Source organism: Lupinus angustifolius, chromosome LG20 (genome assembly GCF_001865875.1).
Source record: "Lupinus angustifolius cultivar Tanjil chromosome LG20, LupAngTanjil_v1.0, whole genome shotgun sequence".
Lineage (NCBI taxonomy): Eukaryota > Viridiplantae > Streptophyta > Magnoliopsida > Fabales > Fabaceae > Lupinus > Lupinus angustifolius.
Window position 1 is genome coordinate 8,670,978 of NC_032028.1, and position 72,089 is coordinate 8,743,066.

A 72,089-nucleotide genomic window follows, 5' to 3' on the forward strand; every position below is an offset into this window, starting at 1 on the left:
ATAAAATACAGTGGAAAATTTGTATCTTTGTCCTTGTCTGTATATTTTCAATCTCCTTAGCAAAGGGTGCACACTCTCAATGGAGACGAATATAGAGGAAAGATATGGCAGTGGTCATCATAGCAATAAGAAACCTGTTAATAATATTACAAAGGAAAAATAGAAAAAATAAGCCATATTAACTCATAATCTTTTTTTCACATAAATAATCTCACAACTGAAAATAAGTTAATACCTTGTGTTATGTATAGTGTATGCATTGGATGATGATAGGGACAATAAGGGAGAAGGGGGTGGAGTTGAAGGTTGATAATTGCCTGTGAACATTGTAAAGCATCAATCTCATAATCCATGTTTTAATCATCATTCAAGAAATTTGAAATTAAGAAGAAAAAATCTAAAATGTTTTGAGTAGGTATAATATCTACAACTTTGTGTTTTTGACATCTATTGTCCACAAAGTATACTTTGCTGTTATAAGATTAATGTTGTCTGAAAAGGTTGTCTAACTTCTATGTCAAAAAAATAGAGAAACAAATACAAGAAAGTTTACCACATATAAGGATATTTTGTGGTGGTGGCCTCTCTTTGGCAGGGTTAGGATCAGGGTCATAGACCCTTACATAGAGCTCTTCACCTAAATACCAGCTTTTCAAGTTCTGTGATCTCAAGTTCCAAATTCCAGGGTTATCAGGGAACACATACACTGCACTCCACCCTCCAGGGTACACTTGCACGGTAGAGCGAGCTACCGGGTTATAAAGGTTATATGTGAACCGTAATTCTGGTCTCCATTCTCCTCCCCCCAATCTAAAAAGAAACATTAGTAACACAAGTTTGTTATCTATCAACTAGAAAATTTCACATGCACAAAATATGTTGATTTTGATAATTTAGAAGTGCTATTGTACATGAATAGAGAATGACAATGGAGAAAAGAACCATTGATAGTTGAGTTCTCATACTATAAACTAGAGTTTATTAACCCTATAGTCTCATTATTTTCAGAACTCAACAACACATTTACTATGTCTTTTATAATGTAAACATGTATATATTGACAATAACTCCTATGTTTACATGTATAGAGTATAACCATGAGCCTATTTTATATTTGAAGTTAAGCATAGCATATATTGGACTAAATTCCTAGGTTGCACTTACCCAACGACAAAGAAGCTATATCCATCCAAATGCCAAGCATCAATGGTGTCTAAATTGTTCTTAAACACAATCTCCAACCACCCTTTATGCAATGCACTTGCAACAAAAACTCCATGCACGGCATTATCATTCGAAGAGTTCTTCGAATAAACATCAAGCTCATATGCTCCAGATCCATTGACATAGTAGTCAGCTAGCTTAAGTGGTGTATCTGGTGTCAAGTAAGAGACATTGTTTACTGTGTAGCGAGATTGATGATCGATCATGGCCGTTGATGCCTGTAGAATGAAAGTTTGAGATACTATCGCAGCTGCTACATTGAAAGTTCCTTGAGGATTAGGCCTTGCAGCTCCAGTGGTCAGGTTCCACCTTCAATTAAGATAAACCCTCAATGTAAATGTTTGTATATGTTCTGAATATAAGCACAAAATAAGATATAAGTTTTCACAAATGCTCAAAAACTTAATAGAGGTCTTGCTATTGTGAACATTGTACTATGTTAACTATTGTTAACATAGTAGAAACAAACAAAAACAGGAAATTAGAGAGGCACTTTTTGAGCATTCAGAGCATCATTTTGTGACATGTAATTACCTAATAGAGTTTGCTTGGTTGATTGAAAATTGAAGATCAAATGGATCTGGACCACATGGGAGAGATCCATTAGCCTGGGTTGTAGAATTATCATAATGAAGCACAGCAATGCCAACAAAACTCTTGTTATTTGTGGCATTACTCATCTTAGGAGAGGCCACTATGTAGAAATCAGCAGCAATTTGGTTTGCTGTGACAAGAACTGAGTAAGATTGGCCAACATGAACATCAAGAGACTCCAATAGTATCTGATTAACATAAGATCCTTCAGTTTCAACTAAAACCATTTGATGATTTTGAATCTCGAAATTGAAGCTCCGAGCCGTCCCTACGTTTGATATCCTAAGCAAATATGTTTTACCTGTAACACATTATCATAAAGGATTTAGTTATATTAATACACTGACAACATAAATAAGGGTCACTACAATTCTATTGTTCACTTCATACCTTGTGTAACATTGATGGTCTCATATGTTTTTGACAAAGGATTCATATATGGTCCTTTACCATTTATTAGCATCCATTGGGGGGAAACAACATCTGGTGTATCCAAAATGGACCTAATATTCTAGTTGAAATCATATAAGAGATAGTCAGAATAAGAAATCTAAGAATAAATACAAAAATAAATAACCAATCTAATAAACTGAAGATCAGAAAATGGAGCAGCATTCTAGGATACTTATCAAGCAGTATTATCAATATCCATAAAAACAGAATCAATGGTCATATAACAAGGGAAATATTTGCATAATCGAGCGCTTTCAAGCTTAGTGCATTAGGTTAATTACTTCATCAATCAATAGATACCTGGTATAGCATGAGTTTACCACAATTAACAATTTCATGAATCATGATGCATTTGGTTTATAGAAGTATTTATAATGACAAGAATGCAGTCAACTACATACTTACTTTATAGCTACTTTGATACCAGTCACCAATTAAAAGATCAAACTCTGCTTCAGGTTTTGGAAAAGGAACACTTATCACGGGGCGATTATTGACTCGAATCGGACCGAACCCTCCACCAGCTTTAAGGAAATTGATGGAAGGGAAGTAAAAGAATGTGCCAATTTGGTCTTTAGTTTGGAAAACGTAAGTCCAGTTCCTGCCAGGTTGGATAGGGCAGTTTGTCCCAGACACTCCATCTTGCCAAGAATTTAGCCTTTGTTGTATTCCATTCCTACATCAGAACAAGAATTCTATATATTTAGTCCATAACCTCATTCTTAAAACTAATGCTACACCATAATCATTAACATATACCAATTTAGAAGTTGCATTTAGCATTGGCTTTCTTATGCCTCTTCAAATAGCATAACCACTAGGCCAGCATCATTGACTTAAATTTTGATAAACAACTTGGTTAAGCATTCATCCAATAAGCTACTTTTTTGTACTACCAAGGGTATCTCCTCACCTTTCTAGGTAAGGAACTAATCCCTTTTGGGGTTCGTGGTTGTTGCCCATCGCAACAAGTATCCCTCCCAGGAATCAAACCACCTTGGGGGTCCAGTGGGGCCTTACACCACTAGACCAACGCCTTATAAAATAGCTAATATGAAAATTATAAGCTTTTTCATAAGGCCAAATAAGCTCTTCCAAATGCCTTATCTCAAGGAGAAAGTTACAAGGCTTTATCTGGCTTGAATTGGAGCTTAGAAATACAGAAAAAATAACAACTTGACATTCACAAAAGTCCTAGAGATTATTAAGAAAGATGGAAGCAGATATACCATGTAAATAGCAAGGGTTCATCCAAATCATTGTAAACATTGACATGAACATTATCATTTGTTGTTGCATTTATAAGAGGTCCTGGGAACATGCCATTGATTGTTATAACCTGCCAAACATATCAAAAAGTAACATTAAACTGCACTGCATTATGCATGACTCAAGCAAATAAAATAAAATAAAATATTGAAGAGATAAAATGGTACAATATCTTACTGGTTGATCAGCATTAACTGGTTTAACATTGAAGTCTAATGAAACGTGCCAATCAAGGAATATATCAGAACTAGTGACTATTGTGACAAAAAGTGTTAGCAACACAATTGCACATGTAACAAGTTCTAGTGAAAAATTTGAAGCCATTGAAACTAAGCTTATGTTCTGGCTATAGTATTAAGGAGTTTAAATAGCTTTGAATATCTCAATTAATAAATTTTAAGGGAGAAAAAAACAAGAGGTTCGGTTATGTTCAAGTAATACAAAGCCGGCTCAAGTTCAGGACTATTGAAAATTCTCTTGTCTATTGAAAATTCACTTACTTTGGTAATGCTTAAATTTGGATTCATATGTACGGATGAAAAATCATTCAACAATTTACTTAGATTATATAATAATTATAAGTTATTCAATTCATCCATATTTATAATTATTTCATTGATTAAAAATTATCTATGAATCCATTTTAATGAATATATTCATTGATATTTACTTGATGTAATGAATAGATTCAAATTCATTAATTACTAAAATTATTCGTTGAGTTATATTTATTAATTTTAATGAATAGATTTGGATGAATTTATTTTTTAGATTTAAATATATTGTAAATAATTTTATCAGGCTGCATATAAATTTTAATCTCTAATCTTGTTTCTTGGTTATCATCACAAATAAGATAGATTATGAAGATAAAAAAAAAGTTACCTTTCTGCATTAAAAATCTTAAAAAGTGGATAGTTATCAGCTCATTGAAAAACTAATTTTAAAATGATAAATAATTTTGTAGATAATAATTATCATCTCATTTTTATTTGTCAATATCAATTATCAATAGTAAATACACAATGAGTAAAAATATAGAAAAAAGAAACTAGGTTATTGATATAAATATTGAAGGCTCCAGTTTCACTGTCTATGTAAATATTAAGTCAATATTTTTGAGAAGGTAATATTTATATATTTGATAATATAAAATTTATATACAGTCAGTATATTATCTATCATTTATTTATATTATTTTTATTTAAGAAATAATGATAATTATAAATAAATTGTGAATAATACAGTGTATATGTATTTTTCTCTATTTTTATTATATTTAGGGATAGAAACTACGGGAGAGATAAAAACAAATGTATATGATTTCAAATATGATTTCAAAATTTTGTTCTACAGATAAGGGATTTGAAACCTAAATGCAACATGGAAATTAATCTCATTATGTACCAAGTTTCTTTGAGGACACTAAACATAAAATTGAAATTCAATCTACCATACGTTAATCATTATTATTTTTCCTTATGTTTGGAAAAAGGGGATCGTTTTTTTCTTAATAATTTTGTATTAATCATGAACAAGTGAGACCAAAATTCAAAATAAGACTATATAATGGATATTGAACACTCATATAGATACGGAAATGATATACCCAACAAACAATTATTCAAAATTAGGGGACTCCTCTCTTAAGGTTTGCCAAGTTTTTTTCTAATTGAAAAATATGTAAAAAAAGTAACTAAACAAATACAAAGATGGAGGTTCGTGAGACCTAATTCCACAATAGCTAGTGGGAATTTACAATACCAAATAATTATTTGTTTTAAATGTATTTTCACCAATTCCAATGAAACACATTATCTCTCTATCTAAACATATGGGAAATTCATATCTATCCATATATATATATATATTTCTATATTATAGATAAAGACAAAACGTGATATAACTATCATCATGAGTTAATTTTCATTTCTTGTTTTACCTTTAACCTTATTTAATTTTCTAAAACAAACCATATAATTATAGGTAACTAATACCAACCGGACAAAAAATATAGTATTGAACACAAAAAAATCATTCTAATTATCTAAAATAAAATATATAAAAATTGAATACTTAATATCATACAATCTGAATAGACACAAAGTATCTATTAACAAACTAATGATAATAATATTTATTTTAGACAGGTAAAAGAAAATATTACATATTCAAGCATGAAAGGGAGTAATTAGTGATTTAAATAGAGGATGATATGCCCTAATTAGTGATAATATGATAATAATAATATTAATAATACTTATTTTATATAAATAAAAGAAAATATTACATATTTAATAAGGCTCATAACTTTTGGTGAGTGATTGATTTCCTGAAGCACAATTTAAGGAGATTTTTTTGTACATCAAAAATAAATAAATAAACAAAAACTAAAGGATAATTCTGCGTTAAATATATAATTTAAGGGGATATTTATATATCATATATATGGAAAAAAAATTTGGGAGTAGAGACTAGAGAGAAAACTCTGTTTGATAATTTGGCCCAAAAAAAAATTAGAAAAATATAAATATTATATAATCATCCAAATTAAATGAAATTTTATTAGACCACAATGGTGTAACCTTTTTTTCATTCTTAAATGGGTCTCACTGATTATTTTATATTTATTTATTAGAGTATCTACAATGGTGTAACTTTATTTCTTTTTTATCTGGACCCCACAAATATATTTATGTTTATATTTCTTTCTCTTGTAACAATTTTTTTTCCATTTTTTAATGTTGACTTACAACGTTAAGAACGTTACTTGTTTAGTTTACCCTTGCGAAATAAGAACACAAGCGACTTATCTTCGGTGGTGAACTTGAACTTGAACATGCTTATTTTGCTAAGAAGGATTTTTTTTATTACCATCTTATGTGCTCTCTCTTATCTTATGGTTGATAATAAAGAATAAAAAAATATGTTTTATTTTAAAATGATATATTTAAGGAACCAAGATTTATGTGGATTTCCCAATAAAATTTAGGGTGAGGCTTTTAACATTCTAATTTGTCTACTTACTCTATTTTGTGACCAATTAGACTTGATTTTTATATCTTGGAAAATTGCATTCCCTTGATGCAAGTATATGGATAGACGAATTGAAGTACTAATGGTCCAACATAAACTTATCCTCTTTATCTCTTAGAGTCAATCCATAGATGAAATTATTATGGACTAATCTCATTATTATACTTACACTCACTTTATGTTTGTTAATCAATATTCTTATTTTATGGTATTAAGTATTTAATTTTTACATATTTCATTTTAAAAAATTTATTAGGTGTACTTTATATTATAATTTTTTTATTTATTATAATGTTTAATTTGGGGTTAGATATGTGATTATTATGTTGGTGGTGGTTACCTAAAATTAAAAAAAACCTCTATCTAGGAATGACAATAAGGTGGATCACGATCAAGTTGTACTCACTTAAACTCGAACCCTAAATTTAGAACCCAAATTATGCGAGATTGAAAACAATGTTATTATCTTTGAACATGTGAGAAACCCGGACACGAAACATATATATATAACGTCTAATTTTAAATATATCAATCGAGTTCACGGGTAGGGTATCAATTGTATCAAATCCAAACCCAAAAATTGAACTATGGTAAAACTCAAACTCAATCATATTAGATTTTTCTTGTTAAATTTGGTTTAAATTTGGACGAGTACTAACATGTTCGTTTTTCGTTTTCTTCCTTATAATTATCCAAACAAAACGGGGAAATTCAAATATCAATAAATCCTAAAATGTGCTATTATAACTTCCCTAAATGCAAGTCAAAGATTATTTGAAAAATTAAGTGTAAGTAAAATTATCATTTATTAAATTCTACTCTTTTTTCGTACTCTGATCCCCTTATTTAATAAGATAACAAATTACAATAAAAAAGTACATATAAATGGGATTAACTTTTAAACTTTTTTGTTGTTTGTGATTTAACCATAAAGAAGGTTATAAATAAAATAAGTAAAAAATTATGTGAAAATAAGTGTAAGTAAAGTTATCATTTATTGAACTCTACTCTTTTTTAGTAGTTTGATCCCTTATTTAATAAAATAAAAAATTACAATATAAAGTACACATAAATAATATTAAATTTTAAACTTTTGTTGTTTGTGATGTAACCTTAAAGAAGGTTGTAAAAAAATAAGTGAAATATTATTTGAAAAATAAGTGTAGGATGCATTTTTTGTTTGTTAATTAATTGACTTTAAGCTTATAGACTTGATAAAAACTATTCACAAACATCAAGCATATAAGCTTAAACCCAATAGTTAACCAAAAATGCACCCTACTCCATTGAATTGTCACACAAACACAACACATGTTTGTTGGTGTGGTGGATGAATTATAGTGTGATATCACAACCTCTCTTCTATCTTCTTCCTCAATTCTTTTGGTGAACACCGAAAATCATTAATTCTATCCACAACAAGCATCTTGGTTATCTTTCATCAACATTTGTTTTTTTTTTTTTGCATTATTCTCTTTGTCTTATTATTATTTTTTTCAAATTTAAGTAGGTCAAATTGTTTAAGCACCAAACTATCATAATCCCAATCATCAAAATTTTAGCTCACCTGCTAAAAATGATTTGTCTTTATCATATTGTATTTAATTTATAAATCATAAATAAATAGGTAAGCCCAAATGACTTAAATTAAAGTTCTTACTAATTAAAGTGAGCCTAGTGAACCAATCGGCCCAACTCACTTTGTGAGCAACCCACAATGGAGCCCATTTTGAAAACTTGACACTTAGAGAGTTCATATTATACTTATTTAGGCCTTGTTAGAATCTTGTAAGGCTCACTCTCATTTACTTATTTTATTAAAATCCTAGTAGATAATATTGTGGTTCTTAGTACCCATTCTTCAAACAAATCCTCAAACAAAGACATTAGTACAGTGATATAAAGTTTTATTGGATCTTTAGGATGATAAAAAAGTTAAAGATTTGATTCTTATGAGTGACATTTATTGGGAGGGACAAACACATACCATAAAGAAAATGTTCATTACTCAAAGGTAGGAGGATACACTTGATAGTACTAAACAATAAATCTTCCCAACACTTAACCACTATCATGCATTTTGAATCATCAATTTATGTCATTGACAAATAGAGAAACAAGTTAAAGAGAATCAAATTGGAACAAACATTGGATATAAATCTGGTTTAATTTTGAGCAGAACTCTTAACTTGTAACTTATGCAAAAAGAAAAGTATACTTCAATCTTTTTTACTTGTTACCATCACAAAAATTGCTCATAGAAGTTTATTATTTCTTAACCAAGTTACATTGGTTCTCAAATCACTCTTCCGTTCCATTACTTGGATCTCTAAAGTTGTCAAAAATCCTATAGTTCACAAACAATACTTAAAATTATTAGAACAAAGAAAAGAGAAGCATCATTTATAAACAACATTAACTAGACAAAAATTTCACGTAATAATCTCCAAGAGTCAACACAATTAGTAGAACTGTGAGATATTAAGTTTAAATGTTTGAGTCTATACGCCGATAACTATACAATTTGTCCTTCTGCCTATGTCAAAATTTTGGGATATAAAAAGTTTATAAATTTAAAGCCTTGATTTTTTTCGCGACAAACCTTTAATATATTAAAACTAAGACTGGCCCTGCATCTAACCTTAACAAGTGAGGATGAGGATCTGTTGTCCTCAAGTATGTCCCGAAGTCTATTTCTAACTAATCATAATGAAACAAAAATTGATAAAGTCATGAATATTTAATTTTTTTAACTGACATAACATAATATAATTGGTTTGTGACAGATTTTGGGACATACTTTACAACAGAATATCATTGTCCAACAAGTGAAGCTTGGAACTCACGTTTGAATTAACAATAGTTTGACATAATAATTGGTCAATTAGTTCTGATAATTTACCATTTATATGCTAATCAGAGCGAATAATTAAAACATGCTTTGCATACAAAGTTTCTTGACTTATAGCATAAGATACTTTTCACGCAGTTTAATTAGGGATGACAATGACTCTGGTTAGAGCTTTCTCGTTTCTAAACCCGTTATATTTACGGATACCCACGTAAGTTGAATGTTTTCATTGTTATTAAACATGTTTTTAATTTTAATTAAATATTTATATAATTTATAATAATTAATATATAAAAATAATTATTACATGAAGAATATGATATTTAAATGATAAATTTGTTATCATAGTCAAATACCTGTAATTTATTATAAAATAATAATAAAATATATGATATATAATCTTAAAATAATATAAAAATTTAACAAAAAATTAAATTTATAAATTTGTCATATCTAAGGAATAAGTAAATTTCTCCTAAAAGCTATTATTGGGGGTAGTGACCGATGATGTAAAGAGTAGGTGGGGATAGCAGCCCCTACAAATTTTCAAAAAAGTTATTAAAACATTCTTCTTTTACATTTTTACCTAAATAACACATTTTATTTCATAAAGTGTGTTGTTTCATTTACTATGATTGCCTAGAAAAATCCTTAATTATTAAAAATTTAAATTATAAAATGCATTTTCAATCAATTATAGCAAGTGACATATACTAACACATTTTTAAAACAAGAGATGTACTCTATTTACCTATATCCAAACGACGTCTATGTTTATATATTTATTGGAGCTCACATATTTCTTTAATTTGTAAATTATAGTGTAACTTGTATGATTATTCTAAAAATTATACATAATGGACCAAGTTGTCTTACATGTATAGATGTTATTGTTGCTTATAAAAATATGATTTCTTTGAGTTCTGAAAGATTTTACACTTAACGAAAGAGATTATATATGTATTAATAATATATTTCCTAATGATATTTATAAGTCATTTAATATTGGTAATATATGTATTTTTTATTCAAAAATTCAGTCATATGAATTTCAATATGCAAGAGAAGATTAGTTTGAGATATCATTTTCAACATTTTATTCTTGGTGTCATCACTTATTCATGTCTAAAAAACTCTCAACATATGTTGTTAGTCATATTTTGTTTTATCAAGTTATTCGTCTTTATCTTAAGTTCTTAACTATTGTGGTGCAACCAATACATAAATATCATTTCCAACAATAAAGACAACCCAACAAAGTTACATAATAAGATACGAGATGAATTTCTTACAGACAACATAGTGATTTATATTGAAAAATAAGTAGCTGACATTTTTATCTCTAATCTAAATATCCAATCATATATGCTTCTTTATGATTTTTTGTTACACAATTAATTTTAGTTATAAACGGATTAAAAATATTATTACTCCTCTAAAATTCAGATCAAGGCCTATCACTAATTGCGGGTACCGGTTATGAATATTTTTACGAATACATATATATATATATATAAAGTTTTTTTGTCATCCTTAATTCAATTTATAACAAGAAAAGTGAAAAAATAATAATAAATAGATTGAATTTGGAGGGGAAAATCAAAATGTGGAAAAAAAAGCTATACAAACGTACACTGATAAGCCTATGTATGGCCACACATCTATGTTGTACTCTATGTTTTTAGGCATTATATCAACCAATCAAGTTGCTACAATTTCGGCATCATGATCACTTTGGCATGGTTGAGTGGATTTTTCTATACTACCAAATATATTCTTTTACATTTTAGATATGAAACTAACTCCTTTCGAAGTATATGATTGTCTCTCTCGATAAATATTACTCTCGAGAATCGAACTTTTAAACTTTTAATTTTTATAAGATATGGCAAGATCTTACACCACTAACATCATTTACTTTCGTGATGTGTGATTTATTAGATAATATTTAGATTTATAGATAATTATCCTGTCTATTACTTATTTAGTTTTATTTTATTTGAATTTATTTATAACTTATTTTTATCTATGTTAGTTATTATTTTGAAATTATTATCTTACCATTTTCTATTTATATAATAAATTGTTTGAGACTAATTGAATTAAAATTTTAAGATACTAAAGTTCTATCATTAATCTTATCAATTTTCAGATTAGATTTCTAACCAAACACGTCCCATTAACACTATTGAGTTTAAAATTTATATAGTGACACTGAAAAATTTTATTCATTAATTTGTATTACTTTTATATGAGAGTGAGTAATTTTTAACAAATCAAATAATTTACCAATTGTATAAAAAACTTTTACACTATTAATATATATATATATATATATATATATTAAATTCAATCCATTTACTATTGTACATTGGAATAAAGCCACTCACAAGAAAACATAAGCCCGCGTTATGTTTGGGGAAAAAGAAATATAAGAGCAAGTTGTTTCGGAATTTTTTAAAAATATTCTCCAAAATAAAATTTAGCAGAAATATTGACGTTTCCAAATTTCAGTTTTTTTTTCTTCATTAAACGTTTTCAATAAGGCCCTTCAAATAAACATATAAGTGTTTTGCTAATCAGGGCTGCGTCAAAAAATTAAAAGTAGAATTTTCATATTGAAAATCACTACCTTTTATTACTACACTGTTTTCTAATATATATTATTCTGCTTTTGATTCTTTCACTTCACCATTTATTATCAAAATACTTTAAATACTAAAGCCTCATTCTGTAAGACATAGTATCATCGAATACAAATCCTTTATCCTCTATATCTCTTGGATCAATCAGATTTATTTAAATAATATAAAAATGTTTATTTAACTTTTTATAATTTTTATTTTATTAATGTTACTTTCTCATTAAACCGATATAAGAATTGAGACCGGTCATATCTATCTAGTCACATTCAAACACCCAAAAGGAAACAATTTATATCTCATGAAAAAGGGAATGGTTAAAAAATGTAATACACATGACAAGTATCAAATAGAAAATTAGATTCCTCTAATATATATTTAGCTTTACTTGCAATCTTGCATCAATTTTGACAATTGAATAAGAGGAATAGTTGAAATTATTATACTTAATTAATTACTAAACACTAGAATTTGGTTTATATTCATGCAGATGCATTAGACTAACATGCAAACTGCACCTTAAAGAAGGCTTACACTAAATATAAATTTAATTCTTAGCATTAAATTAAGAGTTTAAAATATGTGTACACTCAGTGTAAAGTTTTTTATACTGTCAGTCCATTATTCACCATTAATTTGTATTGCTTTTATTTGAGGGTGAATGATAATTAATAAATCAATGATAAATGATTTATTGACAGTGTAAAAAACATTTAAACTCTCAGTATATATATATATATATTAAATCTTTAAATTAATACAATTGAAATAATTAATGAGACATGGATATACGTTGTCTCAAATGATGTCTGAAATTATATACTGGACCAAAGAAAATGTCATAACAATTAAAAAAATTAAATATTCATTATTTTTTATTTTTGCTTCAATATTACTAGTCTGTGATAGGGATGACAAAACAACTCGACCCGTAGATAACCGTAGAAATACTACAATAAATACTCGCAATAATAACTTATGGGCGGAAACAAGTTTTATGATACCCACTCCGTAGGTACACACAAATTTAGAAATTAAGTTTTTAATTAAATTATATATATATATATATATATATTATAGTTTATTATTATTATTTTATGATTATATATCATATATTTTATTGTTATTTCATAATAAATTACACATATTTGAATATGATCATAAATTTATCATATAAATATTATATTATTCATGTAATAATTATTTTTACATATAAATTATTACAAATATATAAATATATAATTAAAATTAAAAATTCGTTAGGTACTAATAAATACCTGCATGGGTACTTAAAATATTGTGAGTTTGGAAACAGGAAAACACAACTTGCCTCGTTGTCATTCTTAATTTGAAACATAGTTCGGAATACTATTTGGGATAACAATTTTTTTACTCAGGAATATAATACACATTTGGTCCTAGAGTAAAAGGATGACAACAATGCTACATAGATGGGAAGAGTGCCCCAAAATGGTCCCAAACACCTCCCAACAGAAAAGGAAAAAATCTCCTGAATTAAATAGCAGGAAATTGGTAAAAGATAAAAGAACATCAATCATGTGATTTTTGTAAAAGCCCTTATTATTGTACCCATATATGTATCATTTGTCTATTCATTTACGGTAATAATGCAATAAACTAAAAGAGTCTCTAGCAAAAAACTAAAGAAAGGGATTGGTGTGTGCTTGAAAAAGCAAAGGACTTAACAATGTAGGTTGTTCCAAAGCAAAGACACTTGAGTCACTTACACATGAAGTTTTCTATTTTTAAGGGTATTTAAGTGTGAAGGTATTCATGTTTTTATTCCTAAATTCATCTTTATATAAAATACACTATTAGGAGAAATTTCTATTAAGTTGTCTAAACATGGATATTAATCTTACACTTATTCAGTGAAGAATTCTTAAGAAGTTGATTATTTGTTTACACAGTTGTTAAGTTCGAAGTACAAAAATAAAAATAAAATGTTTGGTTTGTATTTTGAATTTATTTTAGGTTGATAATTATTAAAAATGTTGATTTATTTAAAAAATATATGGTAAGATAATAATACGGATTGAAGAAAAAACTATTTTTACAATTTCTTAAAAAATATTAAATAGCACAAACAAAATAGTAATATCGAGACATGAAAAACTACATTAATCTCGTTTGAGATTTGTGGTTTTAATTACATTTCATATTCTTCTTCTACAATTATCCTGACCTCAACCTTTCCCTGTAAGTAGCAGCAAAAGCAAATATGAAGCATAATAAGTTATTAGAGAGTTAAATATATTTTCTTAAATAAAAATATATTAAGGTAAAATCAAATGGAATGATAAGGTACTTTTTGAGTTTTTGTCCAACATTGCATTCATCATTTTTAAATATCTATAATATATTTGCACTCAATTCCATCTTAATTATTATATACAAAATTTTACTAAGAAAAATGGACAAGCATGATAGATATCGTATGAGCTCAATTTCATTTACATAAGGTTTTAAGTTCAAATATTATCAACATATGAATATATGAAGAGAAATCTTTACCTCATTACATTTTTTGATGGGTAGACTACATCAATATAACCTCCATATACCAAAAATAAACATGAGCTTTGATTAGTTATTCCCAAGAACCTAATTATCAAAAAGTGATGTTTATAAGCACTCCTTAAAGTAGCAATATTAGGATTTTTTTTAACTCATATCTCATGTAAAATTAGACTTGCGTTCTAATATATTCAAGATAATTATGTATTTACAAAATACTGTTTCAATTCATCCTATTTCATCATATCTAAGATATGATATAGTTCCAAAGGATGAACTGTTCCGTTCCTATACAATTTTATTGTCCTAAAAGTATATATTAATCCATGTGTTACTTATAGGAAATGATCATGAAAATATTTAATTATTAAAATTTTAAATTAAATATATTTTCACTAACCAATCACACGAAATAACACACTTTTTGGGACAACAAATATGATTTGTGTGACCAATCACTCTAATGTATAAGGACTATTAAATTTAAGTAAGTTGAAATCTAAGGACACTTCACATTAGAGTTCTTAATTTCATGATACACATTAAACCATTAGAATTAGAATTAGATTATACATAAAGATGAGTGAAATAAACCTTAGACTATTTATCCCTAACCCAATCTAATCGTAAGCGGGCCAACTTGGCCAATCCATAGAAAACTTGCCGAGTTTAATTATTAAAAGACTTATTTAAATATGTATCTATGTAGAGATAACCAATAAAATACTGACAATATATTATATATTTAATTTTAGTTAAAATTTTGTTATAATAATAATACAAAAAATCATAAATTTATAAATACATTTATCTTAAAATATGACGTGTTTATTATATATGTATCTTTATAAAAGTTTTACTCATCAAAATGAGTTTAGACCTGAATCAAACAAATTCAAACATTATCGATAAACTCAAATTGCTAACCCTAGGAACCATGAAAAAATATTATTAAAATAAAAATAAAAGTTATACTTTGAAGAAACTTTTTCTTACCATCAATTGAAAGTTGTTTTTTTCCTGGATGGAAAACAAGTACACAGACCGACCACTTCGACAAAATCTATAAAAAAAAATGAAAATTGAAAAGAAAGAACAAAAAAAATGAGTTGGAGTAGAATTTCTTGTCATTGAAGGTATCCTTCTTTTGTTACTTGAGCCTTAATCAATGACCCAGCTTTTCCGTTTTGCTTAGGAAACTACACCACTCTAAGCCCTAATCCACCACCACCCTTTTTTCCTTCACCGCCACCATGGGCCATGAAACCCCACTGGTCTCATCTGCTAACACCCCTCCTCTGCCACTATCAGTGGCACAGCCGCCACTGCCATCAACACCAGTCTTAGTTGCATGTGCTGCTTCTGCATCACCAATTTCTCCTACTTCTCTTGCTCCTGGGTTTAGGTTTCACCCCACTGATGAAGAACTCGTTATTTATTATCTTAAGCGCAAGGTTGGAGGGAAAAGCTTCCGTTTTGATGCAATATGTGAGGTTGACGTTTACCGCAGCGAGCCTTGGGACCTTGCAGGTCATAAATTTACAAACTTTTTTGCTGTTTTCTTTTTCAAAAATTGATTTTTTTATGTTCTTGTTTCTGGGTTTTCTTTGGTTTTTGTACCTTAGCAGGGATCTATGGAAATGGGTTTTTAATGCCCAGAAGTGGGTTCTAATTTGTAGTCTGTGGTAGTTTCTTGTTACTTAGGTTTTTTTCATTTTTATTTTTATGTTAACTTTTTTTGCCTTAATTGTCGTTTAGATAAGTCAAGGTTGAAGACAAGGGATCAAGAATGGTATTTTTTCAGTGCATTGGACAAGAAATATGGGAATGGTGGCAGAATGAATAGAGCTACAAACAAAGGGTACTGGAAAGCCACTGGGAATGACCGTCCAGTTAGGCATGAACAAAGGACTGTGGGTTTGAAGAAAACTTTGGTGTTTCATAGCGGCCGGGCTCCGGATGGGAAGAGAACCAATTGGGTCATGCATGAATATAGACTTGTTGATGACGAGCTGGAGAAGGCTAGGACTGTGAACGGGTCCTCTCAGGTGAGGTTTTTAACAAATTGAGTGTGATGAGCCTAAACTGTTTGCTGCTTCATGCAGCTAACAAGGGTTCTCCTCATTGTGATGTTTATAAAATAAGGAGCTCATGTTGATGTTGATAAATTAAGGCGCTTTGTCATTTTAGTTGGTTACCAAAGCCAAATTGTGTATTCCAACTTGGATGTGGAAGTTTGTACTTTGTTCTTTTGTAAATGTCAAAAGAAAAGATTACTATGTGCTAAAATTTGGACATTGTTATTATATATCACAACATTTGTTTAATCATTTTTTATGCATTTTTCTGTTGGATGGAGAAGGATGCATTTGTTTTGTGTAGAGTGTTTCACAAGAATAACATAGGACCTCCAAATGGACAACGATATGCACCTTTCGTTGAAGAGGAGTGGGATGACGAGTCAAGTTTAGTTCCTGGGGCAGAGTCTGCTAAACCCATTTCTGTTACTCAACAACCATGTGTCAAAACAAATGACCATGTTTTATGTATTCAATGGAGAAAAGATGCCGAACAGGTTTGTCCTCTTTAAGTTTTTTGAGTGAATTTATAATTTGTCATTAATGGTTAATTATGTGGATTAACGTAGAAATAATTTATTGAAGCTTTACATTTAATCTATGCAATGATATGTTGAATACTTATGTGAAAAATAATTGGAAATGTGAAAATTAGATTATAGTTATTGACTTCAGTCAATATCAAAGAGTCCATTTGTTTTAACGTTATTCACTACCACCCGACTTTTATGCAAATGAAGATAAGACTTCCTTTTGATAAAAGTGCCTTAAATGCTTAGACACACTTACTCAAAATCTATTCCAAACAAACTGATAAATGATAACTTCTCCGAGGGATTGGGAAGCTTTCTGCACTAATTTTCCTTTGCTTTTGTGTTAAGGATGACTCTTTATCCTCCAAACTCTTTGTATTTTCTTCTATCTACTCCAAGTTTCAATGTAGTATTCCAATCTTGTATTAGGTGTAGATGTGCGTTAAAAATGTTTTCCAAACTACATTGATGCCCCCACCCCCCAAAGTTGAATCTCTTATCCTCCACTTTACTTTCCTTTTGTTTTATCTTCATGATTTTCTTCTTTTCTCCGAAAAATATTGATGTTTATCTTTATGGATTTCTTCTTTTTTCCTAAGCTCACTCTGTGGTGAAAGGCCAAGCCGATGCCTGGGCATGAACATACATGAACTACCCCCACATCCGAAGTGTGTGGAGACACCTCATGGTCTTATAATTATTTTTTAGATACTTTCTTTACATGGATAAATATAGAAATGCCATGCTACCAGGTAATTGAATCAGATTAGGCTCCGTTTGGCACACTGAATTGGAATTGTATTTTAGGATTGAATTTCTAATTCCAACAGAATTAGAATTGACTTGGAATTGTGATTCAATGTTCGGATTGCATACAGAATTAAAACGTGGAGTTGGAATTTGAAGCATAATTCCATTTCCATTATTTGGAGTAAGATCTAGAATTTGGAAATAATAATAATAGATTCTACATTAAATTTTATTTATTTATTTTAAAATGGTAAGGTTGTTGGTTTTTTGAAAATAAATATTTTGAAGTACCTTAAGTATAGCTAACAGCCAATAAATACTTGACAGCTCACCCTCGATACCCCACGAAAAGGATGGGTGCTGGTGTAATCCCCTTACTTTAGAGATGTCATGCTTTTCTTGTTCAAGAGTTTTGAGGTGATTAGTGGGCTTCTTTTCTTTTTCCTCTCTTTGAGAGAAGTTTTTCATATGTCATGGAATTGGTAGCAATAATGCACCATTTCTACATGTTGAAGTTTCGGGAGTTGCTGGAGTGTAATGTGAATATCTTGTTAACTACTACCATTTCTTCATGCTTCATGGGAATATATCCTCTTCTGTGCCAGAGATCTAGGTTTCAGGTGCCAGTGAAATGAATAATGCCAGCGCAGAGGTGGAATTTGTTGATGAAGGACTAACAGGCACAGGAAAACATGATGTAACCAAGGGTTCATATACAGATATGTGGAAAGTCCCACAAGAATAAGAGTGGTATCTCTTCCCCAAGCATCGGATAATGTTTTCATTATCGGGAGATGCTCTTCCCAAAGATCATGGTATGATTGGTATCAAGTTGTCTATCATTGAGGAAGCTCTTGACGACTTTAATGGCTACGGATGCTATAGTTCTTCCCTGTGTCTATGTAGGAAAGTAAAAGGTGGTGCCTATGCCATGACTATTGGGGCCTCCCTAAGGTGATTGATGAAAAATTAATTGCAATACACATTACACTATTTGAGAGGAGATAACAACTGAACTTTCAAAGTACGACAGAACAGCCACTGGCTTACTTCTATTGGTCTTCTCATATGGCCAAACCATCTTAGGCATTATTCTATCCTTTATTTCCTCACAAGGTGCTATTTTTTTTTCTTTCTCTTATACGTTCATTTCTAATCTTATATTTTCGTATATTCACCCCAACGTTCCCATCTTAACACTTGGCTTTTGCTCGTATTCACACTTTACCACCAATGCTCGATAGTCAGTACTGTATATAGTATTGCTTGTCTCATGGCTTTCTGGTAAAACTTTGCACCAAACTTGGGGGGCTCCTTTGATAAAAAATAGCACCTTTAGCATTTCTCCATTTCATCAAACCAGGTTTAATCCTTTGATTTAAAACTATCTGTTAATCTGGCACGTCAAGGTGATGGTATGATCTGATCTCAAGTTTTTACCTACATTGCTAGGGTGTCTTTCTGAAGTTGCATTCAGTATGCTTTCTTTTACTTCTACGTAACTGGAACCATGTGATTCCAATGCTTCTTGCACAAGTCTAGTTTATTCCTTCTCCTGACTCTCCCATTAGAACTATATCATTTGTACAAAGCAAGGGCTGTGGCACGAGATCCTGTATATGCTCAGTAAGTATGTCTAAAACCAAATGTAAAAGATAAAAGCTCAGTTTGACCCTTGTTATGATCCTATAGTTATAAGAAAATCCATTGTGACCCCACCATGTGTTTACAAACTAGTCATAACCACATAACTCATTCTCGATAGCTTGGTTACTCAAATAAAAGGAACAAGGAGTCGAGGACTCCATTCTTTTCAACAGCCTTCGACAAGACTTCTGTTTTCAAGTTCACTTCTGCACCAAAAGAGCCCAAAACCTCGCCATTTCATCCTAATGGTAAAAAAAAACATCTCTGGTAGGGCTCATCCTTCAGGGGCTAAAATACATATCTCTTTTGTCTTTGCAACTTCTCTTGTTCAATTCCTCTGTTGGCAACATGGCATCAGTGTTCCTCTTATTCCATCTCCCAGTATTTGATTGTTGAAGCCGTGAAGGTTTGGTTCATGTTCCCTGGGTTTCTTATTCTTCTTTGTTTGATTTGTTGGAGCTCTTCTTTCTTGTGGTTTTGCTCGGCACCCTTCCCATAGGGTAAATCTCTTTTCTGTAGGATTTGCCACGATTTTGTATAATTTCTGTCTGTTTGTTTCAATGAGATTGGCTGCATCTAGCTTATGCTATATTGAAGATGATGTACCGATAATGATTGGGGATTTTAATTTTGATGATGTTGAGTTATTGATTCTTTTATGGTTATCAGAATTGTCTGAAATGTGTGCCTGATTGTGATTTTTCACAATTCATGAGGTTGGCGATTCAGATCTGGTGCTGAACTGAATGAACTAGCACCAGAATTGTGTGCATCATAGGTGGCATCACGAAATCACAATTTGAGACCATTCTGTGCGCTTTGCTATAGGTTGGGTTGCACACGACGTGGTTCAGGAAAAGGCAGGTTTTCTCTGTGGGTTTTTGTTTATTGGTGAGCGAGTCGCATACAAAGATGGGTCCAGGTTGTGTGACCGGTTCAGTAAAAAATGCTTGTCTTTTTTATTTATCATGACTTAAATATTGATTTATTTTGAAGTTTCTATTTCAGTTTATTAGTTATGTTCAGTTATTTGACTACAAAATGCTAAGATCTATTCTTTCTGTGTGAATAATTTTTATTAGTATTCATGTATCTTTACAATTCATGGCTCCAAAAAACGGGTGTTTCGATTCATGATTTGAATCCTGATTAGTCATTGGCTTCAAAGTTTGCTTCATATTTCAATCCTTTGCCCTGCTAAAATTATCATTCTGTTTGATTCCTTCAGGATACTCAGTCTGTTACCAAGGCTCCATTTGATGTCAACAAGCTTCCTATAGAGACTCAAAATCTTCTTGCTGTGTGCAAGAGGGAGAGTATGGCTGAGTTCCCATCACCGGAAAAGGAGGACTCTAAGCCTACGCGAGATGAGTGTCCTTCACCCCATGCAGATAATCACAAGGCTTACTCTCAAATATACAAAAGGAGGCGGTATAACTTGAATAACCATTTGAACGCTTCTGGAGATTCAATCAGAACCAGCCAGGATCCGTGCTCATCGACAATAACTACGGCTGCTACGTTACCCCCAACGGCAACTGCCATTGCCAACCCCACAACTGTCAGCACTACACCAAAAAAACATTTCCTGTCTGCACTGGCGGAGTTTACTCTGATGGAATCTCTTGAATCGAAGGAGGTTCAACCACCAGATTTTGATCCTGATAATCTCGAGTCAACTGTACCTCCCAGCTGTGTAAAATTCATCAAACACTTGCAGAGTGAGGTGCAAAAGCTTTCTGTTGAAAGGGATGCTATGAGGTTTGAGATGATGAGTTCTCAAGCAATGATTAACATTCTTCAGTCACGGGTCGATCGTCTGAGCAAAGATAATGAAGTGTTGAAGAATATAGTCCGGAATTCTTAGGAAATTCAACAGTCCGTGCGTGCTAAAATTGTTGTTCCGTTTGTATCAGTTAAGATAATTAAGATAACCAGTGGTGCTCTATCTCCCCGATCCTGTGTTATTATTCAGAGTAGAACTGTAGTTGGTTTGTTTTGGTTGACTTTTCAATTGTATTCAACTTGTCATTGTGTACCTTAAAACTTTCAGATTTCAGTTGTCGTTTGTTCTGAAAATTGGTCATGTTAGTTCTTGCCTTTGCTTTGACCTCACATCCTTGATTCCTTGTTTAGGTAGTAGAAGTAAGATGTGAAGTGATATTTGTTAAATGTGTGCTAATAGCTGTACCCTTTTGAGTTTAAGATGCTTGGTTATCAAATTTTGAGAAAACCAGTTCATGTTTAAATTTAAGTTGGAATAATTTTTTTTAAAATTTAATCCAAAGCTTTGTGTGAAAAGCTGCTATGTTTACCACACAATCTTTAGTTTGTTAGGTTCCAGGATTGAATTATGCACCTAGTTCTTCAATGAATCTTCTCCTTTATGAGTATTACCACTATATAAAATTAGGGATGTTAGATCCCTTTATTCCTATTCCAGGGCTTCATCAAGGGGTACCTTTATCACCTGAACTTCTTGTCTTGTGCAAGAAACATACATAACCTTGTTTATATGCATGTGGTCGATAGAACAAGGATCCTATCCATTAATGGAAAAACAAATACTTGATTTTACATGTGTTTTCAATAACAAAAGTGTTATTATATTGTATATAAAATGATAAAAATGTCTTACCATATTATTGTTTCCTTTGTTATGTATAGTACTTCTCTCTCTATTAATGTATATAATCCTTACTTGCGGTCAATGTTATGTATTAGTTTTTTTTTGGAAAACAACCTTTTTTGCGTGCACGTAAACAATATTACGATTGTGTTGAAAAAACATTCATTGACTACAAATGTATTTTTACACAGAGACAAGGTTCCGAAAAGAAGTTGATTAAAAGAACCTGTATTGTTTGATTAAATATAAATTCTTTCTATAAGAGATGTAGCCCTAAGCTTTCTCACTGTTTTTGTTCACGATCTCATTCTTTTTAGGGACGCTTCCACCTCCTATGTGCAGGTTATTCTTGAAATTTTGCTTTACTTGTTTGTAGAGCTTAATAAAAATGAAACTTTTGAGGCCTAAAACAATTGGAAAATTACTAGGCAAATCCAAATTTCAAGAACTCATCCGAAAGTATAGAACGGAAAGTTGACATTTGAAATGCATATAAATGAAGTATTTGATCCTACAGTAGTGTTATTTGAACAATCTAAATTTAATTTAACAACTCTTACAACAAATCAAATCAAACTATCTTTATATTTCTATTAAAGTTTTCATAAAGTGGTTGTGGAAATAATATTAGTGGAAGGCATAAAACAGAAGTTTCAACTACTGTTAAAGTTGCATCTTTCTAAGTAATGTAATACATTTTATGAGTTCACTACAGCAATGAGACATTGAGTTGGCACTTAAGTTTGTGTAGTACAAGATAATATATGAAGTAGATATCACTTTTGCAACAGCTTACTCAAAATATTAAAGGCATCTTTATTAAATGAAATGGATGGTTTTTAAACTTCATAATTGCAAATTAAATTTTTTGCAAGCTAATTCCATAACATTTGTTCTACATTGATGAGTGTGAACTTAGTTTCAATATCTGATTCAGCATTTGGTCTAGTGCCTTGTTACATTTCTCCTGGGAGCATGGTATCAACAGGTAGATCACACACAGCTATTCCCTGATACGAGAGAGCACATACGTTAAGATGACAATGAACATCGCTAATATCGGCTGAAGGAACAACTAAGGGTATGGTTAGAAGATGTTTACCTCGCCTGTTAGGTGAGCTACACATTTCTTCTCGGCCAACAGCTCGGCTTCCGTCTGCAAAATATTATATGATAAAGTCATGAACACTACATAATGCTTGTGGTTGAGGTTCAGGAACATGTGAATTATCTGATAATAGTTAAACTGCATTATAAAGTTGTTTTAACGGTCACATTGTATGTAAGTCGGGAAGGAAGACATAAATTTATGATATGCATGAAATAGTTACCCAGTTATAGATATTGATGTGTTGAAATTATAACCACTTGAAAGTGGGATTTCAGCTTGAAAAATTATATGCAATTATGTTACTGAATAGCCAGAGGAACAGTGATGCTTTATGCTACTAAATGCTGGGCAATATAGTGCCAACAAATGCATAATATAAGTGGCAAAAAGACAATGTTGCATGATTAGTGAACATGAACTGCACTAATCGCTTCACTTAAGTGAATATTCATGGTGAAATAAAAATGACTTCACCTAAATTGACTATTGGAAGGTTTGATATTTTATAGAACAAGTAACATTCTTAGATCTATATAGCTGATCCACCTAATATAGAAAAACTTCCATTGTTGTTGTATATAAATACACGCATTTTTAACATGTCTTTTCACTGTTCAGAACTGAGAGTGGCAAAAGATAACATTCCTAACATAACATAAAAGGCGATATTTTTTTCTGAATGTGACGTGGTTCTGTTTTATAAAGTTTATGAAGCTTCACATTTACCTTGGCTATTCGCTGTCGGAGGTAGTCATCAAATATAACATCCTTAACGAGTTCATAATCACCATCACCCTAATGGATACAAAATTTGTCATGGAAGGGACAGAAGCAGTTTTAGATATTAAGTAGAATGAGTAAACACAATAGAAACACTTACTTTTGATCGACATGGCATACTGAAAACAATATCCTCAGCTATTCCATAAGGGTTCCCATTAGTATATACCTGGTATTGAAATTGCAATTAAAGAAGCAAGTAGAAGCTAGAAAATTTTAAAAAGACATTGTATGCATAAATGAAAGAGTGTGCTGTTTTTGAAGTTGTCTGTAAATATCGGTTATAAGACATTCAATAAGTTTTACAATAGTAATTATCGGATATAACAGTAGACAAGGTTGTCTAACAGTATCAACTTACACCAGTACAAAACCAATCACCCTCGGGTGTAGGAGTGACTAAAGATCGTATGGCGTCAACAATTGACACAGCAGTTGATGCAGCTGATGATCTTCCCCATTTTTGAATAAGTGCACCACCTCTCTGCCAATCAAACAAATACTTATTAGCTTTTAGAATGAGGAAACTATATATTTTTCATTCCACACATTTAACTACCACAGCACAAATTTTACCTTCTGAACAGTTTCAGTGAACTCTTCCATTAACCATTTGTGATCCTTAATCGCATCTTTGGCAGGCAAACCATCAATTTTGGCATTTAAGAAGTCCGGGACCTGTTAACAAGTTAACGCGTTATCATAAAATAGAATTTAAGAAATTCAGGTAAGGCACATCATTCTAGTATATCCTTCATTGACCTGAGTAGTTGAGTGGTTGCCCCATATTGTCACATTCGACACTCTATCGTAGAAGACGCCTGCCTTGAGCGCCAGCTTCACATTTAATTGAGACAAGCAAGTAATAGTTATTTTTCTGCTGTAGAACATTCTAAAAGAAAGTTACAGCTTACAAATTTTGCTTACCTGACATTTAGCTCTATTCTCGTCTAAGCGAGTTAAAGCATGAAAATTTCTCGCAGGAATATTGGGAGCATTTTTCAGGCATATCAATGCACTGCATTATAACACAAGTCCATTAGCATCTACAAGCAAAATATGTTATTCTTCTTTACACTTAAAAGCACCAAACTTACTTTGTGTTACAAGGGTTTCCCACAACTATAACTTTGACATTGCAAGAAGCTACAGCATTTAGTGCTTTTCCCTGTCGTACACATGATAACATATGTAAGTATAGTTAACTGAATTTAGCAGAAGGAAATAAATAGCACTTAAATTTGAATACCATTTTACCTGCTCGGCAAAGATCTGACCGTTTATGTCTAACAAGGCTGCACGCTCCATTCCAGGACCTCGAGGTTTTGCACCTATGAGCAAAGCCCATTCTGCATCTTGGAACACCTCATACGGATCAATACCAATACTAACCTCCCTCAACAAAGGAAACAGTGAGTCCTCCAATTCCATTGCAACACCTGTACATTGAATTAGAACATTCAGACTGAAAAGCATTAATTATATACTATATTAGTCAATATTGAGTATTTTGTTTCAGTTAAAAAGCATGCATGAATATAAGACTATTTTAACCTTACAAATCATATTCACATAATAGTTATAGGTATATTTCTCATCTCTCTCTCTCCGTCGTTGGTTCTCTATCCAGATTTTGAGTCACAAGGTTTGAAGGTGGAGAAGTCTGGGTTAGTTTTACATATCTTAGGTGGAAGATGTAGGCATACCTTCAAGAGCTTGGATTGACCTTTCTGATCCCAGTAGTTTCAGAGCAATCGGTTGATCTGGACCGAAAACCTCACCAGATGCAAGCTGACATGATAAATCAACTCAGACTCCAGAGTGAAATTAAATTGCATGGCAATTAAAGGTAGCAGTTCTCCCATAAAAATAAATCTTAAAGTACATAGAAGATAAAATGATTGCTTGACATAATGTAGAAAGCTTCTAGAAAAGTGAGGTAATCATTCATCAAATCTCCAATTTAGCTTTTGTGTTCAAATAGATATCTATTGCTTATAACAACAAACATACAAGAATGTGTTACTTCTAATTCATCGTCAACCTATACAGTTCAAATTTATCGACAGTAGTGGGCTTCAGTTATTTTAGGTAAGAGAAGATGGTATGAAGAGAAAAGCAGTAAATCCAAACCAAAGCGACTAATGCACGTTTAGCAATTTACTGCAGTGAATAAACCCAACTCAATACAAAGAAGCACAAGAGGCTATTTAGCTGACAAGAAAGGCTACACAGCAACATATTCAGTTACATCAACAAGATAGTAAGAAATTTTATTAAAGGCTACAATTCTACCCTTTCTTAATGAATTAAAATATCTATTCTGAGAGTATTGATATAATATGAAAGTGATGGAAACAGATAAATAGAGACAAGAAATGGATAAGTTTTAACGTGATTCATCGACATGGTTCTAATTTGAATCAAATATATATTCACCTTGAAAAGTAGATGATTGGAAATCATTCCAGCAGCACCTGAGACTGCAATGTTAATTATTTTCTTCCAGGATCTTGTCTCTTCTTCCTGCAAACACATTAGCCAAATGTACATATACCTTACATTAACAAATTTAATGTCTGCATCAAAGAACCATTACTTGAAGTTTATTAATAAACGAAATTTGTTGTACGGTACATAAGTTTATTAGATACTTGAAGTTGAAATAAACTTTAACTTAAATCTAAGTTTATAACTTGATATGATTCTCCTATACAGAGCAATGTGTCAAATTGAGAAAATCCATGGTATTACTTGTTGTAAAACAATATCACAACTACAGTTTCAAAAAATTCAAATACCTGCCTGAAGCATTATGATGAAATAGTAATGAAGGAAATCATTAATTAAATTCTGCACACAACACTAAGAAATACATTTTTGGTGTTGATAACTATTCATTGATGTTTATAAAACAAGTCAAACATATCAATATATAATTTGAACAGAATTCAGACAAGTATAGTTAAAGATTAGAGATGCAACAATCCAATGCCATCTTTACAGCCTAAATGATTTCTGAAAATCAATTTGTGTATCAACAAGCACATGATCATAAACATCAGTAATGTTACTTATAACAAAATTTTGCTACACAATACCAAAACAAACTTCACATTGAAACCCAAAAAAACATTAGTACTAGGAAAGCAACTTACTCCTAGAGTTATAGACAAAACTCACAATTTGGATTGAAGATAAACAGAAACAACACATATACATGGATTAAAAGCGTAAGAAGGGGTGAAAGGATTCACTTACTGCCTTCAAATCATAGGTAAGGCAGAAAACTCCATAGCACTCAGGCTTAGTCTTAGGATCCTGGGTTTGCACAGCTGGCACTTGTACTTGACTGAGAATGGAAAGTAACAAAAATCACTTCATAGTTCATAGTTCATAATCATACCCAATAAGCTAAATATGAATAATTTGGATAAAAAATATTGAAGTTGCTTACTTTGGTGCAACAGAACAAGAAATCCTTGCATGTTGAGTTGTACTATGAGATGGTGCAAAAGCACAGTGGAGGTGTCTGGGGAGAGTTTTTAGTAGAAATGAGAACTGAGATGAATGAAGATGAGTTTTTGTGGAGTTCAAGTTCAACTTTGTCATAGTCATGTCAGCAGAGAAAATGTCTAGGACAAGTGAAAGAAGTACAAAGAAAAAAGTAACACTTTTGAAGAACTTTCTGAAGGGTGTGGAGAGAGACTGAATAAAGGTAATGTTTGGTTTAGAAAAGTGAAGGACACATTTAAAGGGTCGAAGGGAACAAAATGATGAATTGAAATGAAAGGATTAGGCCATAGAAAAAGACACCAATATCTTATTCTCCATCTCAAGCCAATCACATGTGAATAAAATAAAAAATTTAAAAATAAAAGATAATAAAAAATTACATTCTAATTGGCTTATGATAGAAAGTGAGACATCATCTAAGACTAGTAATATATGTCTATCATCCACAATCTAATCCAGCCAAAAAGTTGGGCTATCATCAGATTCATCAGGTGAAATTTTATCTCCTAGATAAGATAATGTGCACAAAATAGTACATAGTTTTTTATATTGGGTACATAGTTTTTTATATTGGGTACATAGTTTTTTATATTGGGTACATAGTTTTTTATATTGGGTACATAGTTTTTTATATTGGGTACATAGTTTTTTATATTGGGTACATAGTTTTTTATATTGGGTACATAGTTTTTTATATTGGGTACATAGTTTTTTATATTGGGTACATAGTTTTTTATATTGGGTACATAGTTTTTTATATTGGGTACATAGTTTTTTATCTTGGGTTTTTCTATGCATGTCACACATTTCAACATATTCAAGAAAAATAAGTTTACGTTGAAAATTAATATATATTAATATACCTGAGTTTTATTATGAATGGATCAATTCAATGTAAAAGTTCATTTTAGATTAACACATATCATGATTTTACTTTATTATCTTTTATGTTATCTATTTAAGTAGATATTATTCATAGATAATTGATAGTTTTAGTTATACTCATGTAACATTATCTTTTAATAATTTATATTATAAAAAAAGAGATGCATCTAAAATTTTACAAGCAATAAAAACCGTGTTATTGATTTAGCAATTAAAAATTCTTAAAATATTAAATTATGTTGCAAAATAACATACAAACCAAACAAAAAAAATAAAAATGAGTTAATTATATTTAACTTATGTGTCTCGATAAAAAAAATGGTGCCAGACTTAGATATATAACTCAATGATCTCATCTATAGATAGCAAAATGCACAATATTTATGGGTGTGCTCGTATAATCTGCATTTTTGTGTGGATATGACATATAAATTTTGCCCGTTTTGTCTGTCAAGTCTGCGAGCATTTCCATTGGACAATGCGAGCCGCTCATAAGCATAATTTAAGGAAAAAATTAGAAAATTTCAAATAAGTTATGATGTAATGTGATTTTTAATATCTAAAAAAATTGTAATCTAATGTGATTTGTTTAACTTCATATAAAATATTAAAGTTTTTGTTAATTTTTTTACTTCAACTACTTTATTTAATTTTATTTTATTTATATATAATTTTTTTAATTATTCAACAATGCATACAAACCGCCTACAAGTCCGTTAGCCCATTTTAAAACGGGCAACACATTTAATTTTGTGCGTTAAGCCAATATAAAAAGGGCACATACAATCTCTAATCCCATCTATGAAGGGGTGTGAAAAAGGTTCAATAGGTGTACATCTACTCATCTATCATTTTTAGAGTATAATATATATGCATTGTCAGTGTAAGAATTTTATATAATCAGTGTATTATTTATCATTCATTTGACATTTTTTCAAGAGTATTAGAAATAAACGATGAATGATGTATTGATAGTGTATAAATGTATACATTTTTTCCTTTTATTTTTATAAGATGGATTTAATATTATCTCCACCTAGGACGTATTTGTGATGCATTAAGGCTTTGCTTGTGCCTCTTGGTCTCTTTTGGAATTCTTGATAGTTTCATTCGTAATCCCTCCCATTAAGTTGTTTGATTTGGAATTCTTGATAGTTTCATTGGTAATTAGTATGTAATTATTTACAACAAGTTGCTTCATACTTTGACACCTTCGAGCAAACCATACATCATAAAAGTTTTATGATTTTATAACATTTTAACACTCTAGTATAATGTTTAAAATTTAGATTTGTGATCGAGAGAAGTACCAATATGTCAAGGTTTTGAGTCTCTTAAACCGTATTACGACTACAATTATGGTCATATCAACATGTATCTGCAATTGTTCTAATTGTTAAGGTCTTTAAAATGACATTACAGTCATATATAATAATAATTATATTCCCCCTCACTCCACTTTCATATCAAACAAGTGATTTTTTTTTGTTTTCTTTCCCTTACCGTCTCATCCCCACCCGTCCTTGGAACCAAACATAAAGTTTGAGACATGGGTCAATATTCCAATTCCAATTTAGTGCATTGGAGCTCAAAGTGCTTAGGGAGTGGAAAGTTTCACCGTTCATTTACTCATATTTATTACTCAACATTCATATCACTTGACCAAACAATTCGCCTCCTCTCCCCCATCCTCATCCTACTTTGTGTCTCTATTCAATTAAAAAATTTAATTTAATTAAAAATAAATATTATAATAATATAAATTAATATTTTTACATTATTCTATGTAGTTTGTTTGGTTAAGTATATGAGAACATAATTATTTTGGGATAGATGATTTTAGATGTTTCCCATGTATTATTTTTGTTCAAAAAGAGGACAATGAAACTATAAAACTATAAATACAGTTTTTAATTTATTTCTAATTTAATCTTTAGCATACCATGTGAATGAAAGCTGGTTTGCTGATACAAGAGAAGCTAGGGGTGACTAGCTGACCATACCACTAATCTAGTTTAGCCCGACCATGATCAACCTTAATTATGGTTGAGTTTCATCTGGTCTAGGGATAAGTATGATCCAAATCAAGTCTTAAATATAGTCGGACTTCATCTAGTCTAGAGACAATCATAACTCATCCCATCGTAACTCATTTGTTATGTTATTATGTGCATGTTCAATTGCATAGATATCTCTTTGGCTCAAAGTGTTGTTAATTATCTATTTTTATCATATATACATATATGTAAGTGACTAATAATATATTTACATAAATATAATTTCACATGTTAAATTATGTATTATTCATAATAAATAATAATGAGAACACTTTAACTAAAAGGGTATGTGTTATATTTAATCGAATCTAGGATTGAATTCGAGTTCAGAAGCTGATCTGATCGCCAACTGGGGACAGATTACCCTTCCAGTCTAGGTTCGGGTTCAAAAAATAACTTAAACATTCAAGGTCAAGTAAAAGTAAAATCTTACTAGACCCATGTTCACATTTAGGACACTCAACTCATTTCAACAACAGTTTTAGGCTCCATATGCGGATGTAAACCACTTGTTATTAATAATTAAGTGTTTTTCAATCACAATAAATAATAGATAAAGTAATATTTCTTATAACAAAAGATTAGCTCATGTCTTCTTGGCAGGTCCAATAAAATCCAGAAAAACATATGTAATTTTTTTGGGAATGTTAACTAGTATATCAAGACAAGTTAAGATAGTAAAATAGGTGGTTTCATGAATTTAATATTTCTAATTTAATTTTTCTTGTTATTTTCCTGGATAAGTGTCCTAAAAGTATTGGCACCAGAAGTTTTTATCTTACTTACAACTTCCTAGTTAACAATGCGAATCCTAGTATTTGTTGAAGAAAAGGCTAGTATAAATATTTTGTGTATATTTCACACTCACTTTGCTAAAGCCTCACAACATTGCCACTGAATATTTGCTTAGCACATCTATCAATTTTGAAGAAAACAATGCCAACACAGAAAATTCGGCCATCCATTGAAGAAGAATCTAGGAAGTCTCAACCTTCATTTGATAAAAGGAGTGGCTATGATTCAAGAACAAGCATTTATCACCCTCTAGATACATTTGATACCAAGCATGAAATTTCAACAAGGCTTGACATCAACACTGCTAGTCTTGTTCTATCACAATTTCCACAAGGAGACCTTGCTGAAGCAACACTTGCATTCATTGATTCAGGTAATAATCAGAACATAAGTTATGGCGAGCTTAGCCGATCTACTTACTCCCTTGCAAAAGCTTTGTACCATTCACTTGAGATTAGGAAAGGTGATGTGGTGTTGGTGTTGTCCCCAAACTCAATCTTGTATCCTTCCATATGCTTAGCTGTGTTATCAATTGGAGCAATTTTGACCCTTGCCAGCCCCCTCAATACCGACTCTGAAATTGCGAAGAAAGTACACAATTCGGGTGCTAAACTTGCCATTGCAGCACCAGAGGAATTGCACAAATTGGTCCCAACCGGGGTGCCTACACTGCTCACAACTCATCCATCTGATGGTAAAATGCGAACGGTTGAAGAGTTGATAAAAGGCTGCTATAATTCACTAGAGTTGCCACAAGTTCATGTTCTGCAATCAGACACTGCTGCTATACTTTACTCTTCAGGGACTACAGGTGTAAGCAAAGGTATAGTTTTGACACATGCGAATCTCATTTTCGGTATTAGAATACTCTGCTGGTTTATTTATGCAATGGAATCCCAAGATGATGTTTTCTTGGCCTTCCTTCCAATGTTTCACATCTATGGACTAGTTTTCTTTGGATTAGGATTGTTGTCTATTGGTGTTACAACAATTTTGATGCAGAAATTTGATTTCCAAGCTACGCTTGTCGCGATCCAGAAGTACAAGTTACTCACCTACCAGCAGTGCCACCAGTGGTCCATGCACTTGTGAAATATGCAAGCAAAAACAGTTATGACTTGTCGAGCCTTAGAAGGGTGTCGACGGGTGCTGCAACTTTGAGGAAGGAAGTGTCATTGGAGTTTAGAAAGATGTTTCCTTGGGTTGAACTAAGGCAAGGTTATGGTCTAACAGAAAGTACTTGTATGGTGACATATTTTGTGACGGATAAAGATTCTATAGCTCATCCAGATTCAAGTGGGAAGCTTCTTCCAATATTTTGTGCAAAAATAATAGACATTGAAACAGGGAAGCTCTTGCCTCCTCAAAAGGAAGGAGAATTATGGCTGAAAAGTCCTTCCATTATGAAAGGATATCTCGGAAATTCGGAGGCAACAACAGCAACAGTTAATTCAGAAGGGTGGTTGAAGACAGGTGATCTTAGTTATATTGATGAGAATGGATTTGTTTATCTAGTTGACAGAATAAAAGAGCTAATCAAACACAATGGGTATCAGGTACTTAAAGCCAATTCACAATAGTTTCAGTTTTGTTGCTCTAGATGTTCAATTAGAATATCAGTATTATTTTAAAATTACATTTTTCTGAAGTTCTTATAATTCTAAAGTATGAAAATGAGTTTAAGAACCCAAAGACGTTTGTTCTGTTTTCTTTGATACATATGTGGTTGGTTGTGTTAGGTGGTTCATGCAAAACTAGAATCTGTGCTGCTAAGTCATCCACTTATTCTTGATGCAGGAGTTATACCTTACGTTTCCCTCTGAATATTTTTGTTAAGATTTCTCACATTGGACGGTAAAACTGTCAAACCTTTGCTTATAATACTAAGGCATCCCTCACTCCTTTCGGGTTGAGTTCGACCTAGTGAATTTAACAATTTTCATTCTCTCTACGGCTTTCTAAGCTGCTAATATATGTTGCAGGGTTGAAGATGAAGAAACTGGACAAATACTAATGGCATATGTGGTGAGAGCAGCTGGTTCTGAGCTCTCAGAGGACCAAGTCATTCAATCTGTTGCAGGCCAGGTTACTATTGGCTATAACCTCTTCTATTTCATATGTTCACCTTAATTAGTTTCTATTTAGTTTTTGACTTGCTGTTAGTTTGAAAATTCTCAGGTGGCTCCATATAAGAAAGTGAGAAGAGTTAGTTTCATTGAGACTATTCCAAGAACAGATGGTGGCAAGATATTACTCAAGGATCTTGTTTCTCTAAGCAAACATCAGATATCATAATAAGTAATTAGTTGCGCAAGCATCTTATTTCTGTTTTTATGATTTTTTTTTTAATTAGTTGTCATCTTTTTATTGGTTTGGTACACAATGAGATACAAAATCTTGGGACATGTGATCATCGTTCATATTTCCACCCTTTTTATTTTTCTTCTGTGTGGCACATCAGATATCATAATAAGTAATTTAATAAACCTCAAGAAATACAGATTTTTTGGAAAGTGAATGCATAATTGCAGTTGCTAGTTCTACAATTCTTTAGTGTAAATGGATTTGGGCTAAAAAGAAAAGAATGAACACACCAAACACAGTGAAAGCAGAATTAAACTTAGTAACTCAAAATAAATCCTTTTATAGTTTTGCAATTTTAGTATGCAAACAAATACTACCAGTATATTCAAATCCTACACAACTCAGATTGCAGGTTATCCTTTCACATGCATTAAAGACATACTCAAATGAATGGGATCAAAGAACATTGTATACAAATATATAAATAAACGGGATAAAAGTATCACACAGAAAAATAAACCTGTTCAAGTACTAAATACAAAAAGCTACGTACCCATCTCTGAAAGTCTCAGATCATCCCTTCAAAATTGGACATCTTATCCATCATGCATTTCAATTTCAACGCAGAAGATAACAATATAATCAATTGAACCAAAAGAAATCAATGCAATCTGTTGCTTATAAGAAAGTTGAAGTTCCCAAGACTCAACTCCCAAATCCATTTTAGTTGGTATTGCTCTCACCACTCCCACCAAGCCATCGCCAAACCCCACCAGAACTCTGCCGCTGAGCAGTTGCAGCATGCTCCATTTCCTGGTCCAGGGCAGACTTCTGATTACGAAGAGCCTGTACCTGATCTTCCACAGACTGCATTGATTCCAGCATGTTTTGGAGTTCTGCAATCTTAGCCTGCAAACAAACACCACCAATATACGTGAATCCTCCACAACCCCAAAACAGTAATATACCTAAAAAAAAGTAAAGTGAATTTATACCTCCAGGTTAAGGCATCTTGATCTTTCACCTACAAGTTGTCCCTGGACAGATTGGAGTTCCTGAAAATACATATTCGATGATGACAACTACAGCTGCATATTAAATTACAGTGCACCTCCACATGAAAATTGTAATATTACCTTGGTCAGCTCAGCATGAGTACTATTTACTTCGTCTATTTCACCTCTGAGCTTTGAATTTTCAGCCCCGACTTCTGCAATTGACAATTCCAATAACCGTTTTTCTTCTTTAATGGCCTCACTTTTAACTGTGACATCATCTAGACGATGGCCATTTAGAGATGGCTTGGAAATTATATCATCTACTTGTGTGAAATCCAACTTCTCAGATTTAGATAAGGCATATGCGGAAGTAACAGAAGCTGCTGCAGCAGCGGCAGCTGGTGATTGGAAAATCTTGGGACGTAAGGAGTCCCTTGCCTTGGACCTCAAAACAAAAACCTAAATTTGAAAGGGGACCATTAGCCACAGAATATCACACCAACGTTTTGATTGAAAAACTTGCACATGTAAAATTAGGAAATTTAGAATTTATAGCATAATCTGCCATCAAATATGGCATAATCTGGCATTTAGAGGAACCCAATTCAAACAATCTACGTTATACAACAACCAAGCCTTATCCCATCAGATGCTACATGGATAATTGATACCATTGAGCTCAATAAATATTACTTATTTTCAATAAAAGCAATTTACTGTCTTTCCTCTCAAGAAGCAAGCACTCAATCAGCTAAGCATAACAACGTCAGCACATTGCAAATAAGATCAATCCAAGAATAGAATCTTTGCAACGGCTAGAATAGACGAAAAGGTTATATCACATACCTCATTGCTATACCTCCCATTATAGCCACCAAAAGCTAATAAATATTTTTCTCCATCAATCAATGCTGAGCAAACACTAAGACCCTGATAAGCAATAGAGAGAGTATGCATTAACATAAGAGTTTAATATCTATGCACTATCGGTGTAAAGATTTATACATAGTGAGTACATCATCTATCATTCATTTGGATTACTTTTTTTTGAAAAGTTAATGATGATTAAATATGAATGGTGGATGATGCAATGACAGTGTATAAAACTCATATACCGTCAATGCATATATATTTTTCCTCTTAACATAACATGTCAGTTGATATATATATACATATATGGCAGGCTACTGTAATATAGATATTGGAAAGAAAGAAATGGAATCCAATATAAAATGCTCATGAAAATATTAAGAAAAATAAAAAATAGATTTTAGAGTAAATACCTCACTAGAAAGTGGATCCTTTTGCTTTACAACAGTTAACACTGACCAAACAAGCTTAGACATGCTCAAAACCAGGGTTTCGGGGCAACCTGTTTTAAAATTTCTATAATCAGTCATCCGTAGTGTTTTCATGAAATATTATATGTGCACTCGAAATTAATTTTATATTTACTGACCCCTTTCACTTTTAAACAGTTTCTTATGATTAATTTTATGGTTTTAATAGAAACAAGGAGGCTAAAATTTTGTGACAGTGGATAGTTTATGAAATTCTCTGGTGTATTTAGTTGAAGCAGAATACCCATATTCTTAATAAGAGTCCCCCCACCACCACAGATTTGCTTGAAGATGGGGTCGTTTTTATGGGTTAACGCTAGTGCTACACTCAAGCTGTCTGGAGGATGTCATTTTTCTAACATGCACATAAAGTGAACTTCCATGCATCTTGATTCTCTCTTTTTGTCACTTATATTTCTCCTAATTTTCTATTTTAAAGAATATCTTGTCTGCTGCCCTCCAGTTGTATTTTCACTCTTTCACTATTACTATTTTTTAAATAAGAAAATAATTGCACACCACTTTTGTTATCTCCGCCGCCAACAATGAACCAGCTTCCATCAACAGTGATACCAGCATGTCCAGCCCTAGGAGATACTAAATCTCCTTGAATTTGTGGTTGGGACCATTCCATCTGAATCAAATGAGACCATTAGATCATTAATGCCAACTTAGTAAACTTCAAAGAGTTAAACAAAAGCAACTACGAAGATCCATGGCCAAAAGTCAAGCAATTTCCAGGAAAAGGAAACATAAACCTGACTAGCCTGAAGTTTACAAGGATATTGAAATTGTTCTTGCCTTCTTTTCATGGATTGCAGGGTCTAGAAAAACTTAATAAAACAATAAATATTATATTTCTAATTAAACATGTTCCAATTCAAAAGCCAATGTATGTAAGGAGATGTCTCTAAATAATAGTAGCAGGCTAGCAATCAAGCATAAGACAGCATAGGAGTTCCAAATATATACAGTAGCCATCATCAATAGCCAAGTTTGCTAGTTGTCAGCTTTGTGAAGCCTCAAATGGAAGGAAACTTCAGAAAAAGATGCACAAATACTTCACATAAATTTTGTTTTAAGAAAATTGCAGCTGAAGCAAGCAAGTCTTAGCCAAGCCGAATTTATGTTGCAGGAAATCAGGTGCCAGAACAATGTGAATACTTAACCATTTATGTGCAGATGCAGAGCTACATTAGCTACACGTTCTTGATTCTTCTAAAAAGAGTATAATTACCACTTCAAACAAAATACACTAGCTTGAAAGAAACTTAAAAGACTTTCAGTCAATAATGCAAAATGCCTTTTACCTAGCCACTTGCTCGTTGAACTTTAAACTAAAATTAACCTAATTGTTTCAGGAGGCAAAGCAGTTAGCAAAACTAACTTGTTATTCAAATAATTTTAGGTCCCTAACTCCCTATACATCATTGAATGTTAGAATTACAGGGACGAGACAGGAATGTTAGAGAAAATACTTCATCAGAGTCAGTTCCTTTCATATGTTCTTATCTATGTACTAAAATAAAAATCAGACACCGAGATTTAAATAAATTTAGCACCAGTAGTTGTTGGTTCAGGTTCATATAAACAGTTAAAAGTGTTTCTTTAACAACAATCATCAAAGGACCTAGAATAACTATACCATTTAGACGAAAAAGAAGAAATTTTATGACAGAAAAAAGAAAGCCTTACTAGACATTCCTCTGCAACACAAAGTAGTAGAAAACAAAATGACATCTCTACAGGACAAACTGGTAGACAACAAAATCAGATTTTTCTTCTTTTTTAAATGGTAAAAAAAGAACTCCTGAATCTCTAAATATCATTCTAACATTCCTATGTTCTGAAAAACGATTGTCCATCCATTGGCAGTAGTCCAAAATGAACCTCAATAAAAACCTTTTTCTCATAATTGCTAATTAGAAGCAGACAGAACATGTATCATATCATTCATATGAAGATTCAGTTTTGTATATATGTATGTAATACAGAATAACTGATCACACCAAAATGGACGAACAAGCTTAATAATATTTGATTTAATTCAACATGTGAAAAAAGAAAGTTGCAATAAAATATCCACTTACTGTTTGCATGTCTAATAAATGAAGATCATTGAAGAAGACAGAATGAGAGCAACCACCGAAAATCAGAAGGTACCGCTCTCCATGTATAGCAGTTGCATGATCGTATCTAGGAGTTGGAGGTGTCTGCCTATCAAAATGCAACAAAGTAATATGGTTGTAAAACACTTTTCCAAAAGCTTGAAAGGCGTGTTCTCTGAAATTAAGATAAATTCTACCTTTATAAATAACTTTTTAAAAAATCTACTTACGTAGTCTTTATCAAATCCCAAGTCATACTTTCCAGATCAAGAACATGGACATCATTCAAAAGCTTCCTGCTCATGTCTTCTCCTCCAAACAATATCACTCTTGAACCAACCAGTGTCGCAGACTGTCCCGTACGAGCTTTCTGGAAAATAATTTAAAAAGTCAAATATGTAAACCACAATCAAAGTGACTCCCACACTGCAAATATAGACATTGAGAAGAAACTTCATACATATTGAATATCCTACTACATGCATAATCCAAAAAATAATAAGCAAGATAAAGAAGGCACAATAACAACAACCAAACATTATTCAACTTTATGCGTTTGGTATAGATTGTGTTTTTAGATTATGATTATAATCTGAGGTTATAAACTGAAAAAATAAACCAACCCATCAAACTTGAACATATTGCATTTTACTTCTTTTTCTTGGTTTATATTAGAGAAAAACTCTGAAACAGACGTTGAACCTTGAGAAATTATACGAAGTTGAGCTCATAATTGATGACTCCTACTTTTGGTATGGGTATTACAGAAAACACGCAGCTCACTCCATAACTGCCACGAGTAGGTACAACCTACAACACGGGGCTGCAGAGACTCTGCGATAAAATTGAGGAACCACGAGAAAACAGTTTGATCATGTTCCTTCCAACTGGAGAAACCAGGGTTGCCACAATTTAGGTCCCAATCGATTTCAGAGAGAAATCATGTGGGAACATCAGAAGATTGAACGAATTACAGAGCTCTGTTCGCTTTGAGAACCGCCAACATGAATTGGCTCCACGTAAGGTAGTTTTTCTCTGTCAACTTCGTCATTGGAACTGGAAGTGAGAGCGAGGGAGAAATAGCTTGAACCGGAGCACCAGAAGGCATCGATGGTGGAGAAGAAGCAGTTAAGAACAGAGAGGAAAAACGAAAAATGAACTAGAGAGAGAGAGAAAGAGAAGTTGCTAACTTGTAATCTTTGTATTTGATAATTCCAAAATTAGTTACAATTAGAAGGTTCGCACATCTATTTATAGATGCTGAGATAGCTTCTTAAACAAGCTATCAGTTATCTAGACTAACTAACTATCATTACAAGGAAACTGGAAACTAGATTAACTATCTTTAGTCATATTCTCTAATACACCACCTTGAAACTGGACTAACTCTCTTTAGTCCTATTCTCTAATTTACCAAAATCCAAATTTTTAGTAAAACCATATAAAGTTGGATATAGAAGATTTTAATCAAATAGATCTACACTCAAGGACAGAACTTCAAACTGTTACATCAATAGACACACTTACTGGAACACTTCCAGAAGTCTTAATAACTCCAAACTGGTATGTTTCAATGTCAATGTATCGAACTGCAAGAAGTCCAATGAGCATAGTGAGTTTCCCAAGTAAGATGTGTTATAGTTATGCTATCCACAAATATGAAATACATCAAGAACTTCTATGTTTTTATCCACATTATAAGAATCACTGATCAGAGACTAACCCATTAATTTATCAGAAGAATCCTTTGAGCTGCCACCAAGAAGAAGTAGTTTCTCCCCCCACCTAATCTGTGGAAATTTCAAATCTTTATCATCAACCATCCTGATGGTTACTAAAACTCATGACTCATCGATGGCAAACAGAAGAAAGTAAGATTAGACACTATTATATAACATATGTGTGTGTGCACGCACATATAAAGAGAATTGTGCATACAAATTCTTACCATACTGTGACCAGATGTGAGAGGATGAATCTGTTGTGAGCTACTGTCATCATCTTCTCCAGTATTTGCTTCTAGTCTAATAGAAGACCATGTCAAACTTCGAAGGTCAAAAACCTGCAAACACCTAAACCACATGACCAACTACAAAGAATCTAAGATTCATAAGCATGTGAGCATAAGTGCATGACCCATGCCTGAACATCAGATATGTGCCGACCATTACGACTCCCACCAGCAATGTACAGTTTTTCATCAACTACTGCTGCAGCATGCTACAATAAAAGGACAAAAAAACATGGAGTAAGTATCCATAAAGAGGACTAACTTGATGGCCATTGTGTCTTTGGAGGACTAATTAGACGTTTTATCGTATTTTTTTAAAACTAACAAGTTAGAGGGAGAGGGAGAGTTGTACCTTGTAGCGTGGAGGTGGACGCGGACCAGAAACAGGGATTGGTACCCATTCATCATATGAGAGCTCCTTATACCAATTGTTTATAGTCACATCCATTTCTCTACGGGTCTCTTCACTCTGCAGAAACAACAACAACTCTTTCAATTCAAATTCACCTTAATTCTCTGTCTCCCACTTCTTCACGTTACAAAACCTTAACTGTAATCTATGAAGCACCGACAATGCAATAACCTTTATGTATCCGTGTCCGATACGTGTCTGATTCTGATACTCTTGGACACTTCATGGATACGTACCCATAGTGTTTCGAAATTATTTGTTTGAAAAATAAATAATTTACAAATATATCATATCCAACATTTTCAAGAAAATGCGTATGTCTTATTGGTATCAGTGCTTCATACACTGTAATAATCAATAAAACCATTGGAAATGAAAAATTCTCTAGAGCAAACAACACACGCGAAATCTTGTGCTACAACTATCACATCAAATCATCATTGATTATACCAAAATTGATTCACTAGCATTACTCTAAATTCCTAATAATATGTTCGAGTTGTGAAATTTGAAATTGAGAAATGGATTCGAAAAGAAAAGATTAGAAACAAACCTGCTATTGAAATAGAGAGATGTGAGATCTGGAAACGTCGTCGTTTAGATTTGAGGGAGTTGGACGAGACGGTGGCGGATCCCCTATTCCGGCGAAGGATGAAGAGGCACCGTCACGATCTCGATGGAAAACGTCGTCGGGTGATGTGTTTGAGTCGGTGAATACAATACACAACAACAACAATAACAACAGAATAAACGTTACGTCATGAACTTAATATGAACTCCACTTTTAACTTGCAACTTCTACCTTAAGGTAAAAGCTTAGAAGAAGAAGAATATTGGTAAAAATAAAATTGAGTTTAAGTAAAAAAAAATAGGAATCAAATTTTTGGGTAAAAGATAGTATTATAAAAAAAAAATTGGTTCATCAGCATTTTTGTGTGTATCGTTATTAAAAAATTGTACCAAAAAATTTTAAATGGAAATCAAGTTGGTATTAGTTTTTTAGTCCTAATTTTTGTAGTAGATTCATAATTTTTAAGTATTAATTTAATTTTTGGATTTTTTAGGATTATATTAATACTTGCGAAAGTTTAAAGTATTCTCTAAAAAAAAATCCGATAATCAATCCAACTAGTGACATTCAATAACATGCATGGACTTTTTTAATTGGTTATGGGACAAAGTAACAAGTTGGACTTAAACAAGTTAATGAGCTAAAGTAAGTGAATTTTAAAAAAGTGAAATTCAAGCAGTTAGAGGAGAATTTAAAAAATGGATTTAATATGTAAATATTGACAGTGTAAGAGTTTTTTGCACTATTAGTAACTTATCTATGTTGATTTGTTAACTATCATTGATTTTCAAACAAAAATAATATAAATCAATGATGAATGATGTATTGATAATGTAAAAAACTTTAAACTATCAGTGTATAGATTTCAAACTCTTTAAAATAATCAATCTGAGTTAATATGAGTAAGAACATGTTTTTAGGCATAACTCATGTGTGTGCATTCATGCTAAATAAATACAGTGTGCTTGTTTTTTTGTATGATGGAAATTATAAGAGAGGAAAAAAACAACAACTAGGAAAACAAAAGAATATCCAAGCCGATGGAACTAAAATCCAGGTCTTGAACTCCTCATAAAAACGAGATCCTAACTTAGCCATGAAATCTGACATTATATCAGTTTTTTTGACAACAAATTTAGTCTCTATTGTCCAATCATGTGCTAGTCAAGACCGAATATTGTTGGTTATAGATAAAATGTGTGAAGTTCTTAGTGTAAAATTTTTATAATCATATTATTGCATTTTAAAATATCATTTTGTAATGAGTATCCTCCAAGCATTAATTACGGAATAGAGGAAAATTTGTATAAAAAATTTAAATCATTTAAGTTTCAATGACTCAAATTTATGATTTATTTTCAAGGTAAAGTAATCTTTACTTTCTTATATAATATCCTAAACATTAATAAGATGTTTATCTAATTGTATAAAATTGTAGTGGATTTTTAAATACATAAAAAAATCAAAGGTTCATCTCCTATAAACGACACTTGTTGAGAGTCCACATATTAAAAAATAGATTAATTCTTTACTTATAGAGTGAGAGAATATTCTTGATCATACCAAAAAAATATGATATCCTAAACACATTAATTAACATTCTATTTATTTGCAATAAATATAATAGAACTCAAACATTAAAATGACAGGGAAAGGAAAATGAGGAATAGGATAGGGTAATTAAACCATAAGGGTGTAGAGGGAGTAAGGGAGAGATTCTTTACAATAATGTGAAGTGTGAACCCCTTTTGGGAAGGACAAAAGGGATGCTTATGGTGTCACTTATGACTTCCTAGAAAGAGACGTATGGGAATAATACATATTTATTTGGAATAAGATCATTCATAGTCCAAATTGAGGGAAAATGATACTCTGTTTTAAGATAATTTTGTTTCCATATACTTAGTCAACTAAACTATATAGAATAATGTAAAAAATATCAACTTATGTTATTATAATATTTCTTTTTAATTAAGTTAAATTTTTTAATTGGATGAGGACATCAAGGAAAACGAGAATAAGGACATATGATTCTCGTCCAAATTGCATATTAAAACTCCTCATATCCAATAGTAACTTTTAATTTTTGATATAGAAATTTGTGGTTGGTTAAAAGGGAACTATGAATCATTTGAAAGTACAAATGATATCACCCAAAAATTTCCTTTTTCGATATTTTAGTGAGAAAATATCATTTCTTCTCAATTATGCTAAGATAGACAAAAGATAATAAAATTTGAAGTGGGTAGATTTTGTGAGCCTGAGCTTCTCCCCTTCTATAATTTTGTTTTTTCTAAATGGATAATATAATTTTAACCTTCAATATGGTATATTTTATTTTATGTGGAAAACAAATAAAGGAGTGGGATGAGAAGTATATATTCCACAAAACAAAGTCTTCCTTTGGAGAACAACATTCTACGTCCAAAGACCCATTGTAAACACAAAGCAACGAATATAAGCTAGAAATCCACACAAATATGTAGGATATTGCTCTAGCCACCCATGACTCATTCTTCATATAAGAACAACAATGGTTCCCATCATCATAATTTCATTATCTAATCTCTCTCTAATTTAAAAATAGTGTATACAGAAATTGATTGACCAAGCAAAAATAGCAAACCAACAAAACCAACCAATAATTATTCAATTGAAATTCAAAGTCACAAACAAGTTAAATAGAAAATCTCCTAAAACCTCTCTCATCCACACTTTCCACCACCTTTTCTCCCTCCTCACATTGTTCCAAAACTTCACAACATTTGCATCCCTTTTGTTCTTCCCTAAAGGGGTTCACATTCTCCTTTGCAAACAAACCAAAAAAGAGAGAGGAAGAGAAAAACATTGTAGAGAATCTTTCCCTTCCTCCCTCTACCTTATGGCTTACCCTATCCTATTCCTCATTTTCCTTTGCCTGCCACTTTCTTCAGCCAAACTAACCCTTAAATACTACAATGCAACATGTCCTGACTTTGAAAAAATTGTAAGAGAAAACGTGTTCAACAAGCAAAGTGCTGTTCCAGCCACTGCACCAGGGCTTCTCAGAATGTTTTTCCATGATTGCATCACAGATGGTTGTGATGCTTCCATCCTTATTGCATCTAGTGCATACAACCACCACACGGAGCGCGACGCTGAACTCAACGCTGCGCTCTCGGGTGATGCATTCGACATCATTTCGAGGATTAAGAATGATATGGAGCTGGCATGTCCTGGGATTGTGTCATGCTCAGACATTGTTGCACAAGCAACAAGGGATCTTGTAAAGATGGTTGGTGGGCCATACTATAATGTGAGGTTAGGGAGAAAAGATAGTAAAGTTTCTGATGCTAAAAGAGTTGATGCAAGCCTTCCAACTACAAAGATGACAATGGATCAAATAATAGAGAAATTCACAGCAAAGAAATTCAGTATTAGAGACATGGTTGCATTGACTGGTGCACACACAATAGGGTTCACACATTGTAAGGAATTTAGTGATAGGATCTACCCTACAGTTGACCCTACATTGCACCCAAAGCTAGCTGCTGGTTTGAGACAAATTTGCCAGAACTACACTGTGGACACATCAATGGCAGCATTCAATGATGTTAGGTCACCAAGCACTTTTGATAATGCATTCTTCAAGAATGTACTCAAAGGGTTAGGGCTATTAAGAACAGATTATCTTTTGAGTGTTGACCCTAGAACAAGGCCTATTGTGGAGGAGTATGCAAAAGATCAACAAGCATTTTTCAAAGATTTTGCTAAGGCCATGGAGAAGGTTTCTGTGTTGGGAGTGAAGACTGGTCATAAAGGAGAGGTGAGGAATAGGTGTGACCAATTCAACAATAATATTCATGCATGAAGAAAAAAAATAAGTTTTTGTTTTGTTTTTGATATTGTTTATTCATGGAGAAAAAAGAGTTTAAAAAGGGGTGTGATGAGAAGATGCTGTTACAGTTTCCCTGCTAAGTGCTAATATTTGTGACTTGGTGTTGCTATTAATGTGAACAAAACCATATATAAGATGATTATGTGAATGGAAAGTTCACCTGGTGAATATATAGACCTTGTTGTAGTTTAGAGATTAACATTATTCATGATCATGGTGCTTTTAAATTTTTGGCCTGATCCTCAATTATTGAATAAAATATGGGGGTTTGAAGTTCATATATTTTAATATGTCATTCTATTTTCTCCGATACGAGATATCCACTTTAGTCACGGATTGGTCTTAGAGAGTGAATAAAAAGTTCATTGTAGAGATGAATACTATATGTCAGTGGCATGAAATCCTTTGGCACTGAATCCTGGAATTAGGGAGAACTGTTATATTAGTACATGAAAACTTTCATGCTTACATGTTTTTTAATTCCTGAAAATTTATTAAGTTTTGCTTTTAGTACCTAATTTTTTTTCTTTGATTTATGTTTCAAAACTTTTATTTTAGTCTTTATACACTGCCTTTGAAGTTTGAATGGTTTCTTCCTGAATTAACAAACCAGCTTCTAAGCAATACAGAGGACCCCACCACTTTCAAAAAAGCTTAGTGTAAAGCCTAAGTTGGAAAAGCAAAGCAACCCAACAGAAAATGCTTGTTAAGAACTAAGAAAAATGTCTCCAAAAGGAATATAAACACCTAATGAGAAATTTTGAAGTCTAATATTTAGGTCACTTGAAAAATATAGGTTCAACTAAGGCAGAAAAATGCTGATTAATTCTAAAGTACTATCACAGCAAATGAATAGTTTTAAATCATATCTTAGACCAGTAATTGAAGATACAGTTGACATACAACAAAAGAATACTACATTTGGAAAAAGCCATATAAAGCCCTTTCCTATAAGACCAACCAAATTAAATAAATAAATAAAAATCTGCCCTTTCCCACTACAGTAAAAATCTCCAAACTCCAAATTTATGTAAACAAATCCCAAAATTCAGCAAATGCATAAGCAATTAACAAGCAGAGGTTCACTAAGCATCTAGCACAGCAGCAGTAGACGAGTTTAGTCGCAAACTACTCAACGACCCTCTCAGTAGCGTACGCAACCTTCTGCAATACCATCGTTTCAGCAGTGCGTATTGCTCTCTGGGACCCTGTTATGGTAACTTTCCTGTATAATCGGGAAATAGAAACATGTGTAAAACATCTGCGGTAAAAGTATTTGATGGATAACTTTTTTTAATTTTATTTTTGGGGTATGAAGGATGCAAAATCTTGAGTGAAGAAATTCCTACCTGTCAGTTGTTCCAGATATGTAATCACCTCTATCTGATATCTTTATCCTTGCCCCACTATTCTGAAAATGTAAGGTTTTTAGTCAATGTTAGTGTTAGTTTCTTATATAAGTAATCAATCACATTATAGCATTCAATACCGTTATCTATTCACGAACCTGACTAATGTCCAATATATTCCTTCCGCCACGACCAACAACCAATCCTATATGCTCATCTGCAACACCAATGGTCACTGAGTTACTCTGCTCCTCCTGGAAAACAAGATAAAAACATGTCTCAGAACAAATTGGTAAAGCAAATCACCATTGGATGAAGAATGCAGGGATTGAAACAGAAGATAGGGATCTTCTCATTTACTACAACATTATTTTAATACAAATTCACTATTGGTTATAGACAAATATCTCAGATAGCATGTTGGATTTCAGGCAATTAAGAAAAAGATTTAGCAAAAAGAAATTAAAATAAAAAATGAGTGAAATAAGGTATTAGATCCCTCAAGGCAGGGGTCCTTAAAGTCTCAAAGGACACAATTGACCCAGGAGAGAGTATGTGAGAAGGACATTTATGTCCTTAGGTCACTTTCTACTTAGGTTTATTTTATTTCCATTGAATCAAATAAATGAGATTGCATTCTCATATAGTCTTAGGAGTTTAGTTTATTTGATGTCAAAAATGTTAGTATTTAATTCATGTAATTTGGGTTGGGAATTTATTTATAATATGGTCCATATTCGGACTAAGTAGTTCACCTAGGCTCAAGGGTAAGCTAGAATAAGGCAACATGGCTAGACCTTTGTGTTTCACGTGGCTAGAGCAATGAAATTAAGGAATGATCATTTTCTTACACGGAAGAGGGCATGAAGGAACTCTATCTCTAAGGCAACAATGAGATAAGGCATGGAGAAAACAAATTATTTGAAGATAATTATAAAGATTATATCTTTCAAATCTGATCCAATTCAAATCTACAAACAAGGGATCAAGTGAAAATAGAATTATGTTGTGGAAGGCTACAAACAAGGAATGAAGTGAAGATAAGATTTGTTTAGGCCAACAAACATAATCTTATAAACCAATCAGCCACAACAAACATAATCTTCCAAAACAAACAGCCCCAACAAAGATAGATTTGAGAATTCAAATTTGGCAAGTGACTTAGTCAAATCCTATCATACAAATTCTACCAAGCAAGAAAGAGATCAACCCTTGATCAATCAATTTGGAAACCAAGCTAACTCAAACTGGTTGCATCATTTACATGATTTAAATTAGGAGCTACATTATTATGTCATATTTATTTTAGCCTTAAGTTTTAATTAGGATTTTCCATTATGTAAGTTAATTAGAACTTAGTCTTTTGTTTCAGACCAAGACATTCAAATTGCCTATTTATGTAATTGAATTGTCATTAATAAAGTTAAGTTGAATTTTGATTAAATCTGAGTTGTTTTAGTTGAGAGCACTTCTCCTAAAAACCCTAGGTTGGCCGTGGCCACCATTGATGAATTCTTATCAAGCTTCCTAACTTGTGGCGAATAACACTAGCTTATCAAGCATTCTTGCTTGTGGCGCTTCCTCCTTCTAATCTTTTCCATTTCCCTCACCAAAACAACCCCAAATTCCCCAACATTCACAAAAACTGAATTACAACTAAAAAAGCTCAAGACTTCAAGCTAAAAACGATCCTAATTTTAAGGCAGCCCCCTAGAGGTTGTCATAAATAAACAAACTTATTTTTATTATTTGACCGAAGGGAGTCAACCAATAAATCAAAGGGACTCAACGATCTACAATTGTCAGCTCATGTTTGTTGCATGCACCGCATCCAAGGGAACAATAGACACGTGTAAACACAAGCCGTTACAATGCACAGCTAACGCAAAACATGCATCACTTTCGATATCCACAAGAATAACAAAGACCAAGCCTTATCACATTGGGTGAAGCCATAACATGGATCATTGACACCATTGGGCTCTACTCTTGTCTATCAAAACCAAGTTTGCAGTAACATCATTTAGAACTAGGTCTTCTTGAATGGTTTTTAGTAAGCTTTCTTAGGTCTTTTCCAATTACCACTTTTTCAGAATGCATGTTGACCAGCCTCCTCTAGAACAGAATATGGAATTCATTATCTTTCTTCTTTTTTGTCTGAAAACTTAGTGATTTATAACATGAGAAACCATCAAATAATTTGAAGTATTGGAATAAGAAGAACCTTGCTGCTCTGGAACTTCCCTCCAGCACCATTTGCTCTGTAGTTCACTGCATTGTATGCCGGTGGTGCAACAGATGGAACCGGATATGTATATGGAGCACCCTGATAACCCGAGAAGTAAACACCTAAAATGCAAGCAAACAAATTTTTACACACAATCAAACTTACCAATAGTTATTCATCTCAAAACATTATTTATTGCTTCTTACCTATACAAGACAAAGCAAATGATTGCCATCAATTCACATTCATAAAAATAGAGTAACCTTAAGGAGGGGAATTAATCCACAAAGTGAGCATATCACAAGTATACAGTCTACTCCTTTTATAGTGATGTTAAAAGTTACAGGTTGCTGCTATATTTCAATAAATATCGCTGTTCGAGATATAAACTGGTCTTGAGCCTTGACCCAACAGGTTAAGCTCTTACATTGACTTGGTCTTTCATGGTAAAAATCCTTTTTGACTAAGTTGAAGTGATAAAGAGTTCAATTCATGTCTCATTCTTCATAATTAAATCAATTTTCATTGCAATGTTAAGCAGAGATATGCATTGTTCACTCTTCAAGACCAAAAGGCTCTTTAGTGAGGGGCATGATATGAACCTTGGGGGAAACAAATAAAAAAAAGCTCAGAGTTGTGCTTGGAGAGCCCGATGCCATAAAAACCACGCATCAGAATCCCATACATCTGACATGGAACACACGCGACATATCTTGCAAATGGATCATAACAAGGCATATTAAGGAGAAAATTAATTCATTCACTAAACGGCCTAGCCTTTGGAAGAAATTAGTCATTTATACATGATAAGTCAGTTTGAAAAGAGAATTAAATAAAATAAAAATGAAATAACAAACTTGAAATCTCTTTTCATTTCAAAACAAATGTACCTTCTGACAGTTCAATGGTCTAACTGTTGTTGAACTGTTATCAAACTAAAATCTAATTGATGTTTTTATAAATAATTATATATCAGAACATATTTGAATTAAACTAGAGTAAGTGCCCATTTAGACCCTCCAAATATGTGACATTTAGTTTGATCCTCTACTAATGCATACATCAAGTTCAAACATTCCTCCAATGATGATTTTTGGCATCAAATTAGACTTCCAAAAGGACCAATTTGATAACAGCAAACAGAATTTGTTAGGGGGGACCAAATGGATGAAATTATTGTTGAAAGATCAAGCTAATGACACCTTATATATTCCGATGACCAAATAGTTTTTTAGAAGTTTACTCAATTAAAAAAAAAAAATATATATATATATATATATATACAGTTATACAGTAATTATTATAAAATTAATAAATGTAACGTTTCCAAATTCTCGGACAGACAGTAGAAGCGGGTGTGTATTGCTTAAAATCAATACTGGTTGCCTGATTGTATCAAAGGGGGCAAAGTTTACTCGCTTTCTTTCATAGTAGCAAGGCCTTCCTGTGGTTCACCTTCACTAATAACCCAGACAGTGAAGAAGAGGTGCCTAAAGACCCGCATTGATGAGGGGCATCTAGCTGAACCAGCCACATATGAAGTGAATGATAGGAATGGGAGCCAGCCACATATGCTTGGAGAGAGGCACAGTTATTTTCACCATTGCTGGTTGATCGGACCAGACTGGGGAGGTGACTGGTTAATGGTTGAACCAGCTCGCTCGGTCTGGTTTTCATACTTCTAGAATTAAAAAATACTTATTCTTTTCCAGTTTCACATAACTTCCTTATCTATTAAGATCACTTGGTATTCTATAATCATGGTTAGTAAGTATTTCTCAAATAGATGATTAAACTAAGCTAAATTTTACATTCATATGAGCATATACACATTTAAGTTTGTTAAATATTTTAAAATAAAGTACCATGTAAAGTTGAAGAGAGAACTTTGTCTCTTACCATAATTATCCTCTAAGCATAAGTAAACAATATCTTAAGTAGAAAAGGAGATGGACCTAGCTCATTGAAAAGAAAGGTAGATATGCAAAAACCCACTAACTTAAATATACAAAAAAATCAATAAGTGGGGATTATATAGTAATCTAGTAATTTAAGTAAAGCCTCCATTTCCGTTCTCTGTGCAATGAAGTGAGAAGGCCATAATGACACATGGATCCGAACACAAAGAAAATAGTGTTACTGGATTACATGCAAGTGATGAGAGAATGGATAACAGATACTAAATGGTATTTATTTATAACACTAACCTGGATATGAAAAAGGAGAATTCATGGTCTGTGAATAATGAGGATCTTCAGCTAACTTTGAAACAATTAAATCAATTGCACGCATCTGCTCATCAAGAGTTCCTGTCACCGTCACTAGCCTATCATTCAGTCCATAGTAATTATTATCTTGAGGAGATATCTTAATGCCAGCCTGGGATTCTTCAATGAATGACCTGGCCAAAGGTAAATATACTCTTAAGTTTTTTAACCCCAACTCTGGATAATGTGATGAAAAATAAGAAGTTCACCTATAATAACATTCTATTTTTTCCCCCGAGGGGAAGCAATGGGAAATAAAAGCACAAACACCAAGGAACAGGCATTCATATAAGAAATAGCCTCTTAAAGTCTAAAAAAATTGCTAGAATAGAAACTAAGAGACAAAAAAATCAAAACTACTTTTATCAGTACATATTTCATAAACATGGCAAACAAGTAGACCTGACAACTCGACAAAGAAAAATGGTACCTAATGTTAGCGCCTCCCTTTCCGATTATCCCACCACAAGAACCATTTGGAACTATGAGTCTCGCTTTCGTTTTTGGCTCAGCATCATTGTCATCCTCGATATGAAGCTATTCACATAAGGCAAATTAATTTCAGGAGCATGTAAGACATCTTCCAGTAACTAATTAAATCGGCATCATGAAGATTACCTCACTGAGCAACTTAGAAAGAATAAGCTCTACAGCACTTAGTATTTCATTTATTGTTCCAGAGACCATGACAATCCTATCAGTAGTTCCAGGAAAGAATTCATGATTGCGTGACAACTGGATTCGTGCTCCAGACTGTGACTGAAAATCAGTGATAGTTGATCCACCCTTTCCAATAACAGAACCAGCTGCAGAGTTCGATACAAGAAATCTAACATATGTTGGCTTCTCCTCAGAATCTGAAAGAAGTAAAAGTTATGTAAAAAAAATCACAATTAAAATTTTCTTTTAACATATTTACAAATAAGAGTATAACTTTAAGATGCAGTGTGGGAAAAGTCAATTCAAATATTAAAAAATAAAAAGGAAAGAAAAATAAAGTAGAATTGACGTCTCACTAGCATTAAATCCAACACCAGAGGAACATAAATTCGTAACATCACAATGATCAAAAGAAGGCCTGATTGTGCTGTTATATTTGAAGTAAGATAATAGATTGCAAAATATTGAAATTGGTATTTTTTTCAGAAGCATTCTACAAATATAACTATCCTTATCCTAGTATTAAAAAGTGATCCTACTCTGAATACTTATCTTGCTAAGCAGGAAAGTAAAAAAGAAATTAACTTACTCACAGGAAGGTCTGAAAGTTCCTTTATTTTAACATAAGAGATTGATGGCAATTTAAAAGTTTGACTTTCACACATGCATTCTTTTTTATAAAAATTTCCACACAAGAATTATGTAACATGAATCTCTTTACCAAGCACAGACAGAGTCCACTCTTCAAAGTTTTGTCACGGTAAGCAATAATAAAATCCTAAGCGATACAGTTCCAAATCCTAATATTTCTCAAATTGATTCAAACTTCAATTCTCAAATTGATTCAAACTTCAATTCTCCAAAGTTTTGCCACGGTAAGCAATAATAAAATCCTAAGCGATACAGTTCCAAATCCTAATATTTCTCAAATTGGTTCAAACTTCAATTCTCCAAATTTTATATTATAGATTCGCTCTGGCTTATTAAAACCATAGATGCTTCCCATCAACAATGTAAAATGTAGAAGCAGACAGAAGATAGACTACATAGAGAGAAGAATAGAATCTGTAATTGTTCTCTTTCTATTCAATGAAATGAATTATTAATTTATTACAAGGGTGCCTCATATATTTATAGAAGCCGTGTCAGCTTAGCTGACTGCTATTCTAAGTAACTCTATTCTCTAATATATGTATGACATTATCATCACAAACAGTTCAAGGAAGCTACTTCTAACCGGCATGATGAGAATACTAAAAGGGAGCATACCATGTGTTTATTTTTTAAACATAAGAGAAGGGAAAAGAAACCAAGTCTTCATTCCATGTGACATGAAACAATAAACTCAGAAACCAAGAAGTCCCTTGCAAGGAATGACTTCATTATACAGAGTTAACATGATTAACAGGAGGGTCAATCATTTTAGGTCAAACTAAAATTAATAGGGTGGAAATTTTTGGGATGAGATTTATATCAAAATCTGTAACAAAAAACTCAACCCTGAAATTTCCACTACAAAGTCTTACTTATGGGAATCCAAACTGAATCTTAGAAGCTTATCCACAAAAGATAATAGCCAAACTGAATCTTAGGGTCAATCACGCATGCCGAAAGGATTAGTTCGAAAGGATTAGGTCGTTAAGGAGATTTATAACAAAAACAAATTAAAATTGTGTGAGCATAATTACTTTCAACGACATGAAACTGAAGAAAAGTATAAAACAATTACTAAACTACAAGATCAAGACACTAATTATTCAGTCAAGAAATCAAAACCAAAGGTAAAACCAAAATTGAACAAGCACAAGCATGTTTCACTATTTTTAATTAATTTAAAAAAAAATAGTACGAATCTAAAAAGAAGTAGAGGTCGGATTGAAAGAATTAGGGTAAGTAAATATCGTAACAGACATTGAGTCTTCAAAACCAACGAAATGAATAAAGAGAGAGAAAGTAGATCGGTAGAGAGAGAGAGAGAGATACCATGAGTTGGAGAAATAGGAGGAGGAGGAGGAGAAGCGTGGTTCCTGGGTTCCTCCGGTGAAGACACGTAGGACGATTCCGGCGACGCCATTCTTCTTATTATTATTTAACCGCTTATGGTTCTCTTTGGTTTATATGAGAGAGAGAGAGAGGTTTATTGAAGAATATACGGTGAAAGAGGTTTAAATGAGGAAGTGTGTTTTGTGTTGTGTTGTGTTGTGTTGTGTTGGTGGTACTAGTGCTACAAATAAAACATCATCTTTCTCTGTCTGTTCTCTGTTGCGTGTTTTTGAGGTTGAGTCATCACCAGCTGCTTCTTTCACTGCAAACAACACCACAACACAGAATATACTCTTTTTCTCTATTTTTGTTTGTTACAAATAATTAATGTTGTGCTAAAGCTTTTTTAAAAGGTAAAAGGTTTTTGACTTTTAGACCAGGAATTTGTACACTACACTTAGGTATAACAATGCCTCTGAATAGTCTACTACATAGACCCCTTCCCCTTCTCTTATCTTATTTTAGGACTCACACCTATCCCATATCCACATATATGAATGGCAAAAATATCAGATTCATGGACACCTATAAAATTAACAATAAATATTTATAATAATAATTTATGGGTGAAAATAGTTTTTATAATACTCGTCTAAAAGGTAGCAATATATTTATAAATTTAATTTGAATTAAATTTATGTGTTTATATATTATATTTTGAAAAATATTATTTTAAGATTATGTAATCTAATTTATTATTTTTATAATAAAGTGTGGTGGTTTAATTATAGTTATAAAATTATCATATAAATATCTTATTATTGATCTAATAATTATTTTTATATATTTATTATTATAAAATATATAATTAAAATTAAAATTTTGTTAAATACTCACCAATACCCATTATTCTCATGGGTACTCGAAAATAGGAACGGAAAAGCACTAATGCACCCGTTCGGCCCTATTGTCATCCATATCTATATATCATGGGTTATTTTAGACGATAAAAGAGAAGGAAAATGATAATAACAATTGCAAAACATAATAAAAGAGTATATAACTTTGAATTATTACTTAAATATGAATCTTTTTACTAAAAAAAATACAATAAAACATATCAAACGTCTAAGATCTCATTGTCCAAACCCAAATCCATTCAACACTAAGTTTCAAAATCTTTTGTCTCAACTATCTACAGATCCAAAAACACTAATCTGAATCCAACTCATTATGAGTATTACTGACGGATACTCATCAATCCAGATACTCATTGTTATTCCTAACTATACTCAATGCTCACACTTTAGTTAATTTCACATGTATATAATTTATTATTTGTAATTTAATTTTATAATAATGTATATATAATGTACCAAAAAATAATAATGTATATATGGTGAGATAAGTGGATGACAAAACAACAGATCTGTAGATACATATAAAACCCACAATGGATATCTACAATAATAGTTTATGAGTTAAAATAATTTTATCGTACTGGTCTTGTAGGTAGTAGTATATTTATAAATTTATTTTTAATTAAATTTATATATATATATATTATATTTTTAAAATTATTATTTTAAGATTATGTAATCTACTTTATTATTTTTTATAATAAATTGTGATAGTTTAATTATAATTATAAAGTTTTCATATAAATATCTTATTATTCATCTAAAAATTATTTTTATATATTTATTATTATAAAATATATAATTAAAATTAAAAACTCGTTAGGTACTCCCAATTACTCATTATTCTCATAGGTACCCGGACATAATATGGGTTTAGGAATGTGAAAGCACACCACACTCACTTAGCCTCATTGTGATCCTTATCCATATATCATGAGTTATTTTAGACAATAAAAAAGAAGAAAAATAATAATAGCAATTATAAAACATGATAAAAGAGTATATAACTTTGAATTATTACTTAAATTTTGAATCTTTTTACTAAAAAATATAATAAAACATATCAAACATCTAAGATTTTATTGTCCAAACCCAAATTCATTAAGTAATGAGTTTCAAAATCTTTTATTTCAACTACCTACATATACTCAATGCTCATTGTCATCCCAAACTATACTCAATGCTCACACTTTAGTTAATTTCACATTTGTATAATTTATTATTTGTAATTTAATTTTATAATTATGCATATATGTATATATAATGTACCAAAAAATAATAATGTATAGATGTTAAGATAAGTGCGGCCCAATCTATCTTATATAATTTGAGAATGATGCCACATTGCCACATAACTTCTTCCAAATTCCTGAACTATATTCAGACTATGAATCCAACACTCCATTCTTCTCGGTACTCATAACTAACTCTAGCTGTTACAATTCAGGCAAGACCCTTTAGGACCACTGGGCTATAATAAACTGCACCAAAAAAATATAAAAAGCATTAAATAATTTAACTCTTTAATAAGAAAAATAATAGGTAAAACGATAAGGAAGAATTATCAATATTTTGTTTATGAATATAATTTGTGATGGAGTACTATATCATTATCGCGCCCATATAAATTTTTAAAGATGATCTAACATATTCTTGGTGTGAAAAACATCTACCATATCTATGTGAGAGTACATCTTCTGTCCTAAAAAGTATATCACTCTATGTGTCACCTATTTGTTATTGGTTGAAAAATTATATTTAAGTTTAAAATTTAATAATTAAGTATTTTCTTGACTAATCACAACTAGTAACACATGTAGTAACACACTTTTAAGGACCGAAAGATATCACCCACATATGTGTTGAGATTTGGCTTAACAACTTGGTCCTAGCTTTCCGCCATTGGGTTGAATGAGAGTTTGGATTAGATACATACATATGAATATGCATAGTTCCCAATATGTTAAAAAAATATTGGGGTTTGAAAACTACCTTCTAGGGCCTAATCTATGCTCCCCATTAATTTGGGGCAGATTCATTGGAAGACTTGCAACATTTTCTTACCATTTGGGGCTATTTGTCCAACATCTTAAATGTGGGTCTTAAGTATCCTTACCCTGCCATTATAACATCTTCTTCTCTTAATGGATTTAAACTTGGCCCATTCTCAGTCTCTGTATTAGACAGCAGCATATCTCCCTGGCTTAGATCTTCACTTTTCTGACAAACCTAATATATATCACAATGTGTGACTTTCCAACTTGTTTGGTAAAAGTTAGTGTTTGTAGAATTAGTCAACTCTATTAAGGGTCTCATCATGATGATCAACATAGGCTGAATTGAGTTAGTAAATGAGTTGTGGATGATTACTATTCTCACTCTATTTGTATTTTTTGTATTACCAACAATATCTTTCACTCTATGGTCAAGACACTAATCTTTTAAGAATATGTAGTTGTCCTCCCAATTAGTATCGCTCACAAAAATTGAACATTTGACATTTAACCTAGTATAATAATAAAGGTTTAGTGAAGTATTACATCACTAGACCAATATCTTATTGGTGGTCCTTCTATTATCTAATTATTGCTAGTTCTTATATTATTATTAACTCTTCTTTTTTTGATGGAAAAATGCGGTTAAAACCGCATCAACAGAGCAAAACAAAGCCAAAAACTACAAGCCTCTCCTATAGACAGTGGAGGCAACATCAAAGGTAAAGGGAAGAACACAAAAATCAGGAATAACATCAAAAAGCCTAAAGCGTAACTTTAAAGAAAGGTCATGCTTTGCTAAAATATCCGTCACAGAGTTACCCTCCCGTAAAATGTGCCTCCACAAATACTGGCCATCAGGAAGGAGGAGACTTTTAATATTGGAGACCAGAGTAAAGACAGAGTGAGTCGGAGGACACCCCATTTCAAGGAAGTGAATGGCACAGGTCGAGTCGGACTCAATAACCACTTTCGAAAAGCCTCTACGACGTAGGATATCAAGGCCGAACAGGATACCCCACAACTCGGCATGAAGAGCAGAATAGTTTCCCAAACCCTTTGTGTAGGTGAAGATAAAGGACCCCAAATGATCTACGATGACTCCACCATAAGCAGCATGGTTACTAGCCTAAGAGAAAGCATTGTCCGCATTGAGCTTAACCTTATCGTGGTTCCCTTCCTTAGCGATATTATCACCATTTTTAAAGGCATTGACTATGCGAGGCCTTGATTTGAGTAGCAACCGTTAGAGCATTAAAATGAGTATTTTGGAAAATAGTCATGTTCCTTCTCCTCCAAAGGGAATCACAGGCGACCGCAAAGAACGTCGACCAATGACCAATATCGGTCACCCCACCTGAAATAGAGCCTGCTAGATTGGAGGTAAGCCACTGATGAATGTTATGGACCACAAAGGAATCGTGGTTGAGTACCAGATCAATCAACTTCCAAACCTCCATAGCAAAAGGGCAGTCACGAAGTACATGGAGCATAGTCTCCAGTTTGTCCAAACAAATATGACAGTAGGGAGTAGGAGCCATCTTTCTACGTAATCTGGTTTCATTTGTGAGTAGTGCATCATGAGCAGTAGAGCTGTCAAAACAGGCGGGCCCGATCGGGCCGACCTGCCAAAGCCTGAAAATTTATAGGGTTTGGGTATCATTTTAGGCACTTTTTATTAAATCCGGGCTTTTTAGCCTGGCCCGGTCGGGCTATTATAAATCCGGGCTCAGGTCGGGCTTACCCGGGGGGTTTGGGCTACCCATTTTACTTATATGTTTTTACCTTTTTTGAGACTTTTGGTTTGGTGATAAAAACTAAATGAAAATTTACAAAACAACTTATAATAAAAAATAGATAATAAGTATTATGTATTTAATTAAATTTAACAACCATAAAAATATAATAAATAAAATAATGTTTACAACAAAACTAAAATCAACATGAATTGTTTATCATAGAGAATTCCACACCACCAAATTTAATATAATAGTTCACAATGAAAGTGTCGGTAAAGAGCATACAAAAGATAATATTTTTATTAGTATCAAATGTATATATATTAAAGTGAAGTTATAAATTATATTGTGTTAGAGAGTGAGAGTCCAATAGAAATGAGAGATCTAATAAAAGAGTTATGTTAAAAAATCATATATGTGGACTTAACATCACGTCTTAATTCAAACACAATACATTAGATCTATAAGTTTGATTGCATTTGACATAACAAATATGTTAAGAAAAGTTATACGTTAATATAAATGATACATATTTTTTTTGAATAGATTAAATATGTTAAAAAATTTCAAAAAAATATTTTATAGTTTATGCCGGCCCGCCCGCCATAACCCTCAATCTGCTTAGGGCGGGTTTGGGCTACCATTTGATATGCATAAATTGTATCCAGGGTTTTTAGCCCGACCTCACTTAGCCCAAACCTGATGTGGGCTAGCCCGAACCCGTCCGAGTAGCCCGTTTTGACACCTCTAATGAGCAGTTATGCAAATGAGGCATTTAATTCTTTGAGACCCTTGCCACTCCCGCACAAGACGAAAGGTTTTGCTTTTTGGGATGTTCACCTGATTAGAAAGAAGAGCATAAGCAGAAGAAACAATAAAGTCTCCATCATTAGTGAGACGTCAAGCCATTTTATCAAGAATCTCCCCACACAGACTCTGCAAGGCAAGAATCCGATTGCATACATACTAAGGGAGAATGCTCGAAAGAATATTATTAGCTCTTATTTGGTTTATAAGTAGGGATGATGACCCTTGTATAAGCTAAATGTAAATATGAATGTTTAGCAATATAAGGTTAGGTAAATAGATGTAAACTTTTAACTATAAAACTATCAAATTCAATATAAGGATGATTTTGGAGGAGCTACTATGAATATCTTACTCATTTCTCTTATATTTCAATATAATCGCTGTGTATGAGTTATATACATTGTCGTTGTATTATTCATAATTTATATGAGAATAAAATATATCCTCATACTAAAAAATAGATTATCTCTTACACTTACTAAAATTATGACATATGTCTTGTTTAATCATTTTCTATAAAAATATATTTCTAAAAACTAAAATAATAGTACGCATGTCATAACTTGAATGTTTGAATGAGATAACTTATCTTCTAGTATGATGATACTTTATTCTCTATTTATATTTAATTATCATTGACTTTTCATAAATACATAATCCAAATGAATGATAAATAATATAGTGATTATGTATGAATGTTTATACTAACAATATATAATTACGATTATAAACATCTCTATTTCTTATTGTCTATCTTCTTTTTATCGAGTACAGATTCAAAGTCGGATGAGGGATGTAATTAGACAATGGTCAAGGGGAGACCAAAAAATATTTGGATACGAGTTGTGAATCATAAAATTTTATTTTTCGTTTGTAATATTCAGTGACTACGTAGTAATTGATATTGTCCAAGCCTTTATGGGTGAACATCTACTGTCACATGAAAGTGTACCACTCTATATGCTATTATTTATGATTGATCAGAAAAATACTTAATAATTACTTTTTTAACTTAAATGCATTTTTTACCATCAATCTTTATTAATACTACAACAGATATGCTCCCTCCATCTTTATTGATGCTACAACTACTAAAATAGACCATTCCTCTAGATCCATACTTATTATATTAGGTTGAAGATCACTTTTCATCCATAAAAAGAAGAAGGAAATTGATCATGTTGTCCTTCAAAATTACATATATAGTAGATCAGTCATAATTTAACATTTCATGATACAGTTTGGGTCACTAATAACTTTTAGTGATGTTCATATTAGATCCACTAAAAAATAAAGTTGAAAGCTGGCCCAAAATGAACAGAAAAATTGATTGGACTCTATTCAATTGATTTTTAATATCTGACCTTCTGGTTTAGTTTTCGGTTCCAACTTTAGAAACTACACTAAGCCAAATTGGACCAAATTAATTAGGCTTATTTGGAATGTGCACAAATACAATTGTGTGTTTAAACTGTTCAAAACTTAACATTTTAATTCAATAATATTATAAACAAGCTAGAATGTAAACTCAAAAACCAATTAGCCATATGGTACCTAGATTTAGTATTATTCATTTGATATGACTAAAAAAGTTGTACTTGCTAAATAATACATTCTCACATGTAGGTAAAACATTTACATCGTAGAGATGATATTTCTTTTGATAAATATAATTAAGTTGTTAGCTTTATTTTCTTCTGATATACAATAATTATAATGAAAGAAGAAATCAATATCAAATGTCCAATATATCCAATACTTTTTTTTATTGAGATCATCTTTTATCAATATAATTTTTTTTAATTTATACAATAGTCGTTGTTTAGTGAGAAACAAGGCTGTGAACTTGTACATTATGTCTTTATATTGTATAAAAAACACTATGTCTTTATAGTGTATATAAATAGCATTGTGACAAATTAAAGTTGCAACTTATTAATATAAATGCATTAGAACTTATCATTTTAATTTGCATTAGACTTAATATTTTAATCATATCCTTATGTTTTTGAAGTGTTTGTACAACGTCAACCTTTTATAGAAAAATCGATTCAAATCATACTGAAACCACCTAATATTTGGATTGGGTGATGTGTCTTGATATAAACAAATCACACTAGATCACAAGTTAATTATATGTTTGGATCACATGATTTTTTATTTAAAAATAACCTAAACCCACCAAGAGTGCCCCTAACTAATAATTTTGTAGGAAGTAAGACACTAATCATGTGCTAAACTATTAACTAAAAGAGTGAGAGAGACTTATGAATGGACTGAAGTGTCACGATCCTCTAAGTTCAAAGGAATGATTAATTCATCTTTATATATACGTTTTATATTCTTATGAAGTAGTTTATGTCTTTATTCATTCCACATATAAACGTTTTATATTCTTATGAAGTAGTTTATGTCTTTATTCATTCCCATCCCTACCTCCCTTTATAACTTTTACAAACCTAATTTTTTCTTCTCATCACTTTCTTCTTCATTGTCTTACTCTCATGGATTTTGCTCCTTTTGTACCTTGGTAGGGTTTGTAAATAGCATAAGAGTGGTGGCAATATTCCTATAATGGAACTAGACATTAGCAACGAACCCAAATGATTATATATGTTCCATGGACAAAAACACTTCCTTCTCTAACATTCTCACTAGATCCTATTCCAAACAATAACTTAGGATTATTATGTATGCTACCATCTCACCTTCAACGTGAACCCCTATAAAATTCACTAAAGAACATGCAATGCAAATACAAATTAAACACATGATTGCACACATGAAATGTCACGCTTGTTTCCCAAAGAGCCTACCGATTAAACATGGTCTATAGTGATTTTTTGTACAATGAAATCTTCTTTGGGTGAGTCCAAGGGAACAAAGTTGAATGGGTGAAATGATGTTATGGCTTATTGGAGATGGAGTTTTGTGGAAAACCGTAGAGAGGATATGGGTTATGAAATAGATACGTTGAATGGAGATAAAATATTGTGTGCATGATATGGTTTACCCAATAGTTACATAACCCATACACGCCTTTCAATTTTACATCCTAGTGGAATGGCCTTGTCTCGATACAAATGGAACGCATAATTGTCCATGTGTTGAAGCTATCCCACTTGGTCTAACTAATTGTTGATATTATATATAGGGATAATTTGGAATAGTTCTAATATAAAAATTGTAATAAGAAGTTTGGTTAAACTATATATTATATTAAGGGATATATATATTTTGAACGTTTTAGCCTCTTCTACTTATTTAAATGGGAAATAATATGATATGATGTAAAGTGTAAATATGAGCAAATTGTAATGATAAAGTTGGGGAAAAGGTTTTTGATACTTGCCTAGTAGTTTTGAGATTTATATTTGGGGCGGCAAGACTCGATCCGACCTGTAGACCCATCTCAACCCGATAATTTAGGAACGTGCCTGACTCATCCAAAAAGGAAGGGTTTGGGTCTATGTACGGGTTATCCGACCCATCCCTTATAGTTATATATCAAGAATAGTTGAATAAATATCTTTCAATACCCATTATGTTTAGCTCACATAACTCAAATACTTACAAGCTCACACAACATATTTACACCACTTATCATATACAAGAACACTTCAACTTATGTTGACATTTGACAGTTTAAACTGTTCTAAAATTTTCAATATCTTCTATAATTTTTAGTCACGTGGTTGTGATAGTTTTTAGTTTGAATAATGCAATTTATGGGTTGTAGTTTATGTACTGATGTATGTGAGATGCAGATTTTAGTTGAGCTTATATACATATTGTCATAATTTTGATTGTACATGCTTAAATATTTGACAAAAAAAATATATTTTTGTCATTTTTCAACTCGGATCCATCCCTATCTTGATCAGTCTTATTTTCGTCCTGTCCCTTTCCATCCTAATTAGAAAAGAAATTGAATTCAAAAATTGACTCGATCAATATTTAGGAACGAGTGAGAGACATGTTTAACTTGTCATAACCCGTCTCACACTCATCCCTGATTAATATCTACCGCAACAGTTAAAACAAAAAAAAAGTTTATATTGAGAAAATTAATAATAATAACATAATGTATATTTAATAAATTAAAAAGTGATGTATTTAATTTTGAGAAAAAAATATTTTTGATTAATAGTATAAGAGTTTTTTAAATAGTTACTAAAGCACTCATCATTTATTTCTAATTATTTTAATATAAAAGTAATATAAATAAATGTTGAATGATGTATTAATTAGTGTAAATAAATTATGAATGAAATATATTATCTTTCTTTACTTTTTTGTGTAGAAAGCTTAGGTGTTTTGATTCATTGGCCGACAAGGTTATGGGAGTCAGTCTTTGGCACATTTACCGATGTCACATGTAATATCTTTTATTGAATATACGAATTTAATAACTCTAGTTCAATCACCTTATATTATCTTAACTATATATTGTTCTCCCATAAATTGTGTCACTACATGTATATTTGTTTATCATTGATTAAAAATATGTTTAAATTAACATTTTAGTAATTTATTATTTTTCCGATCAATCACAATTGATGACACATATAATGACACAAGTTGTATAACATAAATGTGCATCTATATTTTAGATGATTAGATATTCATATGAATGTGTTCATATTTATTTATATTTTAAGTAAAATATATTACACGCTAAAATAAGTAAATGATGGAGTATAAATAATTCTTTGATTTTATGAAATTTTGTAGACTTAGTTTAATAAACTAACTTTCAGTTCAAGTTGAACCATTGAAATGTAATAACTAATATCCATAAGAAGTTATTAAACAAATTAAGTATAATTAAACTCATCCCTAAGAGTCAAGTAATTTGTTAGAGTTGCATGACATAAAATATGAGTACATAACTGAGATTAAATTTTGGTAGTTGTACAATTTACACTACCGTTAAAAAAATTGCTCGTAAAAAATATAACTAGACTCAATTAGAAAGCAATATATATCTAAATTAGTTTATACTATATGACTTTACACGTAATCATATATAATTTAAAATAATAATATAATCTAATGATATGTAATAGATCATGGATTTATATACTGTTCCAAGAACAGGTTATAATTTCTCCTTTTTGATCTAATTATTGGAAGGTGTTATTATTAGTTGTTTTCTTGGTAGAGGATTATATATATGGGTGATGGGAAAGAGACAACTTTAATAATATATATATATATATATACCATAATATTAACGGATATATATACAATAGTGTATAATGGATTCTAACAGTAAAATAACCCCCACATCTTCAATTTACACCCCAAAGACCTTGGTGCAAGAAATTTGTGGATTGTCTATATTTGTTTAAGGACAAAAGAATCGATCAATATCCTCTTATTTGATAAAAAAAAAAAGCTATTTGATTGTGTTTGACAAATAGTATTATTAATCTATGAGATAACATTTTTTTTTATCGGCAAAATAAATTATTATTAAAAGAAGAAATAATTACAAGAGAAGGAAAAGAAGAGAAGAAAGAAAAAGGCTAAAAGTCATTACAATATATTATTAAGACAAGAAATGAGATTCAAATTAACCCTAATAACTTATAGATTTATATTTGATAAGTTACTGTTAGTGACTTATAATTTAATGGTTTATTTCATTTTGGCTTTAGTTCAACTAGCTTATATATCAATTAAGAACTTATGATGGTTGCCTAAAGCTTTATTCGGAGTGGAAAACTACCTAAATGAAACATAACTATTTGATAAGATTAGCTTATAAGCTTTCAGGTACCCTATAGACTCCCACTCAATAATTTACAAGCTTTCCACTAGCTTATTGTGGGGAAGAGAGAACCTTAGGAATTTGTAGTATATACCTAGTTCATTTTTTATTTTTTTATTTTTTATTTTGATTAATTGAAGGGGCTAACACCAAAAAAAGAGAGAAATTAACCATCTCTAACAAAGATGGTTGTTGAAACATCAGCTAATAAAAGAATGGAAATAAAATTAGGTGCTACACCAATAACTCTAATATGTATATCTTAGCTATAAGCATGCTTCAACACCAAAGTTTGTTTCTCGAAACACATTTTAAGGGTAGGGTGGAAAAATTGTTCATATTTAACTGATTATTTTTACAACTTTAATTACCCATGTCTTGTTGTAGGGTGAAATTCATCTTCATTACTAGAGAGAAAAATATTATATAAAACAAATCAAAAAATAAAATAAAATGACAATTATATTATTTTATTTATATTTATAATATTATTTCCTCTTAAAACTAAGTGTAAAAATAATATTTTTCTCTTCATTAATGAAGAAAATTCCTACTCATTGTTTGGTTATGATAATCAAGAAAGATAATGTGAGAAATAGAGAGATAATAAAGGACAAATTAGATAGAATTTACATTAATTTAATATATCCCATATGATTGTTAGACAAATTATTGTGTTAAAGTGTTAGACAAATTAGTTAAGTTTCATTACTGTTTTTACTTCACTCCACTCTTTGCCAACTTTATCATATACAATTGTTGTTTCCTTGTTTGCCTGCTATCATAAGATAATCAACCATAGTTTCATGCTTCTCATAATTTTAGAAAGTATTATTTACTGTTGCGTTTTCAAACTACTATGCACGTATAAGATTAGCAATATGGTATATATTATGTAGGATATAGTTGGGTATTTGTTAATGATTTACAAATAAAAAAGGTGAATTAGAAAGTAACGCCTTTAAAATTTTACAAAGCCAATAATTTAGGGTTGTACTTTCCAAATTCCAATTATTTATTTCTTGGATTTTTCAGACCCTGGTTGGCCTGACTACTATAGCATATGGTTTGTTAGCAATAAGCCAATAACCCCTAAAAAACATAAGAGGAGATCATCTCCGAGTTCAATATTGAAATATGAGACTATGATAATTTTTATATTATTTTATTTAAAACTAATTTAAATCTGAATTATTATTATATTTTTAGGATTCATGTCACAATCTTACCTTAGTATCCAGAAAATCTGTATTCAAAAAAATCTATATAGCAATGATTGATTTCAATAGGTTAGCCGCATAACGCATTTGATGATGCATAGAAATGAGTGACTTGGACAAGTTTGATCCATCAATTAATTGGTCCCACCAATCAAATAATTTTGCTTGACTACAATCCTAGGCACGCTAATTGCTGCTTGCTAGGGAATTCATCACTTAAAATTATATACTATCAAAAGGGAATTCGATGAGTGAAAAACTGTATAAATAATTATATTACTTGTAAACTTTAGATTTCTTACGGTATATATTTTCTTCTTCTCCTTTTCTTTATGAACAAGATCTGTTGCCCAAAACATGTCCCAAACCAATTATATTACATAATGTCAGTTAAAAAAAATTAAATATTCATGACTCTATCAATTTTTACTTAATTGTAATTGGTTAAGGACAGAGTTTGAGACAAGTTTGGGAACAACAGATCCCATCCTTTCTTTATTGACTTCAACTTTATTTATCTAATCAACGGCGCCCCTGGAAGAGAATCAGTGCATTTTCTACATCATGCCATGATAGTTTTCATCACTAGCTTTAATATGATTAGCTCTAACATGCCATAATATCTTAGCATTTATAATGTTATTTTGTATATATTGGTGGCAACCTAAACAATAATAAGAATTTAATATCCTTGAACTAATAGTACATCATGTACTTTTTATTTCAATTTTTTTGTTTAAAAATTAATGATGATTAATATATGAATAATGAATGATGTGTTTGATGACAACCTCTAGGGGTTGCCTTAGAATTAGGATCGTTTTAGCTTGAAGTCTTGAGCTTTTTAAACTGTAATTCGTTTTTTTGGTGAGTTGTGGGAATTTGGGGTTGTTTTGGTGAGGGAAATGGAAAAGATTAGGAGGGGGAAGTGCCAATAGAAATCAAATTATCTTCTAATAAACATAAAAATAAAATCCTAAGTAATATCAATTGGTTGAGCTGAATTGCTTGTTTGACTTAGTCTTGAGTGTAATTCGGTTTTGGTGGATGGTTGGCCGAATTTGTTGAGGAGAAGGAAGAGACTTGATCAATTTGACTTCATCTTGAGGAACTAATCATATTTAATTTGAATCCAATCTGATTTGTTGTTGGTTGGAGATGAGATTAGGATTCCCTATTTTATAGCCTTGTGCACCTTAAAAGATTGAGCTTCCTATCTTCTTTCCTTGTTTCTAGCCGTGTGCATCTTTGGGAGATTGATTAATCTCTCTTTAATCTTCATATAATCTTCTCTTTATCTCCAAGTTTGAAAACGTGTGCCATATACCCTTGAATTCAAATTCAAATCTATCTTCTTTCAAATCCAAATTCAAATTCAAATTCAAATTCAAATTGCTAAAACAAACCTATCTTCTTTTAAATTCGTTTTCCCTCCATGCCTTATCTCCTTGTTTGCCTTAGAGATAAAGTGTTAGCTGAATTGCCTTATCTCCTTGTTTGTCCTTATAGATAGAGTTCCTTACGTGCCTCCTTCCTTGAAATGATCATGCATTGACTTCCATTTGCCCTAGCCACGTGAAAGGCTTACCCTTGAACCTAAGTAAACTACTTGGTCATGAATATGGACCAATGTTACAAATAATTCCCAACCCATATTACATGAATTAAATATTAAAAATACTTGAATGAAAATAAACCTAAGACTATATGAGAATGCAATCTCATTTATTTGAATCAATGAAAATAAAATAAACCTAAGTAGAAAGTGACCTAAGGACATAAATGTCCTCCTCACATACCCTCTCCTGGGTCAATTGTGTCCTTTGAGACTTTAAGGACCCCTGCCTTGGCTTTGGCCCTAGTTGTAGGATCATCATGACTTATCTTGCCCTTGGGATCAAAGGCTGCCCTAGGAGGGTTTACATCAGTGTTGATAATATGAAAAATGTTTATATTGTCAATGCATACATATTAAATCCAAATAATAAACATATATTTGATGATTGCTTCATGTAATCATTGAATGTAATATATATGTATTGAATATTGGCTAAAAGAAAAAGATGATGAAAAGACTTTCTTGAGCCAAACAAAAGGAAGTAGCTAAAGATCATCTTGAAGAAAGAGAGAATTTTCTAGTCAAGTAAAAAGAAGTGGATATGGTGAAACCAACATTAATGTTCTTTTCTCTTTGGTCATATAATCTTGAAGAGTTTTGACTATAAATAGGAGTGCTCCACGCCATTGTAAGACACACCAAATACTTAGCTTAGTGCATATTCTTTCTTATTGTTCTCTTATTCTAATTATGTGAGAAATACTCGAGTGAGAGTGAAATTGGGTGTACTTGGGTTTGGGGAAGTGAGTGAAATACTTATAGTTTTCTTTTATCATAGTGGAATAATCTTTGTTGCTCTTCAGATGTGGACGTAGGCAAATTGCCGAACCACATTAAATTCTCAGTGTCATTTTCTCTATTATATTTTCTCAACGGGTCTTCCACTCCAACAAACTGGTATTAGAGCCGATGGTTCGGCTGGGACATGGTGGACTTAAGGGGGAGCGAACCGGAAAGTGTGTGGTATCCACACTTGAGAGGGAGATTGTTGGGTTTATTCAAGTGTGAAGTCCCACATTGGATATGCGTGGAGGAGTGAAAGAGTTTATAAGTAGGAAAAGCCCATGGAACTAATGCCTTAAGGTTTTGGTTCAAGACGTGGTGTCTCACTTGTGGCTCTCCACTCTTCCCATACCTTAGTAACAATGGAACTCCCCGATGGTAGAGCTCTTGTATGCTAAGCCGTATGATCTAAAAGAAAATTCTTAGTATGCTCTGTGTTCACAGCATTGTATGATCTTACACATCAGAAAAGAATTGTTCTTGTTACTGGAAAGGTATAATAGTGTGAAAGTGCAAGTCTAGGAAAGTTCCGTCTTAGGAAAGACCTGATATTTAAGTGTGTCTATTAAGACCCACCTCTCTTTTCTGGGAACTTTCTTGGTGTATGTTCACGGACTACGATATTGTTCCGGTATACGGTTATCATGGCGAGTGCTAAATTTGGTTTGGAGAAATTTAATAGAGAAAATGATTTCAACCTCTAGCAATTGAAGATGAAAGCTCTACTAGTTCATCAAGGCTTGGGCAAAGCCTTGGAAGGTAGAAACAAGTTACCAAAGAGTCTGGCCGAGGATGAGAAGGATGAAAACTTGGAAAAAACACATAATGCAATTTTGTTGTGCTTGGGAGATGAAGTTCTACGAGAAGTGTCAGATAAAACCACAACTGCTTCATTATGGTTGAAGCTGGAAAGTCTGTACATGACGAAGTCACTCACCAACAGGTTGTATTTGAAGAAAAGAATATATACTCTTCAAATGCAGGAAGGAAAGTCCATAAAAGATCATCTGGATGAATTTAACAAAATTATTCTTGATCTAAAGAATATTGATGTTAAAATTGAAGATGAAGACCAAGCAATTCTTCTACTATGTTCCCTTCCAAGTTCTTACGAGCACTTCATCGACACTATGATGTATGGTCGAGAAGATCTAACCTTGGACGAAGTAAAGGCAGCGTTGCACTCGAAAGAACTGAAGAAAAGAGTTTCATATTCGAGATCCGAAGGCTTAGGTGATAGTCTTTTTGCTAGAGGAAGAACAGAGAGGCGAAATCAATTTGGTGAAAGATGGAAATCTAGGTCCAAGTCTAAAACAAAACCTAGAAAGTATAAATGTTTTTAGTGTCACAAGGAGGGGCATATAAGAAAGAATTGCCCATAGCGCAAAGGAAAGGAAAAGATTTATCAATATGGAGATGCAGCTGTAGCAGATGGCTATGATAGTGCAAATGCACTAATAGTCTCAGAGCATGAATCTAAAGATGAATGGATATTGATTCTGGATGCTCATATCACATGTGTCCCATTAAGGATTGGTTTTCCACTTACCAACCCTTAGATGGGGGCAAGGTCCTTTTGGGAAATAATGCTCCCTGCAAGGTGTTAAGTGTCAAATTGTTAATGAAATGTTCATGGATTTTGGGGCACTTAGTGTATGAAATGATATAAATTGTGTGTAACTCCCGATAACCTAGTCTAAATTTCAATTGTTATTAGATTACGTGTGTTATGTTGTTTCAGGTTAATAAACAAGAAAAAAAAGGAGAAGATTGGAGCTATGGACCCCTGATGAGCCACACCCAAGTGTGGATTGCCGCCCAAGTGACCCCAAGAAGAGGCCAACGCTGAGCTCTCTGCCCGATTCTCGCCCAGACACCAATCCACGCCCAAGCAAAGATCAAATCCTCGCCCGGGCGAGATATCCACGCCCAAGCGTGTCAGTCGCGCCCAGCTGCGCTCATGCATGACACTCAGACATGTGCAATCATTAACTGCTCGCCCAAGCGAGAATCTCTCGCTTGGGCGAGAATGCGGGAGTTGGAAATTATATGGGCGGTTCCAGAATTCAAAAAGGGGGGATAACTGCAGAAAAGAAGGGAAACACACGAGAATTTGAGGGAGAAAGGCTAGGAAAGGTCATAGTAGTTGTGGGAACGACTCTAGAGTGATTGATTCTTGTATTAATTATCATTTCGAGTGTGTAATGGCGAGGATGAGTGGCTAGAGATCTCCAGTTGGGAATTGAAATGTAATCTTCTTACCTTTTGTACTCTGGGATTCAAATTTTATATTAACGTTGTTTGATTTTGGAAAGTTTATTCCTTGTTTATTGCTTGAGTTCAATTAGTTACTGAATTCATGATTTAAGGTTGAAGTTTATCTGGGAAGTTAAACTTGATACTGGATTTGGATTATCTTTATTGCTACATAATTGATCCAGGAATGGACAATGATGTAGGAATTGCTTTTACATTTGATTTTAATGCTAGTTAATCATTCGATTGTCCAAGGAATTGGTAATTGAGTGATTACCTAAGAATGTTACAATCAAGGGATTTATGTAATTGATTTATGAAAAATGTGCATCAAATTCAGTAACTTCACAAGTTATTAGGAATTGAATCCATGGATGTCAAAAAGGAAAGAATGATGAGTTTCGATCCCAACCATTTTATTTTAATATTCTTCAATTGTTATTTAAATTTTATTATTTCTAAAAACAAAAGCCAATGCAAATCTATCAACCAAAGCTTGTACATAGCTGCTCAATTGATTATTGTAGGAATTAGTGTAAATCCACTCCGCTCTGTGAGGACGATATCCCGGTACTTTACCGGATTGTATTAGTTGTACGACACGGTTCACTTGTCGTTCCATAAATGTCTAACACAAGGTCATCGACATCGGCACAATTAGAATCAAGATGTTCGACGAAATCATTAGGACGTTGATAGATGTAAGAGTTGACAGATGTAAGGCATGTTCCAGAATTGAAGAAAAATCTGATTTCCTTGGGAACACTAGATTCAAAAGGTTATAGCTACAAAGGTGAAGGTGGAGCTATAAGAATATCTAAAGGCGCTATGGTTGTAATGAAAGGAAAGAAAGAGAATAGTCTCTATATGTTACAAGGAAACACAATCATGGGTGTTGCTGCTGTCTCCTCAACATCTGATTCTGATGTCACCAAACTATGGTATCCAAGAATGGGTCATGTCAATAAAAGAGGTCTAGCCGAGTTAGCCAAACAAGGATTACTATGTGGTCAACAAGTTGGGAAGGTAGACTTTTGTGAACACCATGTTTTTGGAAAGCAATTTCGGATAAAATTCAATGCTGCAGTTCATCGAACAAGAGGCACACTGGATTATGTACATTCTGACTTATGGGGTCCTTCCCAAGTACCTTCTCATGGTACCACCAGATACATGTTAACATTCATTGATGATTATTCAAGGAATGTGTGGATCTTCATTTTAAAACACAAAAGTGAAGCAGTTGTTGTAACGCCCCGAAAAATACTTCTAAAAAACATTGCGGAAAAATGGGTAAATTTTTTTTTTTTGAAAAGGGTGATGTATAAAACTGTTTCCTTTTTAAAACCTTCTTTTTCCGGGACATCACTTTAAGTAACTCAAATGCGGAAAATCAACTTATCGTTATCGAATGATAACTTAACCTGATTCACAATTTCCTGAATAACACAATTCATATAAATGGTTAAGTCATCTTT

General features: G+C 32.0%; 6 protein-coding genes and 1 pseudogene across 8 annotated transcripts; 3 read left to right on the forward strand and 4 right to left on the reverse strand.

Moving 5' to 3' along the window:
• On the reverse strand, window positions 77-3,864 carry LOC109335469 (monocopper oxidase-like protein SKU5). Its single transcript, XM_019571603.1, has 9 exons — window positions 3,718-3,864; window positions 3,501-3,610; window positions 2,677-2,947; window positions 2,209-2,329; window positions 1,759-2,119; window positions 1,165-1,533; window positions 554-810; window positions 236-317; window positions 77-134 (listed from the first exon to the last, which is right to left on the reverse strand). Exons 1-9 carry the CDS (start codon window positions 3,862-3,864, stop codon window positions 77-79), a joined length of 1,776 nt encoding a protein of 591 aa, XP_019427148.1.
• Window positions 15,642-21,653, forward strand: LOC109336679 (NAC domain-containing protein 74-like). The gene is made up of 4 exons (XM_019573421.1): window positions 15,642-16,137; window positions 16,366-16,655; window positions 16,970-17,182; window positions 20,844-21,653. Exons 1-4 carry the CDS (start codon window positions 15,861-15,863, stop codon window positions 21,480-21,482), a joined length of 1,419 nt encoding a protein of 472 aa, XP_019428966.1. The 5' UTR covers window positions 15,642-15,860; the 3' UTR covers window positions 21,483-21,653.
• Window positions 23,041-27,866, reverse strand: LOC109335149 (malate dehydrogenase [NADP], chloroplastic-like). Its single transcript, XM_019571236.1, has 14 exons — window positions 27,593-27,866; window positions 27,397-27,487; window positions 26,575-26,661; window positions 25,842-25,926; window positions 25,393-25,574; window positions 25,233-25,303; window positions 25,063-25,153; window positions 24,898-24,972; window positions 24,712-24,813; window positions 24,497-24,619; window positions 24,236-24,304; window positions 24,082-24,150; window positions 23,347-23,400; window positions 23,041-23,254 (listed from the first exon to the last, which is right to left on the reverse strand). The coding sequence occupies exons 1-14, from the start codon at window positions 27,751-27,753 to the stop codon at window positions 23,201-23,203; spliced, it is 1,314 nt and encodes a 437-aa protein (XP_019426781.1). The 5' UTR covers window positions 27,754-27,866; the 3' UTR covers window positions 23,041-23,200.
• Window positions 31,344-33,936, forward strand: LOC109336418 (annotated as a pseudogene).
• Window positions 34,055-41,278, reverse strand: LOC109336417 (acyl-CoA-binding domain-containing protein 4-like). Of its 3 annotated transcripts, none has more exons than XM_019573005.1 (14): window positions 41,115-41,278; window positions 40,502-40,618; window positions 40,281-40,358; window positions 40,087-40,200; window positions 39,862-39,928; window positions 39,666-39,727; window positions 38,369-38,508; window positions 38,121-38,247; window positions 36,550-36,664; window positions 35,974-36,062; window positions 35,537-35,620; window positions 34,829-35,149; window positions 34,688-34,747; window positions 34,055-34,601 (listed from the first exon to the last, which is right to left on the reverse strand). In XM_019573005.1, the coding sequence occupies exons 2-14, from the start codon at window positions 40,595-40,597 to the stop codon at window positions 34,416-34,418; spliced, it is 1,539 nt and encodes a 512-aa protein (XP_019428550.1). In that variant the 5' UTR covers window positions 40,598-40,618; window positions 41,115-41,278; the 3' UTR covers window positions 34,055-34,415. The 3 variants fall into 3 exon arrangements, with proteins under 3 accessions (XP_019428550.1, XP_019428549.1, XP_019428551.1); XM_019573004.1 differs by having other exon boundaries at window positions 40,502-40,699; XM_019573006.1 differs by having other exon boundaries at window positions 38,369-38,504; window positions 39,662-39,727; window positions 40,502-40,699.
• LOC109335305 (peroxidase 65-like) lies at window positions 43,871-45,232 on the forward strand. The gene has a single exon (XM_019571438.1). It carries the CDS (start codon window positions 44,014-44,016, stop codon window positions 44,980-44,982), a length of 969 nt encoding a protein of 322 aa, XP_019426983.1. The 5' UTR covers window positions 43,871-44,013; the 3' UTR covers window positions 44,983-45,232.
• Window positions 45,847-53,809, reverse strand: LOC109336534 (protein BTR1-like). Its single transcript, XM_019573195.1, has 8 exons — window positions 53,496-53,809; window positions 51,471-51,709; window positions 51,283-51,389; window positions 50,793-50,986; window positions 48,583-48,707; window positions 46,517-46,612; window positions 46,359-46,420; window positions 45,847-46,234 (listed from the first exon to the last, which is right to left on the reverse strand). The coding sequence occupies exons 1-8, from the start codon at window positions 53,584-53,586 to the stop codon at window positions 46,138-46,140; spliced, it is 1,011 nt and encodes a 336-aa protein (XP_019428740.1). The 5' UTR covers window positions 53,587-53,809; the 3' UTR covers window positions 45,847-46,137.

What these genes read in the sequence shown, in the direction of transcription:
- LOC109335149 (XM_019571236.1), bottom strand. Translation starts at nt 27,753, where the DNA reads ATGACTATGACAAAGTTGAACTTGAACTCCACAAAAACTCATCTTCAT. An exon ending in CCAATCATCTACTTTTCAAG is followed by an intron (nt 25,927 to 26,574) that starts GTGAATATATAT and finishes TTATCATGTCAG; the next exon opens with CTTGCATCTGGTGAGGTTTT. An exon ending in GGAAACCCTTGTAACACAAA is followed by an intron (nt 25,154 to 25,232) that starts GTAAGTTTGGTG and finishes GTTATAATGCAG; the next exon opens with TGCATTGATATGCCTGAAAA.
- LOC109335305 (XM_019571438.1), top strand. Translation starts at nt 44,014, where the DNA reads ATGGCTTACCCTATCCTATTCCTCATTTTCCTTTGCCTGCCACTTTCT.
- LOC109336534 (XM_019573195.1), bottom strand. Translation starts at nt 53,586, where the DNA reads ATGGCGTCGCCGGAATCGTCCTACGTGTCTTCACCGGAGGAACCCAGG. An exon ending in TTTCTAAGTTGCTCAGTGAG is followed by an intron (nt 51,390 to 51,470) that starts GTAATCTTCATG and finishes TTATGTGAATAG; the next exon opens with CTTCATATCGAGGATGACAA. An exon ending in ATATATTGGACATTAGTCAG is followed by an intron (nt 46,421 to 46,516) that starts GTTCGTGAATAG and finishes TTACATTTTCAG; the next exon opens with AATAGTGGGGCAAGGATAAA.
- LOC109336417 (XM_019573005.1), bottom strand. Translation starts at nt 40,597, where the DNA reads ATGGATGTGACTATAAACAATTGGTATAAGGAGCTCTCATATGATGAA. An exon ending in GTCCACCTCCACGCTACAAG is followed by an intron (nt 40,359 to 40,501) that starts GTACAACTCTCC and finishes CTTTTATTGTAG; the next exon opens with CATGCTGCAGCAGTAGTTGA. An exon ending in GGCACATATCTGATGTTCAG is followed by an intron (nt 40,201 to 40,280) that starts GCATGGGTCATG and finishes AGGTGTTTGCAG; the next exon opens with GTTTTTGACCTTCGAAGTTT.
- LOC109335469 (XM_019571603.1), bottom strand. Translation starts at nt 3,864, where the DNA reads ATGGCTTCAAATTTTTCACTAGAACTTGTTACATGTGCAATTGTGTTG. An exon ending in CAGTTAATGCTGATCAACCA is followed by an intron (nt 3,611 to 3,717) that starts GTAAGATATTGT and finishes TATGTTTGGCAG; the next exon opens with GTTATAACAATCAATGGCAT. An exon ending in TACACTATACATAACACAAG is followed by an intron (nt 135 to 235) that starts GTATTAACTTAT and finishes TATTATTAACAG; the next exon opens with GTTTCTTATTGCTATGATGA.
- LOC109336679 (XM_019573421.1), top strand. Translation starts at nt 15,861, where the DNA reads ATGGGCCATGAAACCCCACTGGTCTCATCTGCTAACACCCCTCCTCTG. An exon ending in CGAGCCTTGGGACCTTGCAG is followed by an intron (nt 16,138 to 16,365) that starts GTCATAAATTTA and finishes ATTGTCGTTTAG; the next exon opens with ATAAGTCAAGGTTGAAGACA. An exon ending in GGAGAAAAGATGCCGAACAG is followed by an intron (nt 17,183 to 20,843) that starts GTTTGTCCTCTT and finishes TGATTCCTTCAG; the next exon opens with GATACTCAGTCTGTTACCAA.